Below are 72,089 nucleotides of genomic sequence, written 5' to 3'. Positions count from 1 at the left end.
TTTGACAAAGGCACCAGTATAATTCTATGGGGAAAGAAATCTTTTAAACGACTGGCACTTGACCGATTGAGTATCTATACAGAAAAAACTAAACCACAGCTTATGCCTTACACTACACAAAATTACTATACAAAAATTCACTCAAGATAGCTTACAGACCTTAATGTAAAAGCTAAATTTAGAAAGTTCAGAGAAGAAAGCATAGGAGTGTATTGTTGCAATGTGAATGAGGCTTCAGATTTCTTAGAGAGAGTGTAAAAAGCATTGAACTGCACTTCATCAAAATTGAAAACTTTTACTTAATGAAACACACGGAAAATGAAAAGCAAACCACAGACTTGGTAATCAGATGCTCAGTACAAGTATTCATCAAAGGAATAATATTCACGTTATACAAAGAACTCTTCTAAGTCAATAACAAAAAGGACAGCAACTCAGTAAAAAATGGGCAACAGGCTTACATAGGCATGTCATAAAAGAGAATACGCAAATATGCAATAAACACATGGAAAGATTCTCAACAGTATCACTCATTAGGGAAATGAGTGTTTAGCCACAATAAGGTCCCGCTACTCACTTAAATAGTTAATACTAAAAAGACTAACAAATCAAGTGAACAGGATGGGGAGCAACAGTTTTCTGTATATATTCTCGTAGATGTCCCATAGATATAAACGTACAAGTTCTTTGGATAACCATTTGTAGTCTCTTGTTAAATTACATATACACCTACTTTATAATTCAACAATTCCATTCCTGGTATTTACTCAAAAGATATGAAAGCACAAAACAACATGTACAAATGTTTATCACACTCTTTTCATTATAGCAAAAACCTGGAAACTTCCATGTGTCTATCAACTGGAGAATAAATAAATACTGTGATAGAATCATAGAATGACATTCTATTCAGCGATCGAAAGGAACTAACAAAACAGAACTGATACATGCAACAACATGGATGAATTACAAAAACAAAAAGTTCTGCTTCAACCCTCCTTCTTGATTAGATTTCTTTCTTGAAACAAAAGAATTAGATAAGTAGATTGATTGCATTGTATTTTACTGTAAAATTTTCTGCATATTTTTCTATCAAATACATTTGCTACTGAGTACTCTTCTGCCATGTCAAAATATAAATTCAGGGCATGCAAACTCTGCTCGTTACCACATAAAACAAAAACACAACAAAAAACTGTTTTTTAATCATATTGTTTGGTGATCAGGAAGTGATGATTTAATCATTTTAACTGTGAATGGTAATTTGGTTCCTTTATAGGCAGTTTACTTTGTTTTGGTTACATTTTGGGAAAATGGAGGTTTGGGTAGTAATGTAATGCAGTATAATTTTTTTTTTTCCTTTAACACAATGGAAATAGCTCCAAGTTAGTGTTTTCTGGAAGAATGTTTAATTTTTGTAAGCAGTTTACTTATTAAGCAGAAGATGGCTGTACTTGGTTCCCCCTGCATTTGCCCCTATCAGATCTCATGAAGTGTCCCCGTGAAGTCCCTGTGAGAGAGATACGCACAGGAGATAATGCCACAGAAATCCAAGTAACATTTTTTTCTTAAATATACCTGTCTTTTTCCTCAAATACCAAAGCAGAGGTTTCTTCTGAACTGGGGTGTGTAAATATGTAGGATTTCCTTCCACTTCTCTCGACTACACAATCTCTTGCTGGTGCCTTTTAGTGGTTTGCAATATTTCGAGACAAGCAGTGTCAAGAAAAGAAACTGACCCGGCTTCCTCCGTAAGTTAGAGCTTGCCCTAGACTGGTTGTTGTTCCAGCAGCCTAAGAGAAAAAGACAAAGAGAGAACTACCCTGATTTTTTATTTGATTTTCCACTTCTAATTATGCACAGCCCCCTTCACCAAGATAGTTCATCAGAACAGATTATACAATAGGTGCTATATGATGCTACAACACACAATGGGATGCCAAGATGTATATAACATGAACCCAATTTTACACGGGGGATCCCCATTTCCACAGAGAAGCTAAACAAACAAAATCTTGGTAGCCTCTTTTTCATTTTTAACATACGTTTTCAAGTGCTACAAAATATAGTAGATATATCAGAGAAATGAGTTTTAAAATATCTTCTCCCCAATTTCAAGGAAGATTTTTTAAAACATTTCATAAAGTTCTTTGGCCTGCTATGCTTTATGTTTTGACTGATTTTTACGTGATCTCATAAGCCTTAAGTTGACATGTGAACCACAGTCTTACATTCATCAACATAGTCACTGGGGAAGCTTGCCAAGTCTCTGTCACAGGTCATTGTGCTGTCTTTTGTTAAATGGAGAAATGTATCTCTTATAAAATGCTTGCCTGCTACACAGAGTAGTAGAATAAACTACCTTTATCAATGTTCACTTTTCTCATGTTTCCTCCAAGATTGTTTAAAATCATATTTGTTTGTTAATTTAATTTGTCTTTTAAGTATAAACTCAAATACCATCATTACCTTTTCAGGTGCTATAATTTTTGCTTAATGCCAGCATAATCAAGATTTTAAATTATCCTCTAAATGTATACTCTTGCTTCTTTCCTCAAAAGGTAGAAACAAAGTTAATTTTCTGAAATGTTTGAGCAAGATATAAATATCAAAAATATTTCCAGGAGTCTTATTTTATAAAAAAAGAAAAAAATCATAACACTGGTAATATATTTGATGAAGAAAAAAATAGTAAAAAGTAAAGTAAGAGCATTATTTCACAGTGTGTCTGTATGTGTGTGTGTGTGTATTTGCATGTGTTTGGAAGTAAACAGATGTTACCAACCCTATAATTATCACTTGTCTGTCTGTTCCTTAGAAATAACTAATTTGCAATATTTTTGTTCTTAAGTCAGATATTTTCAGAGGAAAGATCAAATGGAACAGAAAAAAAATTACTCTGAAATTTTTATCTGGTGCTGATCTATTTAATCTTGAGCTCAACTACCCGGCAGCACTTTTCCCTTAAACTTGATTATTAGTCAGAAAATACTTCTTGTCAGACTGTAAAGAAAAGCTTTCTAAATCCAGACTCCTGTGAGGTCCTCTTGTTTTCAGGAACTCAGGAACCAGTACGATATATTTGTTCGATTTAGGATGGAGTTGTGATTTTTGTGGCTGTACTTGTTCATATTGTGTTTATTTTCTGGAAAACAGAAGTTCTTAAATCATTCCATGAAACTCATAATGGTTTCAGATAAGCTCCATGGAGGCTTTTATTTCAAAGAGCTTAATGTTGGATAAATAAAAATGCTCTCTTCTTCATATAGAATCATTTCACAGTGTTTTTCTAGCAACACTGAAGAATTTATGGGGATCCACATAACCTCTCTGGGCACTATTCCTGTTACAAATCACTCTTATTTGCAGAACAGCTGGAGTTTCGGGCTGCAGTCAACTGCTTTGGAATAGAATGAAATGACCGAAAGACAGCTCTCACCCTTTCTTACCTAGCCTAAAGGTAAGCCTCACATTTTGTCCTATCAGAACAAAAGCAATCTTCTGACCCAAGTGGGGACTAAGCCCATAACCAGTTTTCAACCTCTGTTAAGTGGTCCACATTGCAAAATCATTTATCGAAGTAGTAAAAAACAAGAAAATAGATATTTTAACCAAAGTTTTAGTTGAGACCACACTGGTATCCCGTTTATGACATAAACCACTGCATCTGGTCTCTGGGACCTCAGTGTATTGTTTGTAACAAGAAGGGGTGCAGTTAAATTCTGCTTCTAAAATTCCTTGTCTTCTTCCCCCTGTGATTATGAGCATATTTCTTCTCCAGCCAAGTTCACAAAGGATTTAAATGAAAAATAGTGGTACCATGTTACACCTACGTGATCTTCGCTGTAGCTCAAGATGAATGGAGCTTTTTCCACTTTAGCAAAGGGAGAACTGTGTGTTTTTTAAGTACCTGATTTTTAAGCAATGTACTTGATTGATGTTCTTGAATTGATACTTCCAGTTCCTTGCTTAAACCAGGGGTGCATGTATGCGAGAGAAGCTCATCAGTGCAACAGCTCCTACAAATGTGATGCTTTCCGATTTTAGATAGAAAATGTCTGTCTTGGACCTTTGTTTTCTTCATCCCCACAGTGGGTTATTTGTACCATTCCTCGAAATATCATCTCACTTGGCAGCATTTCATTAACTGAGGGAGTGAATTTGTCAGTATTCTCATAGAGAGCTGTATTTATATTTATCAGGGATTGCTTTTACATATTACGAGCTCCCTGCAGTCCTGGGAACGCCATGGAGAGCTGTCAGTCCTCTGTACTTCTTGCCTATTAAATTCAAACAGCTCAGAAATAGCCTAGGCCCAGCCTATAAATGAAGCTTTGCAGAGCAGTCTATCTCTTTTGCAAGGGTCAAATCACACTGACATTTTTTTTCAAGCTGTGTTTTATTACTAGCTGAAAACCAATGGAATATAAAAATAAAAAAGAAATTTATTTGTCATTATGAGATGAATTTTCATATGAAGGCAATTGTCACTATATTTTACTGTTTAATCTCTATGCATTTATTTGTGTTGGGCCAGTTCAGTACTTATTGCTTTTTGGCTTAAGGAGAGGATATTTCATAATGTTGAGATTCAATGCGTGTTGCTAGTTTTGCTGATGACTCCGGTTTTACTATTTGTTACGCATTCCACTAAGTGACCACGAGAAAGTTGCAGCCAAGTTCATGTTATCACAAGTATTTGAGACAATCATATAATTCTACTTTGTTATCTCTCTCCGTGTTGTGATATCAAAAGTCAGCTTTTGGTAAAACTTTCTGCTATAAAAGTTTCACAAATACATTGAACAATGGACTATGTCTTCTCTAGGCCTTATAAAATGTCCAAAAAAGTGCTTTAAAATACTTAAAAATAATAGACTCTTTAACATCAAGGAGTAAGTTCCTCATAATCTCAGCTCCTCTTTTATATTTCTTGGTTCACTAGTTGTGTCACTCAGTATGTCTGTGTTAAGTGTTAATTTATCTGATGGGTTTGCTAGATGTGGCAATATAAACATGGATAAGACACTTTCACCACCCTTTAGGAGTTTATTGTGTTATGTAATCTAAAATCTTCATGAATTTATTCTCAGTCTTCATAACCTCCTTGAATTAACTGCTGCATCAGGGGAGAAGACACTAGGAAGGATATGAATAGATGTATAATAAAGGAGACACAGTATCGTGGGAAAGGTAAGGGTGTTTGACTTAGAACGACAGGATTCCTGACCCTGGGTCTGTCCAGCACTCAGGGATCTTAGGTGAGTCCCTAGAATCTCTAGATTACCGTGTCCTCAACTCACATGATAAGAAGAGCTCTTTTGCTTATTGGAAGGTTTGGAAGTGATATCGAGGTCAAAACAACATTTGGCATATATTCTGCCTTTAATAAAATGAATGAAAGTCATAACTGGTTCCATCATCCCCATACACTTCTAAAGAGAAACCAAGAACAAGAACTTGCCTCTCAGGAAACTTTTAAGCTATTTTTGCCCCCTTTTCTATCGCCTTAGTGGCTGTTGAACTAACTCCCGACAGGGCTCATTCATGAGGTCCTTTTCCTTTTTGTTAATTTTCACATAGACTAAAAAAAAGAGAGCAACAGAAAAATGAAATTACCAGGAAAGGAGAAAAAAAAATTGGAGTTTTGTAAAGCACGGGGACTCTATATCACTTATTTCTGTGATTCAGAGCAAAAACAGTGGCTGGCACATAGTCAGTTCGCAATAAAATTTTGTTAAACTGAAAACAGACACCTCTAAGGTATTGGCCAGAAAAAAAAAAAAATGCTTTCTTCACTTTGTGGACAATGGAAAAACTTCAAGAATAATAATTGATGATCAAATGCCAAATTCTTCTAAATAACTGCTATTTGTCTTGCTATTATTGAATAGCACAGGAAGGAAAACAGGATTCAGAGAAATGTTGTTGAGGTGGAAGAGAAAGGCACTGTACCCATCTGAAAGCTGACACTCTCCTCATAACATTCACTATAGTGACAGGCAGTTATTGTGAGCCCGCCTTACAGAAAATGCAATATCATGTTGGTAAAATACATAAAATGCAATAACATATAAATCCAATAATATAAAAATATAATAGTGACCATAATTCTAATAATACCTAATATTTCTGGAGTTAAGACATGACTCTGTGTTAGGTACTGTTCAATACGTTTACATATATAATATTATTTATCCTCATGAGTACTCTAATAAAATATGTGTATTATTATTTTCAATTAAAGATGAGGAAACCAAAGTACATGGAGGTTTGGTAATTTGCCCAAAGTTATACAGCTATTACATAGGAGAAATGGAATTCGAACTCGGGCTGTCTGACTCCAGAGTCTATAACTGTAATCATTATGTTGCGAAGTGTGAAAGCAGTAGAATGTTCTTGTGTATGTCTTGTAAGTTTGCATCTAATTCTAAAAAAAGATGATAAGAAAATTGGCAAATACCCTTATTAGTGGTTGATCCAAATTAATTTCAACTACTAACCACAAGGTAAACCGCAAGATAAACCTCACCACTATTGTGACCTCCACCCCTCTGCCCAACAAACACACACTTCAAACAACCTGATCCTCATAACCTCAGCAATCTGAACTATTTTTTAACATGTTTGTTCATGCTTGAAAAATAAAGTCCCTGCCCAATGGTTTTTAATATCAACTCAGATAAACATAAGGTAGTGAGATTCTTGCCTAGCAACCTTTGGGTTAATCATACACTGGCTACATTTTGAGTGTTTCTAAGACAAGCTTTATAAAAATCATAAAATTCTACCCCTAGAAGCTCCCAACTGCTTAAGAGGAATGTTTGAATAAGATGCCTGGGTGATGTCTGGTTAAAGGAGTATGTATTTACATTTTCCCATCCTCCCACAGGCATTTACAGTGATTTCCATCAAAATGTCCATTGCAGGAAACTGCATTCCTATGTCAAGCTCACCATTTATTAGATGTGTTACTTTAGGTTAGTTTCTAAATAGTTTATGTCTAAGTTTCATAATTTTAAACAAGAACTTTATCATTTTCACAGTGTTATTGATGAAACATGTAACTTGAAAATGTTTACCTGAGTATGTGCTATACTAGAAGTACTCAATAATTATTGATGATGATAGTAAGATTACTACTTTATGAGAAGATATAAATGGTTTTCCACAAAGATTCTAAAATGAACAATGTATTTTTGCTGGGTTCTATCCAGAAGTGTGGTTTATCAAGACATCTTATAAAGGAAAAGAGCAATATATTTAGAGTGAGAAAATCTAGATTTTAGTCATGGCTCTTGAGTAACCTTGGAAAGATTCCTTACTGATTATGAACCTGCACACTGCAGAAGGATTCTGGTCCTGGTGAGCTCCCCGACCCCCTCTCTCTCCATCCTCCCTATCCTTACTAGCTGTCAGTTAACTTTTTCTTTTTGGCTTTATTAAGGCATAATTGATATACAAAATATCTACACATATTTAATATTGAATGACTTTTGTCTGTTCTGAAACCCACATACTACTTTACTCTTTAGAGAATTTACCTGGGAAAACCCCTTACCCCTACCCACCCAGACCTTCTGTCTGACTTCCTCTCTCCATTCAAGTTCTCATCTTAAATAGCACCTTTTCATGGGAAGTCTTCACTGGTTGCCCTATATAAACCTGACTCAGCCCCCAACCATATTGGCTTCTTAACAATTATTATTATCTGAATCATCTTATGCATCACTCTGTTTACATGTTGTTGTCTGTTGATCTCTGATAGAACAACGTCTCTATGAAAGCATAGACCTTGTCTACGGTTTTCAATGCATCATATCCTGACACAAAGTAGATTCTCAATCAATATATGTTGGATGGAAGAAAGAATAGCCCTACCATTCTGAGACAATTACTATGAGGACAAATAAGACAACAGATGTGAAGGCATCTCCTGAACTGTAAAGTGCCTTACAAATTACTATTATTAGATGGATCTTAACACTTTCATGTGACTTGCCCAAAGTTATAGAGCTACTTTGTAGAAGAACGAGAATCTGAACCCAGGCAATCTGACTCAAGGGCTGATAATCATAGTCATTTTGCTGCAGTACATGTGCAACTGTCTAAACTAGGCAAAATAACGATGGCCAACTTCTTCAAACAAAATAATTCTTCCTTTTATTAGCACAAATTGGTGCATCAAAACTTCCAGTGGGTAGAGTCCAACATGACCTGGGAAACTTTGTAACTTATTTTAAGAACTTTGTATAGAATATTTAACTTTTTGTTAGTATCTAAGCTCTCTTTGATTGCCAAAGGCTGGTTGGGATCACCATGGTGAACTATTCTTCAATTTTTGTCTTACTATGCCATGACTAATGATGTGTTCAGTAAGGACTCATTGGTGAAAAAAGTAGAAGGGAACTAACTACAGGAAAGCCTATAACTTCTCAACCAACTTTTCCACAACCTCCAGAGAGAAATGTGGATATCTGGAATCTGATTTCTATCTTTTAAAGCTTTTTTGCCTGGAGTGAACTCCCTTGGGATTTCAGTCGCAGCTGCTAGAAAGAAAATGATTTAAGAGAAACCATATGTGCTCATTTTATAGCTGTTTCAGGCACTGCTTGACAAAATTAAGGTGTTTTTTTTTTTTTTAAATACTTCTTATATAACTGGCTTACATGAGGGCCAATGCTGAGAGTCTTTTTCATGATATAATCAGGACATTAAGTGAATATGATTTTTTCCTCATCCTCTGTCAATGCCATTTTATGTTCGTTTAGTTTTCTACATAGTTCCTATATAATGTTGGGTATTTCTTTTAGACCTAGAGCAAACTTATATTTTGATTTCTTCATCAGCTGCTTTATAAAATTTGTCAGGGAGATACAGCTCTGAATTAGTAATATACCATTTAGAAAATAATGAGAATGTATTAGGGGAATTAAACACTAAGGAATCCAGTGGTTTCCTTTTGGTCACATATGGTAACTAATGGAATGATAAGAACTGCATAATAAGAAAATCCTGGTAAATTTCTTTGAAAATGAAAGATTCAGGTCTTATGCACCAACCTAGCTCATATTTTAAGAGGAGTACTGACAAAGAAGAAAAAAAAAATGCTGAGAGGATTAAAAAGCATATCATACAACACTAAGGAAACAAGATGTTTGACCTAAGAAAGAGGAGACTACAAAAAGAGTTACTGCTCTCAAATATTGGAAGAAACATCATATTAAAGAGCCATGGGAACACAAATTTCTAATAGCACCTTCTTTGATCCATTCTTAAAGAGCAAGTGTTGTGTTAGGAGACGGTATGTTTCCTATAACTGAAAGTATTTCAGTGTGAGATAGAAGACTGCTTATTGGAGATGTCACAGATAGGAATCAAATTTTTGGACTGATAAAATGAACTTTAGATTTCTTTCATGTCCTGGAGTTTTGTAGAATAATCATCAGCAAAATCAGAGCCCTGGATGTAGGGAGACCTGAGATGTAGAACTAGTTCTATTATAGACTTTCGGGGGTCATTGACCATATCACTTAAGCACAGTTTCATTTTCTTTAGCATCTCCTTTAGATCCAGCCAAGCACTCAGATGGGACTGCACTTTGGAGCACTCCTCTTGAAAATTTTAAGTCTTCTTTCCATTACCTGGGACCAGCCAGGGCAGGCAGTGTCCAGAAGGGTGCCCCAAACTAGTGCCAGGACCTGTGTGGGCCCCACTCTCCAGTCTACTTCTGGATGCTCTCTGAACTCTATCTCCACGCAAGATGTCCACCAGATGTCCCAATGAGGTCCATAATTGACACATATATACTGGTCTAAGTGTCCCATGTTTGAGTCCAGGCCTGGCCAGTTGATTGCTCCAGCCGATCAGCATGGTATTTCTTTCAATGAATTGTATGAGATTGGGATTTCTGAATGGTGCTCAAATGGTGCTTTTGAGTGATTCTCACTCCTGTTAGACACAGGATGAGTTCAGTCTCTGGATTACCCGTGTTCCACTGCCAAACGTTGGACTTAAGCCATGCGTGTGGCTTCATGAATAAGTTCTCATTCATCTGTGTTCTAACCTTGATGTGGTCTCCAGCGCACAGCAACTTAGAGGAGTAGGACCAGCAGCAGGCATCCTTGACCCTGTGAGCCCCTGCTACTGGCACTCATGGTGGTTACCCAACCCCTACCCAGTCTCTGTGCCACATTCCCTGGTAGTGGCAGAGCCTATTTCTTCCAAGGACTCCCATGACTTTTGCTCCTCAGGAAAAATGAGACTTTTCATTTGATATCTTCTCTTGCATCCAATTGCAGTGACACTGTGCTTTTCCAAGTCAGTCTTAAACCATGCTGCATAAAGAACATGGGTTCCTTGAGTGAATGAAACCACTTGCTACTCTGTCCAGGGGCCCTTTGTCTATCCTTCCACTATGGGTTGTGTGTGGAAAGCAGAGGTATGGTCAATATTGAAATAAATTACCTTCTAAGAAAGCAGCGGTCAAGACCTAAAGAGTTCAAGAGCATGCAATATTGGAAAGTGTGTTTTTCTACATGTACACTGTATAAAAAACTGAATGGTAAATTTAATACGACCATAAAATGGGTTATTGTTTAAATGTTTCTGTTTAATCTGGGAACACTTGCATTTTTGGTGATGGTCCACAGTGCAGTGTAATAACTTTTGAGAGAGTCAATGGACGTCAGTGTTCATGGATAGCACAATGGATAATCCAGCATTATGAGAAATGGTATAATTAGCATTAAATAAATGGTATTGGAGAACTGTAGGGACAGGAAGCTCCATATTATTTCAGTACAAACCAGTTCTGTAAAGCCATTGCTACATTTTTCTCAAGTCAAGAGATGTGAAATTAGCCAGGAACAGCATATTTCACAGTATAGAACATAAAAGAGAGAAATCATGAACTTGAAGAATTACTACTCTGGGCCAGCCCCGTGGTTTAGCGGTTAAGTGCGCGCGCTCCGTTACTGGCAGCCCCGGTTTGGATCCCGGGCGCGCACGGACGCACCGCTTCTCCGGCCATGCTGAGGCTGCGTCCCACATACAGCAACTAGAATGATATGCAACTGTGACATACAACCATCTACTGGGGCTCTGGGGGAAAAAAAAAGGAGGAGGATTGGTAATAGATGTTAGCTCAGAGCTGGTCTTCCTCAGCAAAAAGAGGAGGATTAGCGTGGATGTTAGCTCAGGGCTGATCTTCCTCACAAAAAGAAAAATAAATAAATAAATTACTACTCTTAGGGTTCCATGAGTTTTATAATAAGTTTAATCAAATTATTTATATAGATGAGTGCCCCACAAAAATATTTGCTCAGGGTCCCACATGCCCTAGAGTGTCTTGACACAAGACCAAATCAACAAGAGAAAAACCCACTCTAATATATAAACATTAGAGATCATAAAGAAAAGATGCTCTGAGAGTGAACAAAACAGGCAGTATACATACATCTTTTACACAAAGTAACAATAAATTCGTGAGGAATGACAGGACGAAGAAACTTAGATTTGAGGTATGTAAATAGTGAGGAATTTAAGCAGAGTTTAGGCTTGAGGTAGTAAATTAGCAAGGTTTGTTTATGCAGGGCTCTCAGCCTTGAATTCCCCAGCTCTGGTGATAAGGACGCAGGGAGAGCACCTTTCACATGGGAGATTTATTTCCTGCTTTCAGGGGCAACAGAGACAGGGGTCAGAATGCCATTTTTGCTTCTCAAGTAACTTTAATTCAAAATAATCAATATGCTATTGTGGGATATTTTGAGGCAGCCTGCCCTGGGCCCCAACATGTGACAATGCTCATCTATTTTAGAGATTGTCCTGGAGTCTGTAAAAAGTCCCTTGTAATTCTAAAATGCTCTGATTCTATATGCACATTTTATTATCTGTTTCATAAATATATTTGTGCATCATTTTTGGAAAACAATAACAATAAGCAAACTTAAATAGAATAAGCTTGATGTACAAAAAAGGTGAAATATTGTCTGATAGGCAAGACTGAGAAGCTGGATCAGATTTGAGTACTGGTGAAAATAACAGTTGGATCTTTGCTGAGTCTATTCATTAATTTTACAACTGACCAGCAAACAATTTATGCAAAGAATTTCTGTCTAAAATGCAAGATAAAAGATAAATGATGGCACTAGTGGATGTGACGTTCAAGTTTTTGATTAGTTCTGCATGGCTAAAGTTTGAGAATTCACTAAGAGAATAAAATCAATTTACCATGTTAGGCGAGCCCACAGCCCTGGGAGAGCTTATTTTTATACACTTTACCCTAGAGTCTGGCGAGTGAAGAATGTCTTTGCTGAAGGGCTGTCTTCATTACAATAACCATGGCCATCCAGTCAGTCAATCGATTTACTGCTGCAGAATTCAACATACTCCATAGCTCTTCAGGCAGGTCTGGCCATGACCTACCCTGTAGATAGTGACACTTCTATTTACAAAGGTCTCTTTCATTTGCATTTGGGTCAAATATAAGAGTCCTTTAAATTAAAAAACCCTTGAGAACAATTAAAATATCAAGGTAGATGTCAAGAATTCAAATTTCCCAGCTTCTTAGGCATTCTTCAACACATGAAACAAGTTAACCCCACACCTTCAATCAGGGACTAATGGGCTTGACCTCTGATGCTAAGATGTTTTTTCCTTGGAGCATGAACATAATATGTGAGTTAAGGGAGAAATGGGGAGATGCAGCAACAATGGGTGTTGTCATAAGTCTGGGGCAGGAGCTGGGGATCTGTGGGAGATCTGTAGAAGGAAAATTGATGTAGCAACTCCAAAGATACCACTGTCGATGCAAATAATCCCTAACCAATCTATAAATAAAAATTGGGGTGAGTTTATCAGGAACCAAATTTGAGGCCCATATAGCCTGGGGCCTTCCTTCCCCAAGGAAGGAAGGGCACCAAAGAAGTAGGATGTACAGAGTGGTTATATAACATCAAAGAGCATGTATCACATATGATTGCAATGTCCCCTTTACAATAGTCACGAGATTGTCTTGTTGGCACAGTGATTGATGGACACAGCGGGTATCAGGTCTGCTGTCTCGGATGGGCACAGCAGGTAGGAGGTCTGTTTGAGTTGGGTGGTCATAGGATGAATGCCCGCAATCAAATCCTAGCCTAGGGAGAAATGCTTATCCTTAAGGAAATGCCAATGTGGAGGAAGTTGTATCCTTATCTTAAGGGCATTTGTTCTTGTCTTTGGGACATAGTAAATGTTTAAAGCAGATGTACAATGCATGTTCAAAGGCCACACCAGGCCCTTTTGGAAAAACAAGGTCAGGCTGAATTAGTTTTACACAAAATGTCTTCTTCATATACTCCTATTGCTTGCCATTTATTTATCACCACAAAACTTCTAGGTCAGGTTTCATACTGAAACGTGAGGAAACAGAGAGTAAGAGACTGCATAGCATATGGACACATACGTGTTCTGGTGTCAGACAGCTTAGCTTGTCTTTAAACACAGCTATTTACTAGCTGTGTCATATTGAGCAGAGCTGCTATGTATGGTGTGCACATTGTGCACTGCCCAAGTTCTCTCAGTTGGCTCATCAGTCAGCCAATGATTTACTTGCCAGGAGATGCTCAGAGCTGTGTCTACCTGGAGGTAGGGAAAGCTTTTTCACATTTCCACAAAGATATTTTGTGCCCTGAAGGTGCTAGTTAACATCTCTGAGACTCAGTTTCTTTACATTTAAGATGTACATTATAGTATTTACCTTGCGGGGTTGTTGTGACTATTACAGAGAATGTGTATGAAGAGCCTCCCATGATAGAGATGCCTAATTAGAGGCTGTTAGAATAATAGGATTATTGCTTTGTGCTCAGCTCTGTGTATGTATCGGGGATTATGTGCATCATATGATGTCTTCTGGGAGATTATGTGTTATTTCTGGAAAACAAAATGTGCACATTAATCATATTGAGTAGGAGAAATCAGGTGGTCAAGGGACTCAAGTAAAGCTTCATGGCAGAGGCTGGGGCATTGTACTGTACATAAATTATACATCCATAAAGAAATCATTTAAAATGTCCTTTGCTTTGGAAAAATGGATTTCATTATGATTAAATGATATGCAAAATAGCCCTTGAAAAGAAGCCTGGGATGAAATATAGCCACAGGCTAATAGCATAGAGGGAGCACAGTGGAGCGGACCCTGGAATTAGACAAATATTGGTCTAGACCCTTGCTCTGCTGTTCACCAGCTGCATACTCTTCCACAAGTAATTCTCTGAGCTCCAGCTTCCTCAGGAAAAGTAGATTATATAACAGAACCTGTCTCACACTTTTGCTGTGAGAATTAAATGACATCATGAAATATATAACTTGTAAACTATTAATAGTATTATTATCACCATTGAGCAGGAACACTAAGGGTGATTGACTCCATCCATTTCTCAATTTTCAGTTTTTCTATAATGAGCATGAATTATGTTTATAACACAAAAATATAAACTTATATAAAAACATTCCAAGCAGATGAAAGCTGTGATCGCATGTGAGAAAGCAGGTATATTTCAGAATCAAAAGCAATAGAATCTTCTCAGGGTTACGTCAGGTGAAGCAGAGAGAAGTTCTTTCTCAGGTATCCCTTTTTTCAATGGGATGCCTCCATGGAGCTATCTTCCATGGAATTGCTGAGCTAGGATCTAAGCTACAGAAGAGGGGAAGGAGTGAGTGACCAGTGTAAGATTGCCAGATTTAGGGAGGAAAATAATAGGACATGCAGTTAAATTTGAATTTCAGATGAACAATGAGCATAATTTTTTAGTATAAGTATCCCCTATACACTCTTCGGCACATCCTTATACCAAAATAGTATTCATTGTTTATATGAAATAAAAATTTAACTGGGCATTTTGTATTTTATTTGGCAAGTGTACCCAAGGGCTTACTCATTGAAAAACTCACGTCCCTTATCTTTCCTAAGGCAGTGAAGCTATTTCAGACTGGTTGAGCTAATTTCTCCCTGGGCTACCAAAATAGGGAACAGAGTGAACCACTAAGGCTATCTAGATCTTTCTCTTTACTCAAGGAATAATCAGGCTAAAAAGCAAAACAAACAAACACAAAATGCAAAAAACTGAGCAGAGATGTTGAAGAAAACCACAAGGTGACATCGCAAAGGCTCAGCCTCTGGTGCAGCAGCTTAAAATATGAAGGAAGTGATGGAACCAAGAGGTACTTTAAATATAGTATCAGCAAGGCTAGCAACCCCTTGGAATAGTCTTTCGAATCAACTTTTTCAAGGCAAGTGTAAATTCATTTCCCCTCGAGAGATCGAGGTGTGAAAGGAGTCATTTTTCAAATTTACAAAGCTACACAACTATGCTGATGTAGAAAATCAAGATGAGAAAGCACATTGAGGAACAGGGCTGAAAGCTGTCAACATTTGGGGGCTTAAAGGAGAGTTCTGTGAATCTGGAGTGCGTCTGGGACCTGCAGCACTAAGTGCTGTCAGGAAGATGCATCTGCTCTCGTGTTTTCTAGTGTGTTCCATAATGTTATTAAAAGGGTCACCTCTAATGTACTGAGGCTAGGCTAGTTTTTGTATCATTGAAGATTTGGCCAATAAAACAACTATTCAGATTACCGTCTACCTATAAGAGGAACTGGGAGCATATCTCTAGAAAGTTAATTTGGTGATGGAAAAAATGCTTTAGGAAAAGACGGAAGGTAATTCCCATTCTACTTTCCATCATCAAAATTTTCGATTTGGATGAAGGAAAATTTAGATTAAGAATCCCTGTTTCTTTATTTTTTAATTTGAATTATGTAAGCATTACTTCAAACACCTTAGGAAGAATTGTTTTGTGTAAAAATTTTACAAATTATTATGTAGATCAGTTATGAAAGACTAAGATTTCTAACCTACTGCTTGAAAAAAAAAGTCCTCCTCTTTGGGTGTGATAAGGAAAGTGCTTTAGCATCTATTTATGTGAAAAAGTCTTTGCCTTTTAGTATATTTTGATGAGAAGTTTTTAGAGCAATTAATAATGCATTAGCTGACAGCTTATCATTGCTTTTTTTTAATCAAATGTCTCACCATACCACTTTGCAATCTCACTCTCAGCCATCTGCCAAGCTAGGTAATTTCACTACGTTTTGTTTTACATATGTGGCCTACTTTGAAAGTCTCAACATTTTTCTGGCTTTGTTTTCAACAGATACCAAATTCAAATAAATGTGTGAATGTTCCACATTTTTCTACAAATATAAGCATCACAGAAAATATATATGCTATTATTACTTGGGAAAAATTGCTCTTTAAGCTATATTTAGTTGAGTGTTTAGTTCTGGATAAAGTAATCTTAATATTTCTCTTTTGTCTAAAAGAATACTTCTGATTCTGGAAAGAACGGACTGGAAAAGAAAAATTTTTTAAGACTTTCCTTGACTTTTGGATATTCTTAGCCTTAGTGAAGAAATACGTTTTCTGCACCCACTGCTGATAGGCCAGTCCCACAAATATGGCTTCAGGCAGTGAAGAGGATAAAATTTTTTTTCTTCATGCCCAGGTGGACATGAATGGAATAATCTGTATTAAAAGGGATCATACATATGATAGAGAAAGTCTCTTAACATTTATTGAGCACTGTAGTAGACTGAAAAATGCCCCCAATCCACCAAAGATATGTCCCTGTCCTAATCCTTGGAGACTGTAAATGTTTTAATTTGGAAAGGGGTCTTTTAAGATATGATTAAGAATCTTGAGATGAGGAGATCTTCCTGGATTATGTGAGTGGACTTTAAATGCCATCAAAAGTGTCCTTATAAGGGAGAGACAGCACAGGAGGAGATACACAAAGAGAAGTCTTGGTGAAGATGAAGGCAGAGACTGAAGTGATGTGGATGTAAGTAGAATAATGTTGGGAAACACCAGAAACTGTAAGATGCAAGGGACGGATTCTCCTCTAGAGGCCCCGGAGGGAGTATGGGCCCGCCAACACCTTGATTTGGGCCCATTGAAAATGATGTTGAACTTTTGGCCTCCAGAACTGTGAGAAAATAAACTTCTGTTGTTTTAAGCCACCAAGTTTCTGGTAATATGTTAAGGCAGCCACAGGAAACTAACATAGGAATCTACTATGTTCTAGGCCTAAATATGTGTTAGGTGTTTTTTGTTATGTTATCCTACTTATTCTTCAGGATTATCTATACTGTCAGGAAGATTATTTTTATCTCAATTTTACAGATGAGGAAAATGAGGCTGTTGTAACTTTAACTTGCCCAAGGTCCCACAACTATAGAGCAGCAGGGTCAAGACAGAAGAATTTGTCTACCTGGCCTCAAAGTTTATGGTGCATTTCCCTACTCATATTTTGTTCACTAATATATTATTCCTTTAAATACCACCCAAAATACTGATGGCCTCCCCTTTAAAGGATCTATTCCCAGGGTTCCTTGGCTAGCAATATTAAGAACAGAGAACCATCGTTTTAGATAAAACTTTCATGCGTACTTGCTACGCAAAGAATGGTCACCAAATATCTCTAGTATGTATCTACTCTTTTTTCACTGTAATAGTTATTTTTACACAAACGTGGCCAGCTTAAGATTGAGAAACCTATTAGGTAGACTTGAAAATTGGTTGTGATCCCCAAAGTCTTGACAGCTGGAGTTTCTCTTCATGAAAATCTCAGCTTTGCTCACTAGACCAAGTCTGAGACAGCCTGTTACCCAAGAAGATGGTAAATTTTCCTTTTATGTTACCTAGGAAAAGAATAAAATCAGGGTGAAAGTGTTAAGCAACTTGTACACATTAAATGCATTCATTATAAAATGACCATATTTATGCATTTATGGTTCAAATGTTTCCTGTTTTCATTTAAAGTGATAGAAAAATAAACTGTGTTTCTCTTCCTGCATGCTCTTTTTTTTCCACTTATAACATGCTAACAAAACACATTCCAGCCTGAATCTGATTTTGATAATGTCCTTGTCACTTTCTTTCCCTAGGATGAGTAGTCTTGCCCCAATCCCAGGTCCAGTACCCTGGTCATCGTTCTCCTTAAGCATCTCTAAAGAGTCCATCTGTTTGGCTGTCTGGGCATCCAAGCTTTCTCTCCTCTTCTCTACTGACTCAGAATATTGAAACTCTTTGATACTTCATTTCATTCCCCATTTTCAAATATTTACCTTAAGGAAGAACAAAGATTTCTATACCTCTTACAACTGGCTCTGCCAACCCAGATTGACTTTCCTTGACACTGACTATGTGAGTCCAGTGCCACTTCCCAGTCTGCCTCCAGCCTACTCTGTCTTGGTGCAAATACATTGCAGTGTCTAGTAGTCAAATCCTCCATTCTGACAAGTGTAACTCTATAAAAAATGGAGGAAGCTGACTTAATCCCTCTTTATCTTACTGTGGCAGATAACCTGGTTGAGAAATTTGCTGTGGTAACTTCCTCCGGGTTTATCAGGAAAGAATGACAGGTACTCTTTGCCTCTTTTTCTCTAGTGACTCTTTAGTTCTCTTACTCTCTTGAAATAAATGAGAGGCTTAGGAAGATAAAGCCTGGACTGTCTGAGACTGGTTGGATTCTAGGATTTGAAAAAGGAGAGAGGTGACTCTGGGAATATATGGATTCCCTAAATCTTGTAAATTGGATGCTTTGAGGTTTAAGACGGATATGCACTTCCCTCTTCTACACTGACCCAGAGGTAATAGGTGCCTTGAAGGGAGCATTTGGATTACTGGGGACTGAAGTACAAGTGATAGAGCCTTGGGACTCACAGCAATAAGCAAGCTGGGAGTTGGTCCAGAGCATCAACACTGTATGCCTTTGAATGGTCCATGCAGCCTTGGACAATGAACATCTTTGTGGGGACCATGACATAGAGACCTGTGGGCTTTCCTCAAGCTTCTTAAAGTTAGTAAGTATGGAGTTCTGAATGACTCTAAAGAAGAGAAAGGATCTTCTGCAAAATGACTGATTGAATTTCTCATTAAACATTCAGGGATAGGGCAGAGATAAAGAAATCCTCAAAGCCAGACTGAACTCAATTTGGAAGATGGGGAGAGGGAAGTTCAGGCACTCAAGTGTTGAGAATCAAATTTATACCTATTTTACATTGAAATGTAACTGGTTCTGTTAGACTTTGACTAGGCTCTTTAAATAGACCATCCATCTCCACTTTGTATCACCTTACCTTTTTTTTTCTACATGGCACTTAATACTATCTGATGTAATAACACATTTGTTTATTGCTTTGGTTCCACTAGTTTTAAGTTCCATGAAAGAAGAGGCTTAGTCTTTCTTTTTCACTGTTCTATCCCCAGTGCTTACAATAGCACCTGGCATACAGTAGGTGCTCAATAAATATGTGTTGATTGAATGAATAGTGATCAGAAAGTCTGATGGTAAAAAATAGGAGGAGATGGTGAGGATGTCAAGATACTTAATCCTGAAATATTGACAAGATGAAACTCTGTAAGGGCTGAAAAATATTTCCTAGATTTCTTGCAAATACTGCTATATCATCATTTTGTGTTTTGCTTTAATGATCTTTTCAGTTTCCCTAATACCTTTGCTTTCCTTTTATGACCTGTCTTTGCTCAGCAGACGATCCCCCTGGGGTATATCAGCCCTTGGGAAGGGGCGTGATTTCACGAGCTCACTCTATTTATTTGACATTCTTAGACTTCCGGTCAGTCTGAAGTGACCTTATTTGTGTCCCTCTTTGCATATTGCTGATATACCTTGCTAATTTTTAATATATCTGTATTTTATCTTCTCTCCATTTCTGATTTTCCAAAGTAATGATAGATCATTTTTATCTGGTGAGTATTTAATCTTCTGTATCTTTATGTTTTATTTGATATATTTCCATTTATACCAGCACGGCATTTTTAGTGCATTTTGAAATGGAGAATTCATGCTAGGGGGATCAAGACAGCTCTCTTTGTTTATCTAGAGTAAGCCAAAAAATAGATGTGAGGTGGGGGAAAAATATCGTGAGAATTTAAGAGAAAGGGATTCCAACTTATCTGGAGCCAAGTTCTAACAGACTCTTACCAGCAATTCATGCAGCCTGAGGAAAAGAGAAAGTCAGTGAGTACAGAACTTTTTTTGCCATGAAATCTCACCAGGTTACATGTCTCCAACAGGATAAATTCTCCTTTATTAGTTATCTAGCGCTTAGTAACAAATCTTCCAAATATTTGTGTTGTGATCCAACTATAATCATTTGATACCTTTCGCAGTTTCTCTGGGTCAGGAATTTGAAAGTGACTTGGCAGGGAACTTTTGGCTTAGGATGTCTCCTGAGGTTTCAGCCAGATATTGGCTAAGGCTGCAGCCACCTGACAGTTTCATTAGAGCTGAGGGATCCACTTTTAGTTGAAGCTGTTGTAAAGCTGACATATTGGTGCTGGCTACTACCAAGAGGCTTCAGTTCTTTTCACGTGGGCCTCTTCATGGAGCTGCTGGAATGTCCTCACATCATGATGGATTTCCCCCAGACTGAGCAATCCAAAAAGCCCAAGCAGAAATTGCAGTGCCTTTTACAGTCTAGCCTTGGCAATCACACTTCTACTCTACCCCTTGGTCACAGAGACCGGTCCTGATTCAATGTGGGAAGAAACTAGACAAAAATGGGACTACAAGGAGGCAATAATTATTGGGGTCCATCTTATGGGCTGAATTCCACAACTGTCACACTTAAAACTATCTCCAGGAAGAATTAGAGAGAGAGAAAGCAGAAACATATTTCCCAGTTGTGACTGCTCACATTATTAGCTGCCTTAATAGTTTTTTTCTGCTATCTGAACTGATTATCAGAATCTACAATATCTAGCCCTACAGTTCCTTAGGGAGAATTCAAATGATGTTCAGAGAGACATGAAGGAGACCTCAGTAGAATACACTGAAAGTACTTTTTCTTTTCTTTTCTTCTTTTTTCAGTTTTCTTTTTTAAATATCAAGCTTGGTAAAATTGACCTCTTCTCATTTAAATATTAGAAATAAAGAAAACAAAACAAATAGTAAAATAGAACGATAGTCCTACCACATTTCCTCAGTTCATTTTCTCTTCTGCTCTCTTAAACGATCATTTTTTGTCTTTACTCTCCTCAAATCTCTAAGCATCCTCCTCTAATCTCACTGTCAAGTAATGACCTTGCTTGCCTCTTAGCTCCTTAGCAATCAGACTCACTTCTATAAGACTAAATTAACTTTCCTATATCTGCACCATATACTTTCCCTCACTTCTGTTATTAGGGAAAAATTGTCTGTGCTTTTAGCTACATTAACCCTTCCCCTCATGCCCTGGAATGCATCTTCTCTTACTCATAGGAACTTCTCCGGCAACTGTTTCCTTTCTTTCCTCAATTTTCAAGTTTTTCTTTTTTGGGGAGTCATTCCCATCAGCCTAAGAACATGCCATTAACTTTCCCATTTTATTTTTTTTCTTCACCTCGCATTCATCTCCAAATGTTTCCCATTTCTCTTTTCCCTTTAAGAAAGCTCCTCAAAAGAGTTGTGTATACTTGCAGTCTCCAATTCCTCCCCTCCCTTTCTCTCTTGAACCAACTTCATTTGAGCTTTTATCTCATGGTTCCACTGAAACAGCTCTTGTAAAGGCCGGTAATAAACATCATATTGCTATGTCCGAAGGTCACCTCTCTTCTAACGTGACTTCTCAGTAGCATTTGACACAACCAGTCACATCCTCTTCCTTAAAATATTTTCTCTATTTGGCTTCCAGTCACACAATACACTCTCCCATTTTCTGCCACAATGGCTGCTTGTCTTCCATTCATATTGTTCCTTCTTCACCTACCTCATCTCTTCACAACAATGTATAATAGAAATAATTACAGATCGTAAGAGTTTATAGAATTGACAGCTACAGAAAAAGGACCTTGAAAATCAGTATTAATTGATAGAATAATTTCAATTGGAGAATTTAACATGCTTTTATTTCACGATTTAAAGAACAAAAGCGAATATATATAGATAACATGATCATAACGCTCCCATAATATAGATGTGTTAAAAACAAGCCCTGGCTGATTGTTACTCAGAAGGAGCTGCCAACCTCCTGCACTGGGAAGTAGAGCTGAGTGAGTTGCTACACTCAAGCTCGAAAACATCCTTCCTTCTAACGCATATGTGATTGTTCACATCGCTTACATGCGGTCTTACTCGGAGACTCAAGATCTTGTTGATTTGTATATATTATTTTATTATTGTTTATTTTTCTCTGTTAGAAGAAAATAGGAGAAAACAGGAAGGATTTTATTAGCTTTAAGGAGAAGAGCAGCCATTTCAACAGCCACTAGTCTGTAAAGATTTTCTTATCCATCTCTAACATTAGATGTGTACTGTGTGTGCAGAAAGCCAATGGAGAAAGAAAGTAACAGCATGCTGTAATGAAGTAGGGTCTAGCATTTGAGGTGGAATTATTGCATACCTCCAGGTCAGAACAGAAAAACAAACTTGCTACTGAAGTTTTGCATGCCAGTGATTTTGGCTGTAGGTAAAATGTGTGGAAATTTAAGCTTGAGGTTTCCCAGAAATTCTGATTGTCAATAAAGAGTGTGTACACTTTAATGTTTGGAATATATTTACTTATTAATGTTAAATCTTTTAATATAATTTAGACAATGCCAGTAGTAAAGAATTGGGAAAGATTAGAAAGAAAAATAAGACTATCCCATGATTTTTCTATGTAGGGAAGGTGGGTATAAAATAGAACACCTAATCAAATCAAAATACAAGTGTTTTACAGTGGGCAGACTGATAAAGACCTGCCTTAGCAAGAGTAATAAGTAACTGTCAGCTAGTTATTTACTTTACAGCCCTCAGTTAGGTTTCATTGTTATTTCAAAGATGAGTAAGTACTAATATTATATTATTAGACGAGAAAGTATAATAACAGTTTTCATGAAAAACACTTGAACATCTTGCATGTAGAGTGTCCATCATTTTTAGCAACTGCAAATCTTCTCTGACAGTCACATTAAGTATTTGCATTATAATGTAGTCTCTTGTTTTTCACTTTTATCCCTAATTCATAATTATGACCATTTGTTTAGAACGGGATTAGGATCATTATTATTAGGGAAACGTTCTTTCCTATTTAGAGTCAATGAATTCACTGGAGATTTTTGCCTGCATGATGATTACTTGATTAGGTACACCTGGAAAATCATAACAGGAAAGAGCCTAAACAAGAAGGATTCTTTTTATTTTTGCTGTTCAGATGTGTGTAAGCATGGAGGATATTAGGGACACCCAGGCTAGAGAAATCAAGCTATGTATTTAAAACATGGATCCACGTTACTCATTGACACTTGCGTTCCCGCAGCAGAGAAGAGGATCCTACTGCATTTAAACTGAGCAGAAGCTGAGGCTAAAAAAATAAGAGAATAGTTTTATTTAATAATTCAAATTGCTGATTTTGGTGATAACCAAATCCATTTAGATTTTCTTACCCACAGAATGAAGAACGGTATGGGAAATTTGATCTTTCTATCGTAATATTGAGAATTGTCTTTGTAAGTAGGTACAAGGAGCATAATCAATAGGATATTGTTGAGGTGAGGTGTGGATAGTGTGTATATCTACTAATTTTAGTGATTAGTTAGAGTCTAGAAAGACAGGAATTCAAAAGAAATATTTCCCAAAAGCAAATGGATAATATAAGCTACTTGGCACATTTTAACTTAATTAATCAGTATTTAAATAATTTGTTACATCTCCATTAGTGGAAGACATTTTCTAAGGCATATTAAAGTATGGTGTTATGAAAAAAATAATATAGGCCCTGTCTGTATAATCTCATTTTGTCATTGATGCAATTTGTGCTTTGATGTACACTTTGGTAGTCAAAGATATAATCTCTATAGGAGTATTTTTAAATATAAATGTCATGATGCATGATATTCATAGTAATTTATTAGATCACCTATAGGGGATTGGTTGGCAGCACAGCAGTACATTACAAGTAAATTTAGTGAGTCTATGGTGTTGAATATAAATCAGTGTTACTGAAGGTGGAAAGGATCCTATTAATATATAGAATGAAGAATAGAATCCTGTATTCATTTTTTTGGTCTCATTTGCCTATCAAATGACAATAATAAGTACTGGAATTAATATTACTTCAAATAACATACAGAACAGGATAAGTTTTGTCTTAGTGAATGTTTGGTTAAAATTTTTTAACTAAAATAAATTTTGAAACATAGCATTATTTTGGGATTTCAGGCACTTTAGATAGGTGAAATTGGCTAGCAACTAGTATTAATGGTGATAATCAGCTTGTATCCACTGGTAAGGGTGTGGATAGTGAGTTGAAAAATAGTTCAATAAAAATATTAAGCTTTTCAATTATTATATATATTATTATATAAATTTATTAAACAACGAAGGTTTAGGAGATAGTTAATTCAGATTTTATTAGTTTTGGAGTCCCATACGTGAGGTAGGAAAGTAATTTTTAAAGTTGATGTGGATTGAGAATTTTGACATTAAAAAACCACGCATATACATACTACTCTTAGAAGAAGTGCTAAGACCACAGCAGCTTTCTGGGGTCACATATAAAATGTGGTGCTTGATTTTAGGTTAACATTAGTTCTAATAAAGCATTATAATAAATAAAAATGATATTATTCCCACCAAACATTGTAGTGAAGTTATTATATGGGATAAATTGAAAGACTTAGAAGGGGTATTATAAATGCTTGTGAGAAGCTTATATTGATAGAGGTATTAGCTAATTATGGCATAACCCAAAATCTAAGATGTCAAAATTATTTGTCTTGTTGTTAAACTAATTTTACTCTTACAAGTCTTTTTTGAATTCACCTGTAGGCTATGACTCATGATATAATAAGAATAGCTTTTATTTTATTTTATTTATTTCATTCATTTACTTCATTTATAGGTTGATATCCTGAGAAGTCCAAGGTAGTGTTAGTGAGAATAAAATTTTGGGACAATAACCATTTGATAATAGGAAGAATTTTGTTGTAAATTGTATGTAGACAGTTTGAGATTTTCAAATCCAAATTCATATGGACTTGATTTTTCTGAATATAGGTAGCAATTGTAGTAATCAGAATGAGAAATCACTAATAGAGAAGCTAATAATGTTAAATAGTCTTGACACCAATAGATTGATTAGTCTTCATTGAGGTTAAAGCAAAACTAATAGATTAAGAATGCAAGCAGAATAGGATCAGTATCTATATGTTGTTATATAAAGAAATAGTCAGATGACAATTAAAAGGGTCAGTATTAGAGTCAGTTTCAAAATTGAAGTGATCAGATGTGAAGTAAAATTTTATTTGGCATATAAAGCACGTAATTGGGGAATGTTTTACCAGTAATTACACATCTTCCATGACATTCATTTTTTATAAGTAATATTGAGTCATAGACGTCAAAATTAGTGTATGATGTTTCATAATAATTATAATATAAACATCTAGGATGATGTTGATAAATAGTGTTTGTAACATATTTTTTAATTTATTTCTTTTAGACTGTGGGGACTCAGGTGATAGATACTCCAGCAGTTAGAAAGATAAAAATGTTAAGAAATGATACTAGGGCCAGCCCTGGTGGCCTTGTGGTTAAGTTTGGTGCACTCTGCTTTGGTGGCCTGGGTTCGGTTCCCGGGTGCAGACATACACCACTCATCAGTGGCCATGCTGTGCTGGTGGCCCACATACAAAAAAAAAAAGAGGAAGATTGGCAACAGATGTTAGCTCAGGGCAAATCTTCCTCAGCAAAAAAAAAAAAAAAAAGAAAGAAATGATACTACTAATGGGTTTAACAGTTTAGTAGTTTAATTCATGCTAATGATCAGACTCTGTCAAATTCTGGTATAGGAGCTACACTTAAGTGATTAAACCTCAAAAATATCCTGCAGTAAAAATATTTCTAATACACTGAAGAGGATTACTTCATATTACAGTTCTTTTTGTACAACTGATATATGGGGACCTTTGAAAGTATCCTTTTAGATAGTATCCCTTCATTATTAGCATACTGTTAGTGTATTGTTTAAAAGTCTGAATATTAATAGGGTGGATGACTTAAAATAGCATCTTTAATGGTGCAGATAAGGCTCCTGTTAGTAGGCAGGGTCTTAACTTTATTATATAGTAAACACGTGTGTAAGTCATTAGGTATTGCCGGAAAATATAGGCTTCCTAAAGGAGTGAAGACATATGATTGAATTAGGGCAACTGCGAACTCTAAAACTGTAAGAAGTACTAGAATAACAAACATGATTGAGGCTCCTGATAGGCTAATGTATCTCCTCCAGCTAGGTTAATCAGCAGGTGACAAGCTATAATATTTGCTGTAAATCACATTGCTAAGACTATTTGTTAGATGAATAATCTAGGAGTTATGATAATAATACAAGGAGGCATAAATATAATAGATGTTCTTTGAGATAGAAAATAAATTAATGAGGCTTCAGTTTATGGTGAAAACCAGTAATAATTGTTCTTGCTTGCAGTGAGATGGCTGCAAGCTATTGAGTGGCTGGAGTAAATGTGTGATGTTTACAATAAGTAATCCTACTATTGCTGGGTGATGTAAAAGGTGAATAAAAATGATCATTCACTTTGTTACTCAATTTTGGCATTTCAATTGTTTTGAGTGAGGGTGATAGTTCAAAAATATAACAGAAAATTTTCATTGAAAAATATTAGTGTTGGGTTTTTTATAAGATAGTAATGGTTTATGGTGCTGTATCTATCTAATTGTGGCCATCAGCAAGGGATTTAAGTTCTCAATCTTTAACTTAAAATGTTAATGATGATTTAGCTACCCAGTGAATTTACAGTATTGATGTGGGTCAATTTTCAAAATATCCTAAAGGTACTGTCCCAAGCACAATGTCTATGAAGTTATGGTCTCAGCCATACAATTCAGACCACTGTTTATAATAAAGACCATGTCTTCTCATTTTACTTGCCCTGGAGTAGCAACTGTGTTTAAACCTAAAGAAGGAATGCTCATGGGTGGACCAAATATTCTGATGAGGCTAATGTTTAGGCTGGCAGTTCTATGAGGATTACTGCATGACTATGAATTTCTAGGAGGTAAAATTCTCTGAGTTATAAGTCTGAATCAGAGTTAAGACCTTATAGTCCATACAATCATAAATTCAATCAAAGGCGTCCTATTGTTTCCACAGTTAGGAATGGGCTATTGCTTTCTCCCAATAATTAATACATGATAATGGAAGACCAGTAAGAATTAAGATAAGTAAAGGTAATATAGCTTAACTGTTTCTAATTCTTCAGCATCTGTTGTGCTTTTGCAAGTTAATTTTAAAGTTAATATTAGATGTATATGTTAAAAGATAAACTGAGGCATATTAAAAATTTTGAGTTTATTTGAATGAAAATCTATTGGAATGGGGCAGACCCACACTGGAAGTGGTTAGAAATGCTTCAATAACAGGAGCTTGGGGAGAGGCTTTTATATAGAAAAGGCGGAAGCAAAATGAGGAAATGATTGACTGGCTCTAGCCTCAGGGTTTGCCTTATTTGGGAATGCCTGGGTGGCTGTTTGTGATTGGTCGTCTCTAGTTTTAATTTTGTAACCTTGAGGCATTTCTAGGCTAGATTTTGGTTTGCTTATGTAGGCTGCCACGACATTAGAGCCATTTCAGTCTAACTGCCTCCTTGTTTAATTAATTTAACATATGTAATACTAAAGTGCTGATTATAAATGCTACTATAAGACATGGAAATGGAAACGTTATTCTATAATGGAAAATAGACACCTTGAAAACCTAGTTGGAATGGATATAGAGACATAAATAAATTCAATCTATAAATTAACTAATATTTATTTTTACCAATATCTTATTTGCTAAGAAAGGTTCAAAAAGTTTATGATGTTGGCTTGAAAACAATTAGAATGGGTTTGATTCCTTCTTTTCTTGGTATCGTGGTGGGTTATTTGAAAGCTTTAGGTGTTGGAAAGCATCTGTGAAGTCACTCAATATATTTGTTGTAGTAAGCTCTAGTGCTGTTTTGTTGTGAAGTAAAACCCTGTAGGATTATTAATATTTTATTATATATGCTGTTAGTGAACTAATGATTCCATAGATGAGAAAGTACAGTTGTCCCTCGATATGCGAGAGGGATTGGTTCTAGGACCCCCCCACCCTGCCCCAGGATACCAAGATCCAAGGATTCTCAAGTCCCTTATAAAAATGGTGTAGCATTTGCATATAACCTATGCACATCCTCCCATATACTTTAAATCATCTCTAGATTACTTATAATACCTAATACAATGTAAATGCTATGCAAATAGTTGTTATACTGTATTGTTTCGAGAATAAGGACAAGAAAAAAGTCCATACATGTTCAGTACAGATGCAACAATTGTAGGCCTTTCCATCTGAGGTTGGTTGAATCTGTGAATGCAGAACCTGTGGATATAGACGGACGCCTGTATTTCATGAGCAACAATGTAATATGTATCTTAGAGAACAATTTATAACAATGAATTAGATAATTTCTGTTAACCTGTCACAATAAGTAGGAAAATAAAGCCTATGGCTCAGAGTATAGCAGGTGATCATTTATTACTTCATTCTTTTTTTTTTTCCTTCAGGGGAAGAGTCTCCCTGAGCTAACAGCTGTTACCAATCTCCCTCTTTTATTTTTTCCTCCCCAAAGCCCCAGTACGTAGTTGTATATCCTAGTTGTAAGTCCTTCTAGTTCTTCTATGTGAGCTGCCACCACAGCATGACTGCTGTCAGACGAGAAGTGTGGTTCCACGACCGGGAAGCAAACCCGGGCTGCTGAAGCAGTTGGCACCAAACTTTAACCACTAGGCCATCACGGCTGGCTCTGTTACTTCATTCTTGTAACCCAGCTAGTCAATCAAAGATTTTTACCTCTGTTAGGATAGTAATAATTATAGTAATAATTACAGTAGCAGCAATGAGATATGCTTGTACATCTACTTCAATACTTAAGGTACAATTTATGATGTGGTATATAATAAATCCTAAAACTCCAATTGACAGTGCTTCTCAGACTATTTTTATGCCACTAAAGAATTTTTTTCCTGAACAGTATGTTACAACATGTAAAATTATTCCAAAATATCTGTACTTCAGGATGTCCAATCACTCAGAATAAATGTTGATATTAAGTTAAGGTCTCCAACTCCTGCTGGATCAAAAAGGTAATACTTGTACTCCATTTTGTTAACAGTAATCTCTTTTGCAGTTATCAAAAGTGTTAATAATAATAAAACTGCAATAATTAATACAAAGCCAAGAAGTGGTGCCTGGTATTGTGAGGCAAAAGGTGGCATTATGTTAATTAGTTGCAGTAATAAAAGCAATGGCACCTAAAATTGATGAGACGCCCCCAGATGAGGGGAGAAGATGGTTAAATCTATTGTGCCTGCAGGTGTTAGATTGCCAGCTAATGAAGGAGCACATTGTTCACTCTATTGTTGCTTTAATTTCTGCTGTTGATGATGGAGGTAGTAAAAGGAATCATGAGGGTAATAATTAAAAGCTTATTTATTTATTAGAATTCTATATCTGATGCACTTATCATTAACGGTGCTAATGAGTTTCGAAATCCTCCAATCATGATGGCATTAGTATAAAGAAAATTTTTACTAAGACATGGGAAATTATAATCAATTATAAATCTAAACATCTCCTAATAAAAGCCCTCATTGATTAATATCAACCTGAATTAGCTGTCTCTACTGTTAGTAGTCTATACTATTTTATTCTAGTTTAAAAACCAAGTAGTCAATGTAGAGTAGTGACCACTTTGTGATTCGCTGAGAATAGTCAAGAGTAGATAAATCTACGTAAAATGGCTAAGAATAAGCTTTTTAGGGCAAATATAAGGGCAGAGGATAATTCTTTATTTTACCAAGCAAGGAGGTTTAACTTATATACTGAATTGCAAATTCCAAGAAGCAGCTAAATAAAACCTTGTCTGGGTTCCTCCTGACTCTCTCCCCAAAAGTTAGAAGTAGATCAAAGCCAGGAATTTAGGCACGGTAGTTGGCAATGTTAATACATTAGTTGGTAATGTTAATACATGTGCATATATATGCAATTATTATTGCAGACAACAGATTCATTGCCAATGTGATCCCATGTGGAATTTGTGTTATGCTCATAGGGGTCTAACTAGGGCACACTAGTAACTTAACTGACCACAGGGCTAAGCCTCATACAGACAAATGGTAATTCTTCTGGTGGATATGGTCTTAGCGTGGGTCTTTAGATTGTTTATGCAAGGTCAGGATGGTAACATGTACAATAACCTATATTAGTATTGATAAAGTTAAGGTCAAAGTTGTTCTTTGATATATCATTTTATGGCATCTGCAATTAGTTGAAGTCCATATGGACTTACAGTGTTTAGTTCTTATTGAAATCAATGTGACCTAAATGTTTTGTTTAAGCATTAAGGCGGCCAAGGCTAACAGAATAGAGAAAATTAGTAATTGCGAATTAATTAGGAACATGCTTGTTAAAATAAAAACGTTGAGCCCCTGAAAACAAAATTTTAAATTTACATGATACTGGATTTTATCACCTCAAGGAGCCCAATTATTAGACAGAGATTTTAACAATGTATTGTTTTTATTTTATTTTATTTTTTTGTGAGGAAGATCAGCCCTGAGCTAACATCTGCCCATCCTCCTCTTTTTGCTGAGGAAGCCTGGCCCTGGGCTAACATCCATGCCCATCTTCCTCTACTTTATACGGGACGCCGCCACAGCATGGCTTGACAAGTGGTGCAACGGGGCATGCCCGGGATCCGAACCGGAGAACCCTAGGCCTCCGCAGTGGAGCGCATGCACTTAACCGCTTGCGCCGCCGGGCCATCCCCAACAATGTATTATTTTTAGATAGCTATCTATTATGTCAGGCCCTTGGGTGAAATAGACCTTATTTCTCAAGTTCTTTAATACTGTGAGACATCTTTGTATAAAGAGAAACCAAATAGCACTGCTCTGATCTGAACTCAGGTCACACAGAATTTTAATGATGGAACAAAACAACCTTTTCAATAGAAGTTACATTTTTAGGATGTCTAGACACAACATAAAACCATAAACTTTAACATCAATGTGACCTCTAAAATAGGATTTCATTGTTTTCACTTGATAAATCTCTTCGATTGATAAAAATTCAAGTCAACTAATAATAGACATGTATTTTGAGCGATTAGTCTCGATTTGATCATGTGGTGGTTTTTCTATGCTCTGAGGTCACCTCAACCAAAATTATTAATTCAGGTAATGCTTACCTCAGTTACTTAGATAACTAGTTTTCGTATTCAATTAATAAATTTAGTATTATGGGTTCTTCTAGTAAATAGAGGGAAGGTTGAATGTTTATTAAGGTACTTTAATTTCTTGTAATCTTCCTTTTCTGCATTTATGTTTTAGGTTAACAGTAAATTAAACTAACGCATTCAAATTTAATTTTTTTTCTATCTATTCTCTATCAAGGGCTGATCCATTTTGATAAGAGTTTATGCAAAAAAATTTCTTCTATTACTTTTTCTCTGGATATATAGATTAATCTAATGTGGTATTAGGAGGTGGTTTTGCTATAGGTATTTAGTTACGGTTGAGCTGGAATCCATTGGAATTGGTGCTGCTCTTATGCCAATTATAATTTTATGAGTAATTACTCTCCAGGGAACGTTTTATGCTATTTCAGATGATCTGTACATCTTCTAATTAATATTTAAATTTATGTTAGGACTGATTCTTCTTAAGGTAAATTCAAAGTTCAACTTAAATTCTGCTTTGGATAACCAGCTACGGCTTGGCTCGGCTTTTTACCCCTACCGGTAAATCCTCATTATTTTGTCACAGAGAAGAATTTTTCCATATTAACTGTTTACAAGTAGCTCCTACGTTTTCTGTGTTTTAAGCTAAAGTTCTGTTTGTTTATGATGTTCTAGTTAATTCATTATGCTAAAGTATAAGGTTTATTGTTTCTTTTTGGTTTTGTCCTTTAATGAGAAAAAATTATAATATCGAGCTCAAGAACACTGTGTGTTTGGTGTGTCACTGGGTGAAGTGTTGGGGATCCACAACAAACTAACTAACAGGATACATGTCAACAAAGACACACACGGTCACACAATGAAAAACTGGTGCCTGGCATGGTGAAGTCTCGGTTCCCTAGTCACACAGCAGCATGTTGGGGAGCCCGCGGCTCATGGGAACAGATGTCCAGACTCTGGGTATTGCAGGTGCCCTCTGACATCCACCTCCAGCAGTACATGGTGGGTCCTCCTCAGAAACTTCTCATCAGGCTCATACCCCTGAATCCACCCTCTGGGCACCTTGACCAGATGCTGGGTGTCGGCCGCCTCCAGAAGTGCTGCCCACTCCACCCTGGGTATCACAGCGCCACAAGTCAGGGCTGAGGTGCACAGGGTTCACGGGGCCTCGGCGGCCCCGAGCTGCGGGGGGAAGCCAGGGAGCTGCAGACCGCGGGCGAGCAGCCTCACGTGGGCCAAATGCTTTCTCTCTGGGGAAGAGGCAGGAGGCCGGCGCTCCTCCTGCGTCATTGGGAGACCGGGAGGAGCGCAAACGGGGGAGCTTGCTGGAGGTCTTTCCGCATTTTAATGTTCATCTTTCATTCTTTTACTTTGCGGTACTCTTTCTTTAACGTTTAAATTAGATGTCTCTCTTCCATGCTATACTTTTTAATATTTGGTATAATTGTTAGTAATAGTTGTGTTTGATTTATTAGTAGGAATTGTATTATTTTATTTTTTTCTTTTTAGTTTGAGCCAAGATTGGTTCAAAGTGATTTCAAGTTTAGCTTAAATTCCCCAGCTGCATGCTTGGTGTTTAAATTTAAACTGTAGTTTAGTTTGCCCAAGTAACTCTCTAGTATGCTTGTCATGTTATTGTATTACATTTTTAGATGAATATTACTTATTTTATATTATTCATATTATGTTTAGGTTTTTATCTGAGGAAAGTGAGCTATGTCCACACTTCAAGGCCAAATTCAATTGGGTTTTCTATTGTTAATTTACTTTTAACCTCTTAGTTTCCAAACAATTCTATTAATGGACTCAGAGAATGTAGCTCATTCTCTATACCTCGATCTAACATTATTATAGTAATTCTTATTATTATTTTATCACCCTTTTCAGAGTTTGCTAAAGTGGCATTATACTGGTTAAATTAGCAAGTGGTAATGAAGATTTATTGATTGTACAACAGGGTTCTTTAGAGGATTTAAAAGAATTGCAAACTATTTTTAATTTTAAGCTACTCTTAGTAGTACTCTGGTGAAATATTTTTTTAATATAACACTGTGTGTTGTTTTTTCAAGGTGTTAGCCTTATAGAGTAATTTTATTCTCATTTTGAAACTGGGAAGAAGAATGAGATGGCTTGTGAATGGATTAGTGAGAGGATACTTTATTTTGCTTAATTTTATATGATTTATTTTCTTTTAAAAAAATCAGTGTTTGGGGCCGGCCCAGTTGTGTAGTGGTAAATTTCACACTGTGCTTAGGCAGCCTGGGGTTTGCAGGTTCAGATCCCAGGTGTGGACCTACACATCGCTCATCAAGCCATGCTGTGGTGGCGTCCCACATAAAAAATAAAGGAAGATTGTCACGGATGTTAGCTCAGGGACAATCTTCCTCACCAAAAAAAAAAAAAAAAAAAAAAAAATCAATGTTAATACGTTCATGTATTTCTTCTGTATTTTAACACACACGGGCATGCACATGAGGAGGGAAAGAATCCTAAAGAATGAGTAAGAAGAAGTCCTGGAAAAAGTGCAATTGAGGTTTTTCAAGCTCTGAGAACTGTTTCTGTCAAGACTCATAAATTAGGAAGAACACATGTCTTTGAGGGGGACACACACTGTTTGGTAAACGAGGTTGTAGAACTTGACATGGGTAGTGAGAAAGTGAAAAACGACCCTCGCAGCTCACTGCTGGAACATGACAGCTTGGCTGTAGTGTTCCCAACTAAACTTAAACAACTTTCTCAGAATACAATCAATATCAGGCAAGGCCACTCTGTGACCACAATAGAGTAAGACAGAAAAAGACACTTTGCAACCACGAAAGTAGCTACACATCCCCTTCTTCAGGAATCATGAGTGACTGCTGTTTCTTTACCAATAACAATTCTAGCTCCACTTTGAACTGCCTCCCTCCTGGATAAAAAATATGAATACCCAGTCATTGACTTGTCTCTGCTGTCTGACAGCATCCTACCTGAATTATTCACACGTCTCTAAATCCTCCTTAGAGTCTCTCAGCATGAGTCTAAATATTATAAGCGCCTCCTAACCCCCCTTTACAGAGACGCTTCAGTGTTCCTCTGATGTGTGTTTTCCCTTGCTACAAGAAGCTAAATAAAACTAAATTTGTTTGATTACAGGTGTGTGGTGGTCGTTGATTGGTAGGCTTTGAAAGTGGTAGCAGGAGATGATCCTATCTAGTTAGGCTGGAATGAGATTATAAAGGCATAATAGAATGCATAATGCCCAGGAAATGGCCTTTTATCTTTTCTGCTATGGTTGGTCATTGGAAGATGTAATACATAGGTGGGAGCATTTCAGAATTGTTTACAACATCATTTTGATGGTAGTTTGGAAGATAAATTGGTGTAGGGGCAAGATTAAGAGGAAATGATTTGGGGGGCAAATTTAGCAATCTAGACAAGAGGTGATGAGGACCACCATTAAAGACTGCCCCAGTATGAATATGAAGAAGTAGACAGAGAGGAAAATCACAGGGCTTGGTAACTGATTCTAGTGATGCCATTTACTAAAAAGCATTGTGGAAGGACCAGCTTTGGGGAGGGCTGGATGATTAGTTGAGTAGGAGTTGCTTGTGAGACTACAGTTTGATAGTTGAGGAGGCAACTCAATCCATTGATCTGAAACTCAGAAGAGAGATTTGAATTGGAAATACAGATTTAGTTGCTACCAGCAGAGAGATGACAATTGCAGTCATTTAATTTTTATGTGACATTTAGTTATAGCCTGCGCTGAATGAGCCAGAAGGCTCTGCTATTCTAGTCTTTGCTGTCTCCTTCTAGCAACTAACTAATTGATGCATTCAATTGTAAAACACCAAGTGAAATTTGAATAGGTAATTTGTGCCTGCTTTAAGAAGGCAAGTAAACTAGATTCAGGCAGTTCATAAATACAGTTTGGCTATTAGGTAAGATAATAGACATTCTCTCTTGTTCATGAATCGAGGTTGTCAGGCAGGAAGGACCTTAGGGATAGGATTATTCAGCTAATTGCTCAGGTCCAACCAAGCCCATGACAGTGGTGGGAATCAGAAGAATAGATGCATAAGTGGAGGATTTCCCTTTGAAAGGGGTATAGTGATTTTTCCTTTTACAGGTGAGCTTACATATATGAATGAGTCATAGTTGATACTTCCTAAGAAGTAGCTATGGGGAGGAGAACCTTGGTAATCCATAGTCAGAGGATTTTTCAGTAATTATTCGTTTCCACATTCATTCCACTCCAAGAATTTTTTCAGGACAGCCAAGATTTTGAAGGGCACATAGATCCTTCCAGAATGAAACATTCTTAGTCTATGATTAGGCAAAACTTTTCCTTAACAGGGTGTTGTTGTTGTGGTTTGTATTTTTGCCCACAGTAGCTGTAAACTGAAAATTTATTGGTTGAGTCCACTCATTTTTAAGTCACATCTTTGGACGGTATGAGAGAGTTTGTTGTAAGTATAACAACGTTGGACATTCATGCAGTGGACTCTGCGCTGTGTACTTTATTTACATAGTCATATTTAACTGTTATCACAATCTCATGAGTTAGTTAACAGTTTCATTCTGATTTTAGTGTTGACACCACTGAAGCTTAGAGAAATTGTCTTGCTGTAATATAGCTGGTAGGTACTGGAACTGTCTCCAGAGGTAGAACTTTCAGGTACTACACTTTCATTCACATAGTACAAAAATTAGTGCATAGTCTTCTGATGAGGCAAAACAATGTCGCCGACCTAATCATTATATTATTCTTATTTGATAGCAATATTTATTATAATTTGCTTCTAGGTTTTAATTGATTTCAAAATATAATCACTGTCTGACAAATTTTATATGGCATATAAGTTACTCTCTGATATTTTACATAGTATTATAGTTTCAATTTCCCTATGAATGCAATATCATACCCATCCTCTCCCTTTTATCTCATCTTAAAATTGTAAAGTACTTTTATTATCTTTTGTAATCATTCTCCCTTTCAGGTATGTTTTCTTGAACAACAGAAAGCTGTAACATGAATGTATCGGCCTTTGCATTTCCTGCTGTTTATTTGGGTTTAACCCCTATAGCATGAGGAAAGTTCTCCTTGATCTATCACCCCACGCTCTCTTCTCCTTAGGTCATATTTGGCATTATGCCTGTGAACCTTGGTGTGCTGATTTAAAACGCCATCTCGTGGACTCCGCATTATATCTACTGAATCAGAATCTCTAGGGATAAAGCCCGTGAATCTGCAATTTTCTCAGGGCTCTAAGTTTTATGTACATTATAGGTCGACGACCACAGCTCTGGGGATAGATGATTGGACATAATTTTCTAGATGTTTCACCCAGCTGCTAATCTTTAACTATATGATGAAAATAACACAAAATTTGTTTCTATTTCATCTGAAATTGCAAATAACACATCATCACTCCACCGCCTTACAATTATTGCAAGATATTTTTGGTAGCACACAATTGGTGCATTAGTCTAGTCATACATATGAAACTCAAGTGTGAAAAGATGTATTTTATTTAACATATGATTCAGTGTTAGAGTTCACAATCATGAATTACACTTTTAAAGAACAAAGAAGACTCATACCCATGAACACAGAGGATACAAGTTTGATGCTGAAAGGATGAAGAAGATACCAGGTATTTCTTACCATGTCATCAGAAAAAATTAGAGTTTTTCTTTATTTCATAGCTAGCCCAATTGAAAGGGGAAAAAAGAGGGTACTACAATTGTATAAACCAAAGTCATCATGATTCAGTTTGTCAATTTCCTTAGAAGAAAAAAAATTCGTCTTGCTACTTTCAAAAGTAATATAAACATGAAATTACTTATAGAGAATGAAATGAATATGAAAGATATATTGGTTCTATGTTATGGTTAGGTAGGGAAATGGAAAGTGCATGGAGGTAATAAGGCAGGAAAGGGAAGCCATAGAAGCAGAAAATAAGAGGGCAAAGATAGGGAGGTTTATGTATTAGCCATGATAGCAATCAAATGAGCAAGGTTTGGTATCAGTGGGAAAAAGCTGAAGGCGAAAACAAGCATCTTCTGAGATTGTGAGTTGCCACACAATATCCATTTCCTGCTAAAGAAGTGGCAGATCCCGAATATTACCTGGGTACTCAATACTCTCAGCTAGATGACAACACTTCCCATCCTCCCTTGTATCTATATATGCTGTGGAGACAAAATTTGAGCCAATATGACATAAGGGAACCATAGAAGGTGGCTGATGGAGTTGACCTAATTGGGAGAAGTGTCCTTAATCCTTCCACTCTTTCTTTTTCCTGCTGCCTGGATTTGGATGTGGTGGACAGAGCTCCAGAAGCTCTCTTGTAGCATGAGGTCCACTTGAGCACGGACTCCAAGCTAGAGTGTGCAGCAGGATTATAGAAAGAACTCTATCTCCTTGACGATACTCACACCAACCCTGGACGGCCCACAGCAGGAATTTTTATATGAAAAAGAAATTCTACCTGTATGAGGCCTCTGTGGCTTTTTTTGTTTGTTAGTTATCTAAGGCTGAAACTAATTTGAGCTGAACAAAAGGTGGACACTAAAAAGAATAAATACACAATTTTCACTTATTTTTTCCCATCTGTTCATAGAGTTACTGCAACTGACCCTAATGCACACAAAATCCTGGCCCTAACTTTGGCTTTAAACTCAATTGTCTGGGAATTGTAGCAATAGAGGAAAGACATTATACAGACTCACATGCAGGAAAAGCTATCCTGCGTTGAAGAATCCAGGAAGAGACTTGAAAAAGGGAGGCACTTGAGAGTTTCTGCTTGCTAATTAGTTATTTGATTTAATATCATTAGTGATGTTATGGGTCAATATCTTTAATTCCCCCAACAAACCATTGCTGACTCATATCCAGGACACAGTGGCCTGAGGATCCTAGACAAATCTCGTTGGTCATAGATCCTGCTGAACTTCCTCATTACACTTTTCAAGCAACTGCTTTATAATTTATCCCTAGTAGTCTGACTTTTATTTCTTACATTCTGCAAGTGCTATTTCAGAAAAAAAGCAATAAGGAAAGACCCTGAAGCAATGAAACAAGGCCCTCAGATTTAATAGCTTTGATAATAGGCACATTTTTGAATGAACTATGTGAACTTTTTACTGATAGCGATGATAGATTTACATGACCCATATTTGGCATAAGAGGAATTGACTAAGAGTCAAATTCTTGGAGTCCCTCAGACTGGAGGGAAAGGCTACAAAACCAGCTGTTCCTTCTTTCCATAATTGCATTGTTTATTTAGTTTTGTGTAATTTTGTGTAGACTTAAATTTAAATACTTCATAGTTATATAATGATATTTTGCTTCTGATATATCTACTATTTTCCCTGAGTCTGCTAATATGATTACTAGAAGATATAATTATAGGAAGTGATGGACAAATATTTTGTCTCTGTAACCCTAATACTAAAAGCATTTACTAGACAATATAATTGAAAATAAATTTTCAACAAATTAGAAAAAATATTAATATAACAGAAGATAGGCATGTACAAAATTTATATAAATTCATCAAAGAGCCACACTAGATATATAAATATTATTCAAATGGAAATCAAATGCGTGTGGCTTTATTTATAATTAACACAAGAAAATAGGCATCCACATGTTTACTGTGGTTTTAAGAAATACAGAATAGTTCCTTTATCAGCTAAATGATATCTGAAATCCCCAAAGAGAGAGATTTAAATACCAGAGCATGCCACTGAGCACAGAGGATTGAATTCTTGCTTTTACCTTTGCTGTCTCCCAATACTCACTAAAATTACTACAGTAAAAGAATAGATGGACCAAGAGAATAGGAGAGGGTATGATCACAACATATCTGTGGAAGTGGGAAATCAGAGATGAGTGTTCAGTGATTTAAAAGACCAGGGGGATATGAACTCTAAACAAGCGTTTAGGGAAATGCAGAAGAGAGGTGATTCACCACCCAACCACAGAGAGGCTCAGATAGAGGGGGCAGCAGGGATCTCCATAAATGGAGGTCCAGGTGGAGAGGATTTTTTAAAAAGTTGTATAAGATGCTATTTTTTACCTGATGTCTTTTCACATCTAGAACAGCTGGTAACTACCCTTGCTCCGTGCCAGCAGAAGAAAGTTCACTCTGTCAGCAGTTAAACTAGAAGGAATCTGTACTCTGGGATATCAGTCACAGATGACAAAAGAGGTATTAAGTGAAATTCAGTGCACTGGACTGTGAGATTCACTAATCCGTTTCCACAGTTACCCATAACTGTCAGGCTTAAAATCCCTAATTAGGAGAATGAAGGATTTATTTCTTCATAAGACATAATTCATATGATGTAAGAAAGAAGATGATAAAAATTGAGGAGATAAGGAAAAGACATTGGATATTTAAAATACGATGGCACAAATTAAAAATAAAAGAATTGGAAATAAAATTGAGATGCCCTCTTAAAGAGTAGGAAAAAAGGCCATGCAAAGGAAAGTAGAACTGAAAAAATAGTGATTTTAGGGATTAGATATAGATAGTTCAGCATTTGAGTGATAGAAATTCCAGAGAAAGAGAAGGGAGAAAATGGAAGGGAAAAAATTAACAAACAAATAATTTTTAAAAATTTTGAAGAAATGGATAACATGCATTTCCAGATTGAATGCGTCCAGTGAGTGTCTAGAAAATGTGTTAAAAAGGCATATCTAAAAGAATTTGAGCAATGAGAAAATTCTAAAACATTGATGAGAGAGAGAGAGAGAAGGAGAAAGAGAGAGAGGGAGGGAGGGAGGGAAAGAATAGGTCATATTACAAATATTTGGAATCAAAATGGTATTGAGTGTCTCCAAAAGCTGTACCAGAATCTAGTAGACAGTGGATAAATTACTTTAAAATACTGAAATACTGGAGGAAAATTGTTTTGAACCTAGAATTCTCTACTTCACCAAGGAAGCAGAGTTATAAGAGTAGATTGAGGACATTTTTGAGACCTGCAAGATATCTAAAACTTTCCTCTCTTGCACCTTTTCCGAGGACACTACTGAAAAGAGGCACTCTACCAAAATGAGATAATGAGTTAAAAGAATGACATATATTTTAAGAAAAAGAGGGTTAGCGCTGTAGCTAAGAAAGAATCTCCCAAAAAAGTGAAAGCTGAAGAGCCCAAGATGACAACTTTGCACTGAGTTTGGAGAACCAGCAGCTCAAATTTGAGCAGAAGGATTGAGGACACCAGGAGGAATATTTTCCAGAAGGTAACACATCAAATAATATATGTGAAGTTTTTTAATATTTTTAAGAGGAAATTAATAATTATGAAGAGTAGCTTGGGAGTCAGTTACTGGATACATTAAGATACAAAGAACAGAGCAAACAAAACAAATATAACTATTACTTCAAGGAAAACTAAAAGTTTACACAAAAGAAAATGAAATCATAATGTGCTTCAGCAATGCATTTTATTTACAATGTAATAATGACTTTGATTTTAACAAACATTATTGTATAACTCTGTTGGGGAGATGGAGGATGGGAAGTGTGTTTTGGAGTTTCCAGGTAAAAGACCTGCTAAATCCATATTGGATATATATACATATTTTTTGTGAGGAAGATCGGTCCTGAGCTAACATCTGCCAATCCTCCTCTTTTTGCTGAGGAAGACTGGCCCTGGGCTAACATCCATGCCCATCTTCCTCCACTTTATATGGGACGCCGCCACAGCATGGCTTGCCAAGTGGTGCATTGGTGCACGCTGGGATCCCGACCGGCGAACCCCGAGCCGCCGCAGCAGAGCGCACACACCTAACCGCTTGCACCACCGGCCCATATATTGGATATTTTTAAAAACTGAAAATCAAGAAACAACAGTATAAATATGTTATTTAGAAACATATAGTTAATACCAAATTATCAGCCGAAAGAGATGAAAGGAGTGGCCTCTGAGGAAGAGAAATAAATAGTGAGAAAGGGTGAATGGTTTTCGTAAAAATGTCTTATGGTTTTACTTAATATATTAAACTATAATAGCTTCATTTATAATTCTAAATATATGTATTAACTAAGAAGATGTAAACAGTTCTTGCACGATAACATTTTAAGGCTGTCATGCCTTTGTCATTTGGATCACTCAACATTCTCCGCTATTTCCTAACACAGCTTTGTACAGAGATGTGGGAGCAAGGCAGCAGTGAACACTGTCTCTCGAGGAGAGGAGAAGATGGAGATGCAACAATACATGTTTAATGTGCTCTTAGCTGACCCTGGTCCTGCCTCGGTCACTTACGTAATTACTGTCTGAAGGCAAGAGACCAAACGTAATCCACCAAGTTAAAAATAACAAGCCATTTTTTAATTAAGAAAAATTGCAAAATGCCAGAAAATATTGAAACGTATCTAAAAATTTAAATATATATGTAATAATTATGATATTAGGCAAAATGATTTTCTTTTATTTGACTATTGCACACCAGACAAAGCGATGCAGAGTAGGACTCTAGCTTTTACAGTGACTTCAAATTATTCTGCACTATGACAAAATGATTTATTTAATATCATCAGGGCTTTTTTTTTTTTTAATCATGCCTGTTCTCTTTTACCATTTTTATGCCACCTTTCTTTGGTAATCTGTATTAATGCTATTTCAAAGCATGATGGGAAAATCAATCCAAGAGTTATTTTTTCCGAGGATCCCCTCTAAGGATCTGTTTACAAAGTTAAAAGTCTTCTCAAGGACTCTTCTTTCTGATGTGATTGAGTGCAGAGATGAATGAAGTCAAACAAACTTGCAAAAATCTTTTAAGAAAATATTCTATTGTAGTCTAATTTCATAAAACAGAAAAAAATCCTGCTCTTTAGTTAATACAGGCAATTTAATTCTTTCTGTCTCTCTCCCTCTCCTCCCCCCACACACGTACACACATCAATATTACTAAATGCATCCATCTATCTATGTATAATTACATTGCAAAGATGCGTTGAATTGACATGGCAATACAATGGATATTGTAAAAACCAAAGTGCATTGTTATTACTTAACTGTTATTTTTCACATAACTCTGAGCTAAATATTAATGATATATGGGGCACTTCCTAACAGTCTTACATTAATCACTCAAAGCAAACTGAGTATTCTCTAATCCAGTGTTTCTTGAAGAAATATTACATAAGGATTCCCTGTATATTTATTAAAGTTGCAAATTACCAAGCGAATGTCTGGAAATAGAGCCCAGAATATGCACTTTTAAAATGCTTGCTTCTCTATGAAAAAGTTTGAGAATCACTGCCCCAGTCCTGGATCCTTCCTTACATTTGCTATACATTCATGTGTTGCTTAACAATGGGGACACGTTCTGAGAAATGTGTCCTTAGGCGATTTTGTCATTGTGTGAACATCATAGAGTGTACTTATATAAACCTAGATGGCATAGCCTACTACACACCTAGGCTCTGTGGTACTAATTTTATGGGACCACTGTTGTATACGAGGTCCGTCGTTGACTGAAACGTCGTTATGTGGCACATGACTGTACATTTCTCCGTATGAAATAGGATCCTACTGCCATTAATGTAACAAGCAACATCTAAAATTTTGGCTCAGACAATTTGCTGCATTGTGAAAGAATATGAAAATATAGGAAGAACTATAAAGCAAATCTAGTTAGGTTAAACCAGTGGCTTCCCAAAGTGGTTCTATGTACTAGTTGCATCAGAATCTCCTAGAGGTTCTTATTTAAAACAGATTTAGAACTTTCCCCATCACTATAAGACCACAACTCTTTAGAGTGTGTTCTGGTAGCCAATAGATAGCAGTTGAGATGTTTCAAACTACCTGCTTAGACTGAGATTATTTTTATCTTTAACACAGCCTTTATTTATATTTTATTATATTAAATATTGAATAATAATTGGGGTTAATTAGTTTCTGTCACAGTTTTAAGGTTGTAATTGCATAAGCCACAGCCATAGTGGCTGAAGGTAGATCTTCCCTAGAGATGCTAATTTAAAGGACAAGAAACCACGGAAACCACAGTAAAAAAATCATTGCTTTAATTTGTCACGGAGCTTTGAGCTCCTGTCTCTTTTGCAGAAATAGGAATTCATCCTTTAGGCTTACAGATTATTTTTCCAAACTACAATTCACTTCCAGAGCCGTAAATGAATGTCTGAGGGAACACATAGTTCCACATAGTTCAAAGCTTTTTCTGAAGACAAGATATTAAGTCCCACGTGTCATGAGGGAGCCAATGAAAGTTCAGATACAGAGGCCTGAATTTAATTGCCAGAGAACGCTAGGAAAAGAAAATTCCTATCACCGAGGGTAGATTAAAAAAAAAAAAGACTGGAAAGACCCCAATTATTAACAATGTTTATCTATGAGTTAAAGGGACAAGTAAAAAAATTTTCTTCTTTATAGAATTCTTTACGTTTTTTCAAGAAAGATCATGCTTTGCCATTGTATTCAGGAAAAAAAGCTAAATGTAATTTTAACATGCTTCCTTCAATGAATGAACAATTAAGTTTTTCTCAAGGTGGCAAAGCTGGAACGTGAGGTCCCAATTATTCAAACTTGGTCAGTCTACTCCATGCTCTGAATCAGTTTATAAAAGTTGTTTCTATACATTAGGAAGTCCTCCTTGTTAATTTTGAGGGTTTGGATTTTCAGGTGTAAGTTTAGGGGTTCATTAGTAGTAGGGCAGTCTGGGAAATAGCTGCAGTATGGGAGAATATGTTTAATTAAACTTGCCTACAGTGTTACTTTAGGAGATAGTAAGACCTTATTGATGGAGGCTATTAATGAGGCTAATAGAGGATAGATGTCCAGTAAAATTAGGATATTCGTCTCCTCTCTTCTGTGAGACTCCCAGAAAGACCAAAGGAATTTCCGTGAAGTTCAACATATACTTTACCGATAGGCTTAGGTGGGTACGGACATGAGCTTGACAATCCCACATGGCTATCTACTTGTTAGATGTTGGTGCAGCTACCAAGTCTATGTTTAGATTTATTGTAAAATACTTCCTACAATTTTTAACTGATTTTAAAAGCACGGATGTAAATATAGGAGACAGGAAAGAAAACTTTTTCTTATAAGGGAGCAGGATTATCAGATCGTGACTAATTTCTAGACAGGAATATTGATGAATGACTTTCTGCTTTTGACAACATGGCAGCTGTCACTATACAAAAGGACATTTGTTAAGAGTGCATTTGCAGGCCCTGTTCTGAGAACTGCATTTCATTAAGAAGTCCAGCTTTCTTTAATTCCCCATCTGAGTCACACATATGTGACTAAATACAAAGTTTTTAGTTCTTGCTTTGAAAAAAAAATGGGAAAACCCTTCTTGAAGGACATGGAAGTATAGAATGATATCAGCTGCCTGGATATCTCCAAGTTTATGCCCTGATTGGTCATTGTACCAGTGGTGCAGTCCATACCCCAAAGGTTATAGAAACTAAGCAGACCATTCTTGTGTCTCCAAGGTTTGGTGAAACATTTCATTGCTTCTAATTGTCTCATCATGATTTCTTACTCTGCCTCTTCTAATGCTACTGTCTTGTGATAAAATTCACTCAAAAGTTAGATGGCCATGACCTTCTCCCACTTCTTAATTATTGCTACTTGGAATGTGAGTATAATGGCTGGACCCCCAGCAGTCACCTTCCTACTAGTATCATTGCAAAAACTTCCTCCTGTCTGTCTGCTTTTACTCTTGCATCACTATAGTCTATTCTCAATAAAGCAGCCAGAGAGATTTCTTTAGAAGGTAAAGAAATTATTTCATTCTTTTAAAAACCCTCCAGTAAGTCATTTGCTCATTCAAAGTAAAAGCTAAAGTCCTTTCAATGGTCTACAGGTCCCTACAGTTTGGACTTCTTTAAAATCTGGGTCTTATCTTCAATTACTATCCTCTTACTTTTCACTTTATTCATTCTCCTCCAGTGCACTAGTCTCTTTCTTTTTCTCACAGTTCATGCATGTTCCAGCTGTGGATTTGTTCTTCCCTCTACCTGGAACATTCTTCTTCAAGATATCCAAAGTCTCACCTCCCTCACAGCCTTCAAGTTTTGCACAATTGTCAACTGCTCAATGAGACCTTCTCCTTGACCAAGGTATTTAAAATTGCTACACCCATCAGTCCATATCCTTCCTTCCTTGATTTCTTTTTCCTCATGGAACATTCCATCTTCTAACTTGTTATACAATGTATTGATTTTGTTTAAGGTCTGCCCCATGACTAGAATATAAAATTTGTGTTAGTGAGGTTTTCTTGTCTTCATTTTTATTAATACTAAACTTCCTGTGCCTAGAACACTGCTCAGCACCAGGCTTTATGTTGATGTGCCCAGTGCAACTGCACAGAGCCCCAAACTCAGAAGGGCCCCCACACTTGGCATTTAATGCTCTGCAGTTGCCATCTTGAAATGTTATTCTTGAATGTAATTCTTAGTGATTTTCTCTTTGAGTTTGTGTCACAAGTGAAGTCCAATTAGACAGTGGAGTATGTGCCTAGGACTTGGAGCCTGAGCTCCAGGTACTGGCCTCCTGTCACCTCCCACCTCCCTGCCTCCTCAGCTCCCTGCTCCCCTGACACTTAGGATCCCAGATTCTGCCTAGTTTCCCCCTGTTGCCTTCAGCCTCTGGCATCTTGGGTAGCTCATGGAAATGGCAGTCCCTTCCTTAGACTGGCGTCATCACAATGCATTTTGTGGGTGGCTCGGTGGAGTTGGGCCTCTTTTTCCACCCTATTAGGTACTGAGGGTGACTAAATATTATAGGCTCTGTTTCTAAGCATCTCCAGTTTATAACCATCAACATCTCTCTCCTATTTGTACTGAATTATATTAAGTTCTAGCCATTCCCCACCCCCGGATTCTACAGTGGCCTAGCTGGTTTTGGACCAGTTTTCTTTCTTCTTTCCATCTTTCCAGACTCCAGGGTTAGGCTCTCTTTCTCCTAGCAAACCCTGTGGCTTTCTATTTCCCTTAGAGTGTACAAGTTGAGTTTTAAAGAAGAGTAGTTATGAATTGGAAATAAACGGTGGATAGCGTCCCTACAACAGGCTTTTGAAAGTATGTCAGTTTTCTGGAAATATGTTTACATTTTTAAGAAAGTATTGTATTTAAATAGTATATTTCTAAATTATAATGATACAACAAGTATTTCCAGCCAGTTATTGCAGAAAATATAACTTCTTAAGGTTAATACATAGTGTCAAAATTTCCTAATCAAAATCCTAGGAAGTCTAAACAATTTTTCAGAACATGGAGACATTCTTCTAAGATGTGTCATTTTAATGAAAAAGTATATGCTCACAAATTGTTCTGCTAGTTTTCTCCTCCCCTACCCAACATAGCTGCATCCAAATATCCTGGGAGTAGGCCTGAGAAGATAAATAGATTTTTAATTTTAGAATTCAAAGGCAAATTATTGTGGCATTTCATTTTGATAACTTTTCTCTAGAGGTGCTTTCTACCTTGCATAGATTGCTGGTACTTCCCATCTGACTCCCTGTGAGGACATAAGTGGGCATAAGCAAGGATAATGTAGTAGAAAAATGAAGGGAATAATAAGGGATAGTTTTAACAAAAAGCATTTTCATGGGAAATAATGAGAGAAAAAAGCTATAAACAACCATCAGTGCATCCTGTTGGATAGCAAGTTACCTAGTTTCTTAGCCTTCATCTGCGTATAGGCAAGGATCAAATCTGGATCAAATCACCAAACTAAATCCTAAAGAGAATTTCTAATGCTTCTACTTTTCTTTAAATAATTATCCCATTACTCAAAAACTTATATCTCAGATAACTTATTAACCTAACAAATTACTACATTTATTTTAGATGAATAATCTGGTTCTTTCAGCATTTTGATATATGAAATGACTCCCAGGAAATAAATTTATTTGAAAAGTAAAATTCCAAAATGCTTATTTAAAAGCAAATAGGATCTTTCTCAACTACTCCTAGGAATTATTAAAAATAAATATTCATTTGCTAACCAGTTAGTCATCAAAATGTATTTATCATCTTTTTTGTAGAGTTCTCTAGAGATGGTGGTGAATTAACAAATTTGGAAGATATATCAAACCTCAACAAAGTTAAAAGCAGAAATACCAGAGTAATAACAACTGACATATGTAAGCAGAGCTACTCAAAAGTTCCAGATAGGATAATGGAGCAATTACAATTAATATGTGATTAGTGCCCACCATGTGTGAGGTTGAGGTTGGTACTGGGTGCTGGAGATTTAAAGTGAACGAGGGTAGTCCATGCAGAAATAGAAGTACAATGATGTACACCTGAAATTTTTACAATGTTATAAACCAATGTTACTGCAATAAACAAATAAAGCGGGTTTTGCTTAAATTCCCAAAAAAAAAATAAAAAATAAAAAAAATAAAGTGAACGAGGGGCTGGCCCGGTGGCGCAAGAGGTTAAGTGCACGCACTCTGCTGCGGCAGCCCGGGGTTCGCTGGTTCGGATCCTGGGCGCTCACCGACACACTGCTCGGCAGGCCATGCTGTGGCGGCGTCCCATATAAAGTGGAGGAAGATGGGCACGGATGTTAGTCCAGGGCCAGTCTTCCTCAGAAAAAAGAGAGGAGGATTGGCAGATGTTAGCACAGGGCTGATCTTCCTCACAAAAAATAATAATAATAAAAAAAAATAAATTGAACGAGAAGCACAAGATTCTGGAATAGGGAGTAAGTGATAGGATTGAAATAAAATGAAGTTAACATGGAAAACTGTAATGGGGATAATCTCTTCCACATGTTCTGGGATAAATGAGAGAAAAGTGGGAAATAAAATTAAAATCATTTCATTAATCGAACATAAAAACCTCACAATAACAACTAATGTTTATAGGTTGTTCAAGGGAGCTAGGAACTCAGTTAAGAGCATTAAATGCATTATTTCATTTAATCTACAGAAAATCACATGAAATAAAGACTATCCTTATTTTCCATTTCTAGATTTTGCTCTGAGGTTCAGAGTTTAACTCTCTAAATTTGGACAGCTGTTAGTGGCAGACTAATCCCAGAGGCTGTGCCTTTAATAATTATACTGTGCAATCTAAAGAATTAGGTATGAGAAAAATAGTGAGGAAACTCAAGCTTGCAGTAAATGACTTTCTCAGGTTCACAAAACTTTTATGAGAAAGAAATACTATTAAAAGTAACATATACATGATTTCAAATTACCTGTTTTTTTCTATTAAACCAAAGCTGCCTCCTGAATAGATTAAAATGGATGTTTGGGGTGATGAGCAAAAGCTAGAACTGGGTGGAAATAAGGTTAATTGGGCAGCAGGGTGAGAAATCAGTGGGAGGCTGTATAATTCCTGGTTATGCAAGCTGTGTATTTTTATATCATAGTTTGACACCTTTTCCACATTTCAATTTGCATGAATTTTGGAAGAATTCATTTAATGAAAAAGCATATTTAATCTTTCAGAAGGAGAAAAAAGTAATATTTATTTTTATTTCTTCATCCAAATATCACAGACTCTACAGTGGCTAGAATTTAAATGAATATTTTAAGTAAATAACACTGTAAATCTTTCAAGAAATATGAGTTCTTTAGATCTTTAAGGCAAATAGTGTGGTTTGCAGAATTGATGATATGCACTTATACTGCCCTTGGAGAGAAGTAACTCATTTTCTTCCAAGATGTTGGATGAACTTCTACTTTATGCATTAATATTTATGATGCTGCCCCAACACATTCACTGGCGATATTTGTTGAAGTAGTGGCTATAAGAATATTTGAATTTGTGTATGTGTATGTTGCTGTTCTATTTAATTACATTTTGTAACTATTCTTGGCTAAGAAGTTTTCTGAGGTATAATGCTTGGTATGTTAATTATTTATATTGTTAGTGACGATAATATTAATATTTTCATTGTTATTTCTCCTTCAATTTTATGCTTTGCAAAGTATCTCTGAACTAAAAATTAAAATATACACATGTTCTCTTCTATTTCTTCTACTACTTAATGGTAATATTTAATTTTTCAAACAAGCCTGTTAAAGACAAACTAGTTATTATATTAGAGACAAATAGCTGAAATATGATAATAAATATATTTATTGATTGCTTGGCCATTTGCGATGTTTAAAATACCTGTATGAATTATTTAATTTAAGCATTTTTTAGGTGTTACTGTTATTAGCCCTATTTTACAAGTAATACCCTGTGGCTTAGAGAATTTAAGTAATTACCCAAAGCCACAGAGAAAGAGAGTTTGAGTTAGAACCTTATGCATAGACTCCATGCTTACTCCTATCATTTTCATTCCTGGCTTCTTTATTGGGGTATATTTCTTAGCCAAATTATGTTCTTTTATATAAAACTATATTTACTTAATTCAGAATGTCAACATAATAGCTATATTTATTTTTACAAACATAGAGTGGTATTCAGGTAGCATAACAGCAATAATTGTATAAGTTCCTTCAAACACCACCAAAAATGAAAGAAAATAATCTTCAGATATAATTAATTTGTGCTGTTCACTGTCCACCAACAGGAAGTGTTTTAAATGTCCCCACACTTTCACTCCCTCATACTTTACCAAACAAGATAAGTGGTTATTTAATATACCACCAGGCTAGAGTTATTTAAAGACATATTCAGTAATATATTAAACATACATATCTTATACAGCCTTGCATTTCAATGTTTCATTTTATTTTAAGAGGAGGGAGTTAAATCCTTTATAGACAGGAATATATGCACTGGATCCAACTGAGTTTGTGTTATTATCTTGAGCTTCTTTTTCCTCCTACTATTTTCCTCATCTATTACATCTTCCTCTCTTTTTTTCCTTGTATTATTCAGCTTTGGCCATTTCTTTTACTTCCACATTAGATTTTCCTCTAGTCTTATATGCAGTAATATCATTTTCACATTTTTCCTTTGTTTTAGTAGCCTCTTTTTGCAATAAGGCTACTTGTGGTCTAGAGCAATATTTTCACATCTCCTAGTTTCTTTGAAACATAGCCATTGGCTAGGCTCAGATGCTTATCTTTGAGTTGGAGGTGAGGCTCAGAATAAAACAAGAAACTGGTTGGAGAATGCCAGTTGGGTGCACTGGGGTCCTGGTAATTCCGTTTTGTTTCCCTTTTAGGAAGAATACAGACTTTCGCTTCTCTTTTTGTGACAGACCTTAGCCGCTAACTTTTATGTATTCAGAGTTTACTTTTCTTTGGCAGACCTGGTCTTCCAGAATGCATATTATGACATTTGCCTCTTGGTTACTTAGTATCTCTCTATCTATTTATTTTTTCCAAGTGACTGTCCATCTCTCACTTTTTCTGGCACTTTCTCTATGAAACTCAATTTACTGCCTAGAATATATTTTACATAACTGTTTAAGGAAAAAAATTATAGCTGACATTTGAGCCCTTGCATATCTGAGAATGGCTTTCAAGTTGTCTTAATAAGTAAAAGATAAATTGGATAATTAAAGAAATTGCAGGCCCATTTAGTTTACTATAAAACTTTATAATTATTGTTCATTTATCTGCTAGGATTCAATATTATTAGAGAATAATTCTGTAAACAGCCTAATTCTATCCCTCTTTGTAGATAACTTTAATTACTATTAATTTTTTTTTTGCTTCAGTGTTTATGGAATTGTTTATTTTTGAGATAACCAAGAAAACAAATGAAATTCAAGAAAACAAAAACAAACCAAGAGGAAAAAGAAAAAAAATATTGTTCCACGTGTCAACTCATCTTCCCTAAAAACTGCAAGCGTCTGTGACGTCTAGATTCTGGCCTTTCTTCGGCTTAAGGGTTTTACTACAACTTCTAATCTACTTCCTATTTACTCTGTTTTTCCACATTTTTTATTCAAATATCAAACATGCATTGTCTGAATTTTATAACTACTCTGTAAGTGAATTTACCTCCTTGTCCCTTGTTTAACACTTCTCAGGATTTACTTCATTATTATTTTTTGCACTTTCCATAGTACTCCTCTCAGATGGCACTTGTGATGTTAATTACTTTATGTTATTATTTTTGTTTTCTTACATTGTTTCCTTAGTTCTTCAGAGATATATAGAAAGGGAGGTAGGTACAGATATAGGTATAGGTATAGATGGATATGGATATGGCTATAGACGTATCACTCTCACTTGATCTCAAATGGAGTTATTGTTTATTTAAAATTCATAATTATAGGAAAGAGAACATAAAGACTGATATCTCTTTCCTATAATAATTATTTTTCAATAATATATTCTTACTTTTCCTCTTACCTAAGTTTAATTACTTTTATAGTTTAATTCTATATGTGAATCTTTTTCACATATTCCTATGTCGGGGTTTTCTATTAACATATTCTTGTTAAGTTGAGCTTTGTCTGGTGTATTCTCCAAAATATTTTGCAAGATTTTCTTAGGAAAACTTGCTCTTCACTGGGATAATATTAGTGTCCTCCTGTAAGATCTTATTCTGGAGAGATGGATGATGAAATTTTATGTTAACAGCAGTTCAGTAATTATGTCATAATGTAGGTGGGAGGAAGCAAAGGCTGAGTTCAACAGCTTATTCCCTCTCCATATGTATTCTTTTTGCTTGTTGATAATCCCTATACCAAGGAACGACTTTAATTATTAGAGTTTTTGTGGGTTTTTTTCTGGCCTTAGAAACACTGCTTCTTTGTGGCTAGAATCATTTCTAGTATTGCCTAGTAGTGAATCATTTAAAAAATAATTGGATGTTAGAACTGCTATGTCCTGTGAATTTTCTATGTCCCACAAATGAAGACTTTTACACTGCTATAACTAGGCCTCCTCTTGAGCATCATGCAAAGCTACTTGTCAATGAAGTTTTCTGTGCTCCTTACATGACTCACAAATGTGTGTGTGGAGCATCATGTACATGTAGGGGGAGGCAAGTTTTACTGAGACTAATATTGGCACTTATTTGTTTCAGTAACATCATACTGCAACCACTGGACAGGCGATGAGTCAACTCAATGAATTTCTTTCAAGCATTTGGTATTTGCACTACATGTAGCACAAATGCTTAGAAAATATTGGATTACACGATTAAAGGGGCTGGCCCGGTGGTGCAACGGTTAAGTGCATGCGCTCTGCTTCGGCAGCCCGGGGTTCGCAGGTTCAGATCCCCGGGTGTGCACTGATGCACTGCTTGTCAAGCCATGCTGTGACGGCATCCCATATAAAGTAGAGGAAGATGGGCACGGATGTTAGCCCAGGGCCAGTCTTCCTCAGCAAAAAAGAGGAGGATTGGCATGGATGTTAGCTCAGGGCTGATCTTCCTCACAAAAAAAAAAAAGAGAAAAGAAATATGAGTGATAAGTAGGGGCAGTTTAAGGAGCCTAAATCTAATTTAAAAAAATATAATATACATTTATATGAGTCAACAGTAGTCTAACACTTCAAATTTAATCAATATTTAGCAACGTGGTAATATTATCAAGAGAAATACTTAAAACCCTTTAAAACCCGACTTTTGCTGCATGACCCTTTGCTAACAACTGTGGCAAAAATAATATCTTCAAGACTATATAACCCAGTAATTCAACATTTAGAAATATATTTCAAGGAAATAATAAAACATCCTTATGAAAATTTGTGCCCAAACATGTTCATGACATCGTTGATTATCATCTTAAACACTGGAAATACCCTAAATTTCCAGAATTAGGAAAGAAAATAACACTACATAAATTATGAAATACTCTTGGGAGTATTAAGCCATGTTTTCAAATAATTTTATTTTAATGGGAAAATATTTACTACAACATAATGTTAAAATGGAAAAAGAGATCTCTACACTATATATTCAAATGCTTCTAATTTTACAAATGTATTTAAATACATGGTATTCGATTAAAATTTTTGTCTAGAAAGGAATTACCTCTTTGTGGCTGAGCAAGAGTAATCAGAGTCCTTATTACATAATTAATAGCTGCAAACATTTTATTCAGTCTGAAATACAAAAACAAAATTTCTTGAATAGTATCTTGAGAATATTGGCTGAAGATAGGGAAAATTAGGCTAAACATGGCATGTTATAAAATTCTGGACCAAACGGCTATTGTGTTAGCTTTTTATTATGTCAATTTAGGTAAACTGCCAATGCATTTACTACTGAATTGCCTTCCTTACTTGAATCTGGGTGAGGGTTGGGAAATTTGCCCAAGATTTACGATGTGGAACTCATGCGGCAATCATGTGCTCTTACACAGGTCGACAGAGCAGTAGACAATTTTGCAGTTAATATATGTGGTTGCTGATATGCTAGCCCACACTGCTGGCGAGGGGCAGCCCCTGGACCTGAAGCTCCTACAGCTCCTGTGAATCTCTTCCTTCAGTTTTGTAAGATCCTGAGCTAGATTCCTGTATAATTCCATGATGGAGTGCCCCAGCTTTTCTGCAGTTCACCTACATCATCCAAGTTGAAGACCTGGAGGCGACTAGAGACCAATGTGTGTTCCAGAGAAGGACAGGTGTGGATTTCAGTTCATTCTCCTGGGTTCTATTTTGTCTTTGCTTTCTCTTAAACCATGTCCATCTTTTCTTAACAACTGCTAGCCCTTCTGTCCTCAGGCCTTGCGCCAGATTCAGATGCAACAGACTGACACCGGCTGCTTACTCAGCTGCCACCATCACAAAAGGTCTAATCCATCCCTCCAATCTATTGGGTCACTCGTAGTAGTTTTGCATCTCTGAGTGATGCAAAGCACTAACAAATACAACTACCAATGTGTTACGCTTGCTTGATATTCCTGTTAATCGATATTAAATATTTAAATACTATTAAATGTCGAATATACTGATCATTATCATGAATGGAACAATGTATATGTGTTCATTTAACAAAAGTAGATTATAGCTACAATATTAAATCACTGAAGGAGGCTGTGGTGTAGAAAAGTCGCTATTATATAAGGAATATAAAAATCACATTTCTGAAAAGTAATGATGAAAGGATAGAAAAATAACTTCTACCATTGCTTCTTCCCTGCCAGCCGTCCTCTCGTCTGCCCACAAACATCTATGTTCTTAGGGAAGCTGTCTTTTCTGACCTACTTTAGGGATTAGGAACACTTATTCGCAGTGTGCTAAAAAAATGGTTTCTGACGTCAACTCTGTTATTTTTTTCCCCCTTTTTGGTTGAGAAATTATCCCCAGAAATCAGTGATGTTCTATTTTAAGACTGACCTACATATATTCATCTTAACTTCTAACTTGACCATTTCTTGAAGAGTACGAAGTCTGCTCTCATGACTTTGAGTTTTATTCAGGCAAATGCTGTCATGGAGGGAAATATTCGCAGACACCCCTGTTTCCTTCTGATATTCAGGAACTTTGCTGAAAAAATATGAATTGCAGGAGGGCTATAGTTTAAAATTGTTTTTCGATCTACACATTTCTCTTCCTTGTTCTCACAGTTTGGAAAATTCTTTGACTCGCTGGAGATGTGAGGAAGAAAAAAAGGGATCTTTGTATACATGAGATTTCTGTTTGGAGACATGATTAATTTTTCTGGAAGACAGAACATATTTTAGATAAATAGCTTTAATTTAGACAAAGGTCTATAAATCTTAAGAATTAGAATGTCTTGAGTACATAATGCAAAATGAATGGTCAAGCAAGGGAATCAATAACAGCCACCCTTCTTGTTGGAAGACACAAAACTATTCATTTATTTTAAAAAAATCAGAATAAGTAAAACATGCATATAAAAATCATGGTTGATCATCCATTTCTATAGGAATCTGAAAAATCTCAAGCGTCATCTTTTTGAATAGCTGAGCTGTGGCAGAATTTGCCTTTCTGTTTACAACATTCAGAACCTTCCATCTTTTCACCCTGTTCTCAGTTGTTTTGGGCAGACCTCATCACAGTGCTACTTCAATCTAATTGAAACGTTTCATTAATAGTACATATCTGTCCTATTACACTACACGTCAAGTCAGAAGAATGCTGTGCTATTGTTAAGATCGATACCAGAAATATTTTGTTACAATACAAATGGTTTAGCCCTAAAGGATTGTGTAACCATTTGTTTATTTATTTTTCCAAAAGAAAATCCAATAGTAAATACAATCCTTTAGCGTAAAACATGCATCCAGAAGGATAATCCAATAGATTTAGTCATGGAAGAAAATCAAGCCTCTGATTAAAGGACAGAGGTCATTTTATTGTCAAGTATTGCAAAGGTTTAGCCACAACCAATATATATACAGTGGATTCTCATTATTTGCAGGAGTTATGTTCTGTAAAGTTACCATGCACACGGAATTAGTGAATACTGAACTATTGCTCCAAGTGGAAATACAGGGTTATAAGTTCCTGCAAACCTCTAGTCACAACATTTTTTAACTGAAATGCCATTTGTGTTACATGGGTATGGTTGCCAATGTCCTCGTAAAGCAGGTTGGTCTGCTCTACCACATAGCTCTTTTCCTGTACAACACTTAGCAGGTATTATGTAAAATTTTCTGCAGCCTCTTGATCTGCAGAACCCGCCTCACCTGCAAGTGTAACATTTTTCACACCATATCTCCTTTTGAAACGTGTGAGCTAGCCAGCCCTATAGGGAAGGAGTTAACATTCTCTTGACCCTAGATAATGTGACCTCGAATTCCTTTGTCTTTCAACCTCGTAATAGTGTCGTCCAACTACACTATTTTAAAATCAGTCATCGTCTCATGAATCCACAAATTTAGCCACGTCTTCATATTTTCCACAGCTTCGTTACGTGCTGTAGATGTAGCACTTTTGGGGGCAGTGTCACCTACAGATTGGTGAATTTCCTCTTCCTTTTCCTGGAGGTACCATATTGTTGATTCATTAGCACTGAACCCACCGCCAGCAGCACTATAACTCCTGCCTGAACAAAGCTTATCTAGTGCACTAGCTCTCTGTAAGGTCCATCACAGCCTTCTTGTGCTTAGGAACACCAAATAGCACTTCAACACCATGCTTGGGGCCATTGTAAACAGCAGAATCTCCAACAAAAAGCACCAAAATGGCAAAAAACATGGCATTAAGTAGATCCCCCCAAAAGACACTTGTTTGTAATACAAGAACTGAACAAGAAAGCAGAGTGTCACCTTGTCAACCTCAGCTTGGAATGTTTACGTAGGGTGACAAATTTTTCACCACTCTATGCATATATCCACAAGTATCTGTGATAGCTGTGCAAATACTAATTTTGAGGTTACTAATACATTTTGGCGATTAGGGAACTTCACAAATATGGAATCTGAAGACAATGAGGGTTGATTGTATTAATGATAAAGATCCAGTTGAAAAGATAGTCTCGTTGAGCATGTGTAACTAACTGTGGCAGTCTTCTTTCCTATAGGAGGTTGGAATTTTATCTTGCGACTTTTCTTATCCATTACAAAAGATAGAATAGTGTTGTCACCGTAGAACTGAACCAGGACTTTTTTTTTTTTTTTAGTTTAAAAGATTGATTGAAACAAAACATGAACTACTTTTACCTCTAGGGCTTTTTTTTTTCATGTTTTGAGGTTTTTATTATTCCCTGTGTACTGTGTAACCTTTAGTAACTGTGGCAATTTACTTCACACTCACACTTTGAGAAACTATTAATTATTCATGCATTCTGCAAAGGCATTGAAGGCTTCTTGGGTTAGGCAAATTTTCTTAGACAGGAACCAAATGGAGGAGTAGAGAAATCCAGTGTTCTGCTTCTCCACAAAAGCAGTGATGAGCTGGCAAAACTGTCAAAATCAACTTTCGCAGAAGTCTGGAATCTAGTCAAATACAACAACCAATACAACAAAGGAAGGCTCATTGAAGAAATGGAAAGCTGCTTTATAGTAAGAAAGCACTGTGGCATTTTCAAGTGCCTGCCTAGCATCCGCCACACCCCAGGTCTGTGGTGGCCATAAGGAAGGCAGTCCACATTTTCAGGAGTACTGGTGAGCAGTTTCATAGAATGTTGCGTGGTTTCTGATGAGAAATCCACTGTAAGTGTTATCCTTTTTCCTCTTTATGTAAATTTTTTCTAGCTTCTTTCAGCGTTTGTCTTTGTCTTTGGTTGTCTGCCATTTGAATATGATATGCCTAGGTGTAAAGAAAAGTAATTTTAGATAAATCTGTCCAAGTAAAATTAAATCAGTTATGAAGAGCATCGAAGAGTTTCAGCCTAAGGATTGAGGAGTTTATTAGGCAGGCCACAAGGATCTACCAAGTGTTCTGAGAGTTAGGAGGGACAGAGGAAGGAATCGTATCAGAGCTGAGCCTCTTGTTTGTCACCTACAAGAACCACAAGATTCATTGACACTGATACGTAAGAACATTTTTTTTATTCTTTTCCTCTGGAAACTGAGAAGAATGGGAAGAGGAGACAGTGGTATGAAAATCAGAAATTAAAATGCGACAACTTTCTAGTCATCATCAATTACTTGTTTAATGTATAACATGCACACGTCTAATGTACATAATTTGCACATATTTAATGTATATAATTTGCAAATGCACATGTTTAATGTATATAATTTGATAAAGTTTGGACATATACGTACAAACACCCATGATTCTATCACCACAATCTAGTTAGTAAGCATATCCATATCCATCACCTTCAAAAGTTTCCTTTTGTTTCTTTTTTGGGGGTAAGAACATTAACATGAGACCTACTGTCTTAAATTTTTAAGTGCACAGTACTCTATTGTTAACTATAGGCACAATGTTGTACAGCAGATCTCTGGAACTTATTCATCTTGTGCAACTTTGGACCTATTGAACAACAACTCTCCATTTACCTCTCTCTCTAACCCCCCAGCAACCACCAATCCACTTTCTACTTCTGAGAGTTTGACTACTTTAGATGCCTCATACAAGTGGAATCTTACAGTATTTCTCGTTCTGCAATTGGCTTATTTCATTTTGCATAATGTCCTCCAGGTTCATCAATGTTTTCACAAATGTAGGATTTCCTTCTTTTTAAAGGTTGAATGATATTCCATTGTATATATATACCACATTTGTATTATCCATTTGGCTGTTGATGGACATTTGGGTTGTTTTTCTATCTTGACTGTTGTGAATAATGCTGCAATGAACCTGAGAATGTAGGTATCTCTTTAAGATCCTGATTTCAATTCTTTGGGACGTATCCTCAGAAGTGGAATTGCTAAATCATATGGTAATTCTATTTTTAATTTTTTGACGAACTTCCACATATCAACTGAACCGTTTTTCATTCCTGTCAACAGTGGAGAAGGGTTCTAATTTCTCCACATGCTTGCCAACACTTATCTTTTTTTTCCCCCCTGATAATAGTCATCCTAACAGGTATGAGGTGATATCTCATTGTGGTTGTTTGGATTTGCATTTCCCTGATGATTAGTGATGTTAGGCACCTTTTCATATCGTGGTGGTCATTTGTATGCTTTCTTTGGAGAAATGTCTATTCAAATCTTTTGCCCATTTTTAATGACGTTATTTGGGTTTTTGGCTGAGTTGTAGGAGTTTCTTACGTACTTTTGGACACTAACCCATTGTCAGATAAGTGGTTTGCAAATATTTTCTCCCTCTCCATGCGTTGGCTTTTCATTCTTTTGCCGTACGAAAATGTTTTAGTTTGATGTCCCACTTGTCTGTTTTTGTGTTTGCTGCCTGTGTTTTGGTACTATATCCAAGAAATTGCAATGTCAAGAAGTTTTTCCCGTGTGTTTGCTTCTATGAGTTTTATGTTTAAGTCTTTAACCTAGGTTGAGTTGATTTTTGTGTATGGTATAAGATAGGGGTCCAATTTCATTCCTTTGCGTGTGGATATCCAGTTTCCCAGCACCATTTAAGAGACTCTCCTTTCCCTACTGTCTATTGGCACCCTTGTTGACAACTGTGCCTGGGCAGGAGGAAGTCTGAGGAAAGTATGCTAGAGATCCTTAGTGGTCCTGATGTGCAAATCAGTTGTCTGACTGGGGCAAAAGACTAATGGAAACATGTAGTAGCTGCTTCCCTCTGAAGTTTCCCTCAGGATGGCTGGAGCTCAGGCGCACGAACTCATGCAGTTTTATCTGGTCAAGCGGATAATTAGAGGTCTTGAGGCCAAAATGATCTTGGCCAATTCTCAAATTTCAAATGGGTAAGAAGCTTGGCTCTCCGGCATAATGCCTCTTGGGGGGCGGTAAGAAAGATAAAATAGCCAAAAAAAATCCAACGAGCAAAACAAGCAAAGATCAAAAAAAAGAAAACACAAATGAAGTTTGTATCTAAAAGAAAGTAAACAAAGAAAATACATGCAGAAAACAAGCACACAAAATGATTGTAAATTAATAGGAATTTTACCAGAAATGCTTTGTTAGGTTACCTTTAGTTAACAAACTCAGCCATTTGGGGAACTAAAACTTCTTGGTTTAACAGTATATTCCACCATTTACTTGAATGTCTGGACCCTTAATCCTTCCCACAATTCGGAACCCACTGCCTCCTCACACATAGACATTAAGGTTGCTTATGTGATTTCCTAGAGCACGTATTTTATTATTTTTTCCTGATAACTGTATGGCACAACACCACACATTATTAGGAGTAAGTTACCTTTAAGAAACCTTGGGCAATGGTGACACTTTCTAAAATAAAAGTGTCCAAAATTAATAGAATTCAACCATGTCAACAGACTTTTGATAACTGTATTTAAATTTTTTTTGCAAGTTACATTTAGTTTCTTCTTTTATACTTGACAACACTGCATTATGTATAAACCCATAGGCCTGTAACATTTACAAGCATCACCTCATTTGCAAATGTCCCAGAAATACAACTGAACATATGGGTAAATACACAAATTTTCCCAAGACACAGCTAATATACAGCGTGCAGCACGGAATGTGGAGCATGGCTGGAGCCAGAAGGCCCTGATGCAACGCTGCACCTTCCTCGGTAGAGCAGTTTGCTCTCTGCCCCTACGGAAGTGGCAACCAAGGATACTGTTAAAAGTGAATGATTACCTTCCTTCTATTCTCTTGTAATTGTTCCTGAACATGCAGATGATTCTATAAAAGGAAGGAGCGGGTAGAGTGGTGTAAAGACAAACCAAACAGATATCTATTCAAAAGCAGCACAAAGAAAAAAAATCCTTGAAAATCTAAAAATTTTCATAGCAAGTTTTCCCTTAGCTTTTTTTCCTTCAGTGAAATTTGAAAGAGAAAATAGAATGTAATCTCATTATTAAATGATTGACTAGCTCTCAGGAGAAATCATAAATTAGGCCAAAATAAACATCTCTCACCAACAGGGTTCACGGGAATTTCTAGAAGTCTGTGCATCTCTAATGAAGACACTAGTAAAAAGGAAGGTCCTATTGTCTTTGGTAAACACCATGCCTTTTCTTTAACAGTAGATTTTTTTTTTTAGTAAAATATTTATTAATTTTCCTAGTTTTATCAAGATCTCAATACTTTAATGAGCAACTAGAGATAATCGGAATATCTTATTTTAGAGATTAAGAAACCATAGCATGAAAAAAATTGCTCGGTTGATTTGTTAATACAATGGCCAGAGCAAGGATAGAAAAGCCTCCTACGTAAATGGCTCTTATGCTCCACCAGAGGGTCTCTCTGGTAAATCTCAAGACTAAATGTTCATCACAAGGGGACTTCTTTGTCTTCTAGTACTGCCAGGTTAATTATATTCTCTAGTTATTTTTTCAGATTTCCCTAAAAGCTTTCATCAAAATTCTCCATAGGTTGTTCCTAACAACTTTGAATATTGGGCATATGTCCTAGAATTAGTTTTTTTTTTTTTCTTTTTTAGGTGATTTTCTCTAATTAACATGAATTACCTTTTTTTAACCTATATAATGTTATAAATCATTGTTAAAGTCTTCAAAGTGATATTCCAATTAATGATGTATCTGACCCCTTATCATCTTCTGATCTAAGAATTAAGTAGTTTAAGAATATAAGGAGAATGATCAACAGATCATAATAGTAGAATGTTTCTTTTCTTTTTTTTGGTTTACTTTCTTATATAGTAAAGCCGTCAGCATTCTTCACTCTTCTGATGTATTTCAACAAAACTCACATGAATATCTCATCCTTCTAATATGTCCTATCTTGTGCTCTTTAAAAAACAATAAGCAAAATACGATGATATGTATCATTATGAAAGAATTAAGAATCTTTCTGAGTGCTTATTTGGATTTATCTCTGAATTCAACCTGGAAACTATGCTTTATAGGTGTCATCATTTGACTAAGCCTGGAGATAGGATTTGTTAACTTGAAATGCTTATTAGAACTACAGTCATATGCCACATAACAACGTTTCGGTCAATGAAGGACCACATATATGACGGTGGTCCCATAGGTTAGCACCATACAGCCTAGGTATGTAGAGGCTGTACCATCTAGGTTTGTGTACGTACACTCTATGATGTTCGCACAATGACGAAATCACCTAACAACCCATTTCTCAGAATTATCCCAGTGTTAAGTGATGCATGACTGTGATGAGAGATTACTAAAGTCTTCTTTTAAGTGTGTTCATATAATCCAAGGGAAGGCTAGATTCAAAAAGTTAAAGTCTTTTTGCATGTGATATTTTTCATCACTGTCAAAGTGAGCAAGACATCATTGCTTTGTGATTTCTGAAGAAAGACAGACTTCAGAATATTTGTGTAGAAATCAGAACATTTATAATAGGATATTGTCCAACTGTCCATTATAAAGTTCTTTTTAGAGTCACATATTTTTAAGTTATAGTGACATCACTTTTTGAGTATGCAACACATTCAACTTTGTAATTAATTTAAAGGCTATTTTTGTCTGAGGCTGGCAGTTAAATACTGGAAAAATATATTTAAAAGGTATGTAAAATGGAAGAAGGTAGGACAAAAGCAATGCAGAGGTTATTTAAAAACTGATTTGGATTCATATCGATTTTGAGACTGAGGCCAATTAAAGGAAAACAAGTAGATATGACAAGAAAGAGTTATATGTCAACACCTATTTCTTGTTAGATTTGTTTGAGAACTGGTTAAATGTTTGTGAAATGGCTAATACCAAACCTTTGTCAGAGCAAATTTATTTGAATTAAAATTATTGATTAAATTTGTTACCTGTAGCACTTATGGAAGTGAACTTTTACCATAAAGAGAACTGCTTTTTGCCTGCTTTCTGTGCAAATCTGACGTTAGTGACTATTAGAAGATTACCCTAATAGAAGTGACCATGGTAAAATTGTGTGAAAATTGCAATTTCACCCTTAAAATTAGGTGAATTAAGGTGTTTTCACCTTAAAAGTGACAACAGTAAGTAACTGGAATGAATTTTGAATGGCTTTTTGAACTTTAGATTTCAGTGGCTATTTTTAGCCCAGATGCCATAGCAATAATTCATACTTCTATCTTATCGGTTTAATTCTTTTGAATTTTATCACCATGAGATCAATGTTTAGAATTAGAATCATCAATAATTTGGTAACAGTATTTTCTGCAAAAACATACAAAGTGGACAACACTTTTTTCTACCATTTTGCCACACATGCAGAAATTACAGAGGTTAGATAAATTTGAGTTAGCTATTAAAGAAGTTAGCTGAGTTTCCAACAACGTATAGTTAAGATTCCAACAGCTAAGATTGGGAGCTTTGTTTCTAATGAATTAACTACACAAGTTGCATTTTCTTTTTGGATCAACTTTACTGGTTTACTGATTTACATATATTTTGCATATTTACTTTTTGTATATGTATAGAGTTTCTACCATGAGTCATGTGATGATCTAAAATTGGGTTTTATAGTGCTGAACAAACTTGGCAGGTACTACATTCATGAAGCTTAAATTCTGGAAGAAGTAGGCAATAGTCATATATACATATGTAATACATACATGTGCATGTATGTGTGCATATCAGAAGGTATTAAAAACTGTGAAGAAAACAAATAGAAAAAAACGATATTATTTTTGATAAGGTTATCAAGGCATGTACAATGGTTGTATTTTATATGGTGATCATCATTTAATAAAGTTAGTGTTAAGGCAAATTCCTCCTGGCTGAGGATATGATCAGCACCAAATCCCTCCTGAGGCTGAGCACACATAAACTAGATATTAGATTAAACAGTTAAAAGACAAACAAATGAATATCTGTTGCAATTGAAAGAACACAATAAAGAGTATTGTTTTTTTTGCTGTTTAAGAAAAGCAAAGAGGGGGCCGGCCCGGTGGCGTAGTGGTTAAGTGTGTGTGCTCTGCTTCAGCATCCTGGGTTCACAGGTTTGGATCCCGGGCGCACACCGACGCACTGCTTGTCGGGCCATGCTGTGGCCTGACAAAGTAGAGGAAGACGGGCGCGGATGTTAGCCCAGGGCCAGTCTTCCTCAGCAAAAAGGGGAGGATTGGCAATGGATGTTAGCTCAGTACTGATCTTCCTCATCAAAAAAAAAAAAAAAAAGAGAAAAAAGAAAGGAAAGAGAAGCAAAATGAGAAAGATAACTCAGCTCTACCACTGCTGAACTCACTTGTAGGGCATGCCTCTGAAACATCAGAGTGTTTCAATATTAGACCCCAGGAGAGAGGTAGCCCCTTCAGTCACAGATGATGGAGGATTGGAGCCCTTCTCCACAGGATCCTGTCCTTATAAAATGCATTTGGTGTTTTAACAAGTCTAAGTGTTTATTGCACTCAAAACACAAAATAGATTTTAGTCTTTGATTCTCCCTTATAATTTTACTGAGTGGAGAAAATCTTCCTCTTTCTTTAAATCACTTTAAAGTCACAAACAAAATGTCAGCTCTGTAAATAGAATGCCTGGGTCAAAAAGATAATGCAAACTCTGAACTTGGTTTAATTTCACGTATTCTCCCTTCTGCTAGGTGAGCATTCTTTCAGAGCAAGCTTTCAGAGAATAAGGCATCTGTCCTTCTCCCTACTCATCTTCTGCTTTCTTCACTAGTTGCTGACAGAGAGAGCTTTTGCAGACTTTCTAACATCCATTATTAGTTCAGTTTATGTTACAGACCCACACCAGCATCTCTTGTCACAGGATTCTGTTGAAGTCACTTGGTTTAGAGCTGGCCAAAAGAGCATGACCTTGGCCTTCCTGAGGCATTCTCCACATCTGAAAGTGTTAGACTTGATAACAAGCTCATAAGAACACGTTTATTTCAGATCAGGAACAGCCTGTATGCTCCAATTTCACAATTCAATCACTGGACACAAACTACATTATATTAAACACAATGGAGACTCAGACTCTTTGAATGACAGTAGCCAAAAAGAAAAAAAATCAATGCAATTCATTGTTTTCAAAATCTTTGTTCACAGGTCAGTTGACACTTACCTCTAGTGTATCTTATCAGACAGATGTGCTGATAGTAGAGATGATGGATGCTATCTTAGTCCAGTCAGGCTGCCATAACAGAATACCATAGACTGGGTGGCTTATAAACAGCAGAAATTTATTTCTCACTGTTCCAGAGTCTGGGAAGTCCAAGATCAATGTGCTAGCAGATTTGGTGTCTGGTGAGGACTTGCTTCCTCCTTCACAGCCAGCCTTCTTCTTGGTGTGTCTTCACGTGGTGAAAGGGGCCAGAGAGTTCTCTGAATTGTCTTTTAAAAGGGCCCTAATCCCATTCATGAGGGCTCCAGCTTCATAACCCAATTACCCCCCAAAGGCCTCACCTCCTTCTACCATCACATTGGGGGTTAGGATTTCAACATATAAATTTGGGGGGAACATAAATATTCAGTCCATTACAGATGCTAATGGCTGCTCTTGGATCACGAAGAGCTGCTTGGGCAGGTGGAGGAGTGAGACCAGGGTCAGGCAAGGGCTCAGCTTTCTTACAGTTCTCTTTCTGCTTTGTTCTAGGAATCGAGGGCGTGCTACTTACTTTCTGTCTCCCTCATTTTCAGTTTCAAGGGTGTGATAATTTCCAATTGGTTTGTTTGCTTTTACTAAAGTCTTCTATTAAAAGCTAAAACTTGCATTTTATTGACTCAACTATTCTCTCTGGTTCAGGAGACTCATTAAAATGGAAACTTTAATGGAAATTTTGTCTACAGTGTAGAAGAAATCTCTCTAAGGCAATGAATCAAAATGAGTCATGCTAAAACATTCAGCTGAAGCCTCAATTTCTCCGGCTGCCGTAAGAAGGACAACATTATTTAGAATGTTTCTTACCCAATTCTGGGAACATTTTAGCATGTTTGTTATTTTATTTTATATTTTTATTTTTTTGTAAATGTTCAACTCACTACTATTGTTGACTTTTTACTAGGCTAGTAATGGTTTTCATAATAATTTGTAAAAATTCTCTATATAAATTTCTATCCGTTCAAAGTATAGAGTAAATCATTTTTCTCAATTAGTTATCTCCTCTATTTTAAGATGTATTTTGAATGATATACTTGATTAGCCAATATTTCTCTCAATTCTTCCAGCTTATGGTAATGTGTTCTTTTCTTTCAGATTAACTTTATAATCAGTATATAAGAATTAGTAAGCAACAACATATATATGTGTGTGAATCTGCATCATATCTATATGTTGTTATGTATTTTTCTTAATTTTTAGCCATGCCTGTTCTCCTGGACTGAGTCCCTCTTCAGTATTTTGATTTAACGTTTAATTAATACATTGCTTGACTGTATTTTTTGCCTTCAGTTGAGGATTGTTGCAAATGTTTTACAGGTAACATAGGACTATATATTTCTTTCTTTTTTTCCTATCACTGTCAAGTTTTGGAATGAGGTTTATGGCAGTATGTAAACTGGATTGGGGAACTTTTCTTGTTTTGTTATGGCTGGAAAAAATTTTAAAAAATATGATATTAATTGCCCATAGTTTTCAGATGTGCAAGGTAGAGCATCTTATTGTTCATCTAAGGAAGATCATTAAAGCTGAGAAGATATAATGCATGCTTAAAGCAAACAGTAAAATAGTCTTACCTCACATTAAATACTATAAGAAATGTTCAATGAGATGCGTATATGTTTACTACAAAAAAAACCTGACCAATATAACAAATATATGTTGAGTCTTTATAAGAAATATAAGGATGTTCGATAAATTACATAGCATTTGATATGTGATTTTTGACTAAGAGTCAATGAATAGATGATGTATTTATGCATCTCCTAGGTATTTTCTTAGGGGATGTAAAGCATACATTAAAAAGAGTTTATCCACAAAAGAGAAAATAATGTGAGTGGTTTTATTTTTTTTATTCTAATAATTAAAGGCTTCACTTTTGCTACCTTACCAATCATACTGTGCTTTCTAAGACACGGAGAATAGATAAGAGATATCTGCATTATAAATAAATAGATATAAAGAAATTAACAGTTCTCATCTGGGTTTATTTCATAATATGTTTTCTGATTCATATAATTAGAAGGAAACAGGGTGCACAGAGTCATGCAGTGGCTTCCTCATATCTTGTCAATCAGATCAAGCAGCTGATAGAAAACATACACATTTAACACATGCTTAACACATATATCCTCAATAAAGCTAAATTATTCTAAATTAATCAGATGCATGTTGTACACTTATTCTATGCAAAATCCAGCAAGGACGCAAAAATTAGCAAGTCCCAATTGTTTCCACAGATGGTTTAAATTTCGTAGCTAGGATGAGAGAAAAAGACAACTATTATGTAAGATGGAATAAAATAACTGTCTCAAGACAGATATAGACAATATGCCATGGACATTCAAAGCAGGAAGAAAATACAGAAATTCGTGTTGAAAAATAAAAATCAGAAGTTTAAATAAAATCATGAGGCAAAAATTTGAACTGCAAAAATGTTGAGTCAAAATAACCATGGAAATATAGATAAAATGAAGAAATATGAAGTTTACATATATTGAGACTCAGTAATGAAGGAATGATTAGATGGCTAATTAATTCGATAAACATATGTTGAGCTGCTGGATTTAAGATAAATAAGATTAACACAGCCACTAGCTTCTAATCACTCACACTTTAGAGGCAGAAATAAACAAGTAAACAACCACTTAACAATAAATTTGAAAAGGAATACTGTAAATATAGGTACAACTAACTCAGATTTTGTGGATCAGGGAAGATTTTCTGGGAAAAAAAAAAAAAGTAGATTCTCTATTGGGCCCTAAGGATAAGTAGGATTCTCCAGTTTAAGTGAGGGCTGGTACAGTGTGAGTGTACTTTTATGCAAGGATACCACTTTATCTATAAAGGCCCTATGGAACTGCGTTGTAAATATTTGTGTAACCAGTTTTTAATTCCTTTAGTTGACATTTGTAACAGTATCATGCATTTCTCTCTCTCTACTACATGCTTGGCTAGCATTGTGAATGCTATCATGTTTATTATCTCTTGTTTCTGATACAATTTTTTTGCTTTAAAGTGAAATAACTCAGAGGGAAAAGGTCAAATACCATATGATTTCCTTCATTAAGTAGTAGATAATAACAACAATAAACAAACACATAGGGACAGAGATTGGATTGGTGGTTACCAGAGGGGAAGGGGGGAGGGAGGAGGGTGAAAGGGATAATTTGGTACATGTGTGTGGTGGTGGGTTGTAATTAGTATTTTGGTGGTGAACATGATGTAATCTATGCAGAAATAGAAGTACAATGATGTACACCTGAAATTTTTACAATGTTATAAACCAATGTTACTGCAATAAACAAAAAATTAAAAAAAAAATAAAAATAAAAAATAAATGTATATCTAGTTTCTTAATTAAATTTGATTAATTTATTAGCAAAGTCTGTATGTATGCTACACATGACATTGACATTACTTAGATCCCTTGGATCTAACCTCCAGCTGTACACCACAATAATAAAAAATTATTGAACACGCAAAAAAAACAAAAAAAACAACAACAAAAAATTTTTTTGCTTTATGACAAAAAAATAATTTAAACTTCCTTATGGGGAAGGATAATGATAGCCACGCAATTTTAATTACTCTACCCTCCAAATCCCCTAGGAAAAACAAGCAGGGTTATTAAAATAAATAAGTATGACACAGATCACATCATTAATAAAACTACATGATAAGGAAACTCCATGAACCACAAAATGAATGGACAAGGTAAAACCGCGTAGAACCTAGCCCCCACAGAGAAACACCCTAGGTTTACCAGCAGTGGAGGGGGTGGAGTGAAGAGAATGAGGCGCTTCAACAATCCGAAGAGCACAGGAGCACAGAAGTTGCCAACGGATATTCACTTGCAAAACAAGAGGACCTCTGGGGGCAACCAGTGAAATAGGGAAAGGCCTCCACAAATTTCAATTTTTTTCATAGCTTTGTTAAAACGTAATTTACATCCCATAAAATTTACCTGTTTTAAGTGTACAGTTTAACTTTTAGTAAATTTACAGGGTTATTCAATAATCCAATTTTAGGATATTTCCTGCACTCCAAAAAGATCACATGTACCATTCCTAGTCACCCCACGTTCCTAACCCTAGTCCCAAGCAACTATGAATTTACTTTCTGTTCTTTTTATGGACAATTTCTATAAATGGAATCATAAAATACGTGAGGCTTTTTGTGCCTGGATTATTATTCATAGGATGATATTGTCGAGAGTTATCCATATGGCTGGTGTCAGTGCATTGCTCCTTTTTATTGCAGAATAGTATTCCACTATTGTGGATGGATATACCACATTTTGCTATTCCCTGTCTGATAGACACTTGGTTGTTTTCGGTTTGGGGTATTGTGGATTACGCTGCTATAAAAGTTACATATTAGTCTTTGTGTGGGCATGTGTTTTCATTTCTTTCAGTTAGATTCCTAGGAGTGATATTGCTGGGTCATGTGGTAATTTACATTTCAGTTTTTAAGAAAGTACCAAGCTGTTTGACAAAGGCACCATACCATTGACTTTCCCTCTTGCAGTGATGAGGACATCAGTTCTTCCACGTGCCACCAACAGATATTAGTGTCTGTCTTTTCTATTAGAGCCAATCTAGTGGGTGTAAAGTGGTATATCATTATGGTTTTAATTTGCATCCTCGTAAATATGATGCTGAATATCTTTTCCTGTATCAATTGGCTAATTTTATATTTCTTTGATGAAATGTCTATTCAAAACTTTTGCCCATTTTTAAAGTAGGTCATTTGTCTTCCAATTATTGAGTTATAAGGTTATCTCTCTTTTATGTGTTTCTCCTGAGAATATGTTTTTAATAAATCCCTGATACATAAACTCTTGTCTGCTTCTGGGGAATCCAAACTAAGATACCTCATACACAGAGTGCGTGTATGTAAGTATATGTATATGTAGGAGCAGTGATGGGCAGGGGGGTTATTCAATATTGCCTGATTTATATTGCCATTTTGGTCTGATTACTGGCAATGAAGCCTTGGATGGGGAGAGAGGTTAGTTCAGCTTTGGAAGAACTGAGGAGAATAGAGACGAGGAAAATGAGACTAAAATTAACAAGCTTAAAGTCCAGTAAGTAAAATAAAACACAATAAGTCCATTAAAATTTACAGTCATGTACAAAATTAACAGCGCCAGGAATGCAATAAGAAGATACTCAGTTGATATAAGAATAGTCTAAGTGTTAAGTGATGTGAGTTAGACAACTATCGGCAGGAGTGCTGATGGGAAAGAAACCAGTTTTTAAAAGAGATACAAAATTTGGATTGGCAGAAAGGAAGGGCAAGAGTATTCTCTTTTGTGACACTATGTGGACAAAGATGTAAAGGCTAAAACATTCAACACCAGTTTATTCTAACAGATAATAAAAATGACAACAGTAGCTCATAATTATTGAGATTTCCACAAGCCAAACACTATTAAATGTTTCCCATGTGTTGTCTTTATTTACTAGCAACCCTGTGAGGCAGGTATTGTTATTCTGCTCTGTTATACAAGTCTAAGGCACATAGAGAATACATATTTGCTCAATGACATGTAGAAGATTAATATGTATACATAATATATTTCTACTTTTTAAAAAAAATTTTTATTGAGGTCACATTTGTTTATAACATTATGTAAATTTCAAGTGTATATCATTGTATTTCAACTTCTCTATAGACTACATCGTGTTCACCACCCAAAGTGTAGAAGGAAAATTAGATATCAACTTAGAAAAGTTGGTTAGAAGTAGATTTTTAACTTTACACAAGTGTAGGATACTGAATCTTTACACAGCTGGGAGAGGACCTAGAGTGCTCAGAGTGTGCGCTGTAGGAATGTTAGTTTCATCACACTCTGAAATTTGTCAGAGATGCAAAATAGTTAAGAATCAAATTAGAGCATTTAGAGCTACATTTGAATGTTTTCACCTCTGCCCCTGAACATAAGCAACAATAATACAAGCTCTGCACCACATATTATGAGCCCTACTTGAGGTCTGAAAATCCATTGGATATTATTCATGTCTGTATCTACACCTACATCTCTACAAATCACACTGAAGTAATATTCTTAGAACATTAAATGTGAATGAAATGCACAAAAATAAGTTTTCAGTAAATATATTGGCTCATCAAAACATTTATGTTGGATTTTTTCCCAAGAATTTAATAAGAAGTTAGGAAGATGATATTATAGTTGGCAAAATTCAAATTATTGCAAATATTTTTTCAAACTTTAGATTACGAATATTGTTCCATTAATTTTAGTGCTAATGTTGTCTGCATAGCTGCCATATATGTTTTTGATCATTGAGTCATTCCTTTCCGTCTGTGATTCTATATGGAAATTCAGAGTTTGAGAGCATTCTGGAGGACTGTTTCTCATATCTAAATTCATAGGTCCTTCTCTAGCTCCATATGTGATCATCTTTGTCAGATTGGTACTTTTTAGAAATTTTTGTTTTTTCTTGAAACTTATAAAGCAATGACCACTTCTACTATCTATGATGTCTAAAATCATCCTTTTGATTTCATTTTTAGATAAGTTTACATTCTTATTTTATGATTTTCACTTTAAGTCTAGATCAAGTTCTGGAAACTTCCTTTGTTTTATTTCTATGTAGTATAAGTAGTCAAATCTGCTTCTTTATATTCTCTGTCCACAACAGCAGGGTACACAACAGTCCTATATAAAAATAACACCCATCAGGTGCCGTATTTTTCTAAGTTTAGATCCTATATTGAATACTTTAATCTCAACCACCCCATGATCTTATATTTAGATTTTCTTTACCTCCTTTCTTGTCTGTCTTGTCTTCAGCTGATTCTTTCTCGTGAATCCTCTTTTGGTTTTTATGCTTCTAGCCTTGAATCCTCTCTTGACAACGGTTTGCACATTTCTTGCTTAGAGGATCTTTTCCGGTAGACATCTTGCTTACCACATATTTACTACATAGTGGTGTGAGCACTAGCATGTAGCAAATATATTGATAACATCAGCCCAAATGAATTATAGTCCTAGGAACTATTCCCTGAGAAATGATTTAGAAGCCCTGTATTGTATTTATAGGCAAAATATGATTTGGGATTTGAAAATTAAGTCATGTCTATATCAATGAAAATATTCTATAGCTTCCTGTGGTTAATAACAGGGTGATTTATTATAATTTAAACAAATTAAATATTGGCTAAGAGTATTTAGATTTCACTCCAGGCCACTATCGTCTTAAGTGTTAAGTTTGGAACTAGATCCCAAGCTTATATTCACTATCAAAAATCTATTAAGAAGATAGGGAAACTGTCAGTTGTGAGTGTTGGCCATTAACAGATGCAAGTCTGGTGACTTTGTGCACCATTTCTTGGATCCCGCAGTAGGCAATTTTTTAAATAGGCTTTATTTTTTAGAATAATTTTAAATTTACAAAACAATTGTAAAGATAGTATAGAGATTT

At 36.0% G+C, this 72,089-nt stretch overlaps 1 long non-coding RNA gene across 1 annotated transcript; it reads left to right on the top strand.

Annotated features, from left to right (window-relative positions):
• Window positions 1-39,401: 39,401 nt before the first annotated feature.
• LOC131419830 (uncharacterized) lies at window positions 39,402-54,105 on the top strand. Its single transcript, XR_009223348.1, has 3 exons — window positions 39,402-39,504; window positions 40,324-40,544; window positions 53,519-54,105. It is a non-coding gene; the product is annotated as an uncharacterized LOC131419830 (long non-coding RNA).
• Window positions 54,106-72,089: the final 17,984 nt, after the last annotated feature.

Source organism: Diceros bicornis, chromosome 22 (genome assembly GCF_020826845.1).
Source record: "Diceros bicornis minor isolate mBicDic1 chromosome 22, mDicBic1.mat.cur, whole genome shotgun sequence".
Lineage (NCBI taxonomy): Eukaryota > Metazoa > Chordata > Mammalia > Perissodactyla > Rhinocerotidae > Diceros > Diceros bicornis.
Note: the sequence above shows the minus strand (reverse complement) of the source record. Positions and strands in the feature narration are given on the sequence as shown.